Consider the following 50,727-nt stretch of genomic DNA (forward strand, 5'->3'; position numbering starts at 1 on the left):
AGTTGCAGATTGTTTTTCATTCCAAGATTCACATTCTTCCTAATAATAGAAACAGATACGTCTCTTTGGTCCCACTGTCTCAAGATTTAGAAATAAGATTCCTCTTGAAAATCCCAGTCTATGGAGTAATTCATCTGCAATCACCATTTGGTGCTTTTTATCCCCTCAATAAAGGTCACATCATAGTCATATGAACGCCAACACTCTCCTTGTGCTATATCAAGTATTTTCTTCTGGAAGCATTTCTCCTGGATGGGCCAAAATATATATTTCCATTTAATGAGTTCAGAATCTTATGCAGCTCTGTTCTATCAATTATGTAAACACCACCTAACATTTTTCTTACGTTCATCCAACATGCATGTTTCATCCCAAATATTACTGTATGCCAAAAGACCACAGACCTTTTTATTTCTCTTCATTTTATTGTTCATGTGAATATGTGTCTGAAATCTGATATGGGAAATAGATTTTACCTGCCTGGATTCCAGTTTGGAAATGAATTGCATTTTTTCTCCCAACTCTTAGCCTGCCCTAAAGGAATATCAATCAAACCATAAGACAAGCAGACTGAAGCTTAATGTTGAAAGAAACTACCATATGGATTTATTTGATGACATAAGGGAATTATTTTAGAGGGAGTACAATTTTATTAATAGCCTATTTAGAAATAATAGTATACATTATTGATAATTTTATAAAATTTACTGACAAAATTCACATGACTTTGAATAAACTTGAGTCCCCTAGAAGTCATATGGATGGGGGGAGGTTGGAAGAGATTGAAAGACAATGAAGATTACTGCAACTGGTGAGGATGGAACTTTAATAATGCTGTTCCATGGGCCAAATTGTAGCTCTCTGGAGAACTCAGCAGTGGGAAGGCAAGATGCTCACACACAGATGCTAAGAGCACCCCATCTCCCCCTCTGGGCCCCGAGAAGAGTTGAGACAAAAAATAAGAGAAAATAAAATCCTTGCCATATCTTCCCTGTGTGCCTGGTTTCTGTGTTATAGAAAGCAAAACAAACCCAAAAAGCAGAAGACACAATTTCAGGTTTCATGAATTTTATCATGTGGTAGGGAAATTGAAACCTAATCACATGAATCAGACTCATAACACTTCTAAAGCTCTGTATTAACAAACACTAATTTGATTATTAGTGATGCTAAAGTGAGATTAGGGAAGCTTATTAATTATATACTTATTAATTATAAACATATATAATTAATGAGTTTATATATATACTCATTAATTATAAACTCATTAATTATATAATCGTTCTTAAAATTTTTAGAATTTAGTATTATAGTAACTAAATTCTTATTAGATGAAAGTTCATAGTTCTTAGTTAAGGCAAAGTTGTAGCTCAAAGTATTACTTCACTAGAAGAAATCATATCTTCAGAGTTTATAAACAACAGTTTTGGTTTGGGTGGGACAAAGCACTGATGTATATTTATGGAGTTTTACTAATGTATCGTGTGTATAACTCAGAAACCAGAGTCAGTGTTAGTTAGGAAAGATGAGACATAATGCATTTTTATGGAAATTTTACCCATAATTTCAATACTGTCATGATAAAGGAATCCACAAGTTTCTGTCTTTTGGGACATCTGGAGCTACAAGTCATGCCTCTGGATTCGATTTCTTAACAAATGTCTAAAAATTATAAAGGTTGTTATATGACAACTTCCCAGAATTACTAAGTATCTTAGCCCCAAAATTTCTATATATTAAAACTACACTGCATCAATGGCAAACAAAACAAACCCTGGGGATTCTATGAGATTAGGCAAAGATGAAAAACTTCTGTTAGAATTCTAATCATTTGGAATCTTCCCATTTAAAGAAAAAAGGATACAGATCATGTTTAATGTCAAAAGAACCATTTTACAAAGCAGATACCATTCATAATTAACAGTTAAGACTATGTCTTATTCTACATAGTCACATGGTCTAACAAGAAGTTAATAATCACAATTCACTCTAAGTTTGGGGACTGAATTGAGTAGAGAAAAATGGATCATTACCAGATAATTACGTGTGAGTAGATGGAAAGTAGTGCAACCATGGGCACCATAAAGGAAGCTGAAGGACGCTGCCTGGGTGAAGGAAATGGAAAACTAGATTTCTTGGGGAAGAGAAAACTCATCTAGTCTGGCCAGTGTGGTCTGTTATGGTAGTGAAAGTGTGGAAGGTCATAATGGGCAAAGCTCATTTACGACTCTGAATATCAGTGAAGGAGCTAAGATCTAGGGTCTTGAGGGGTCTCTCAAAGGAAGTTGTGACATGCATATGCACAGAAGTTTTGGGCATTCAGAAAAAGAGAGTCTGAGGACAATACTGATTCGTAATGCCACCCACAAAGAATGATGACATGCCTCACGTGATCTGGCTGTTGTCTTTTCTCAGACTGTGTCTTCTCTCACCTGAATCACCCAGATCTGCCACTCTTGCTGTTTCCTTGGGTTACTGATGCAGACTGCTTCTCTCCCAGATGTCTGCTGGCTACATCTGTCACTTTCTGTGTCTCTTTCTCAATCATGTCTAACCTACCCTCATGTTTTAAAATTGCAACTTGTATGCCCTTTTCCCCTTCCTGCCATTCCCTACTCCTTTTTATTCTCCAGATTCTACCATTTTCTTACAAACTATGTAATTCATGTATTTTTTTTCTCGTTACTTTCTGCTCCCCTGGAATCTAAGCCCCATGAAGACAGAAAGCTCTGTCTATTTTGTTCAGTGACATATTTCAAGTACCTTGCGTATGTTCAACATTTGCCTATGTTCCTTTCATTGAAAGGAACATAGGCAAATGTTGAGTGAATGAAAGGAGTACGTGAATGGATGAAATGGCTGATGATTACATGGTAAGTGAGTGGTGGAGAGAGGACCTGTATTCAAGTTGCTTTCCACCATTCACTCATTAGATGCAGGCTGAGCTATGCCACTAGATGCTGGGGAGAAAAGAGAAGCAGTATCTAAGCTACTTCTGCTGTCCCTGAATACAGGGTTGGCTACAAAATGGCCTTGAACCCTGGATTGTTAGGTTAAGAGTGAAGCTGTATAAAGAATGAGACCTTTGTTCTTGTCAAAGAAAAGACTTTGGTTCCCTTATAGATCACTTGTAGTCATGTTTTTTTCCCAGCATAGACTGTACTTGAGCCTTATCAGAGGAACTTCTCCCCTGCAACTCCATGAGCTAAAGACATTAGTTCAAGATGCAATAATAAAACTGTCATCAACTGAAAAATCCAAGCTGCTGTTCTGTGAATGCTTTCCTTCCAGTGTCTGCTGTGAGCTGTGTCAGCCTCCGTGCGCTATGGAGGTGATAGTGTGGGTGCTGGGGTGGGCAAAGGACTTAATTAAATTTTTAACCTTCATCACCAGTTCTTTTTAAACTAAGAAAAAAAGCCCACCCAATATGTAATTTGGTATGAATATGAAATATGGGCCTTTTAAGACTTTCTCATATTCCATTTTTGGGACACAGACATAATTATCTTGCCCAGCTGAGCACGCTCTGGAAGGTAAACTAAGTAATGGTACTAGAAGGCATGCATAATTGAGATTAAGCCCTCTGAGGAATGTGATGATGATTTTTATAATTGTGCCCAAATGTGAGTCTCTCTTTATTGAACCAGTAAGCCCAGCTTTCATAGCCTAGATGAATTTACTGTATTATAACAGCTCCGGCTCCCTTGCCAATAGCATTTAAGCCATTTAAGCCATTTGGAGACACTTCAGCCAAGGTCATCACTGGAGCTGGACTTTCACCTAACAGGGAGGTCTAGAGCTCGGATGAGAGAGTAGAAAACAAAATGAGTGGTCACTAATTAAAGCAGCCTTGCTGCGTTCAGGACATGTAACAGGCAAAGGCTCCCAGCCAGGATCCTTCAACTTATTGACAAAGAGGGGCCTTCAGCACCAGCTTTTCTCCTTATCCTGTTGAAATAATTGTTCCTAGAATTTCTGCTGAAGGTGGTTCCTTTTTCAATAGTGTCCTGTATACACCTTCCTGATCCAAATGAAAATAGGAAAATGTGTTAAATGAAACAGAGAAGGCTTATCTATCTTCAAACCCCATTTACAGCAACAAGATTATCATACCTCACAGTTACATTTTGATGAGGGTTTTGAGTGAGGAAGTCCTTCTTTCCTATGTACTCCTCATCCTGAGGGATGGAATTAGAAGGAAGAAAGGAAACCAACATGTTAGGGCACTTAGTCCTAACAAGACATTTACTGGTATTTCTAAATGTGTCCAAGAGCAAAGGGTTCAGAGTGGAATTAGGGAAACCAGCCCTGAGTCACACATCTGCAAAGGACAGAGCAGGAAGCTACCTTTGCCCTCACCTTCAAGCCCACCTTTCTATCTTCCCAGGGAGGACTCAAGGAACCCTTCAATTATTCCTCAGGTCCCCACTTTCACCCTTGGCTTAGTTTTTATATATAGGGATGTAAGGCATAAGTCAGAGAAGTGTTGCAGAGTCTAGTGTTGAGAGACAGCTGGTAAAACCTACATGATCAGATTTCTCTACTGTAGGAACAATTGTGCAGAAAATGTGGGGTTTATTCAAAAAGTTGTGAAATCAGAATAGAGCAAACTATGAAGAGGTGAGAGTAGTTGACAATAAAACTAGAGGGATGGGGCTTCCCTGATGGCGCAGTGGTTGAGAATCTGCCTGCCAATGCAGGGGACACGGGTTCGAGCCCTGGTCTGGGAGGATCCCACATGCCGCGGAGCAACTAGGCCCGTGAGCCACAACTACTGAGCCTGCGCGTCTGGAGCCTGTGCTCCGCAACAAGAGAGGCCACGATAGTGAGAGGCCCGCGCACCGCGATGAAGAGTGGCCCCCACTTGCCGCAACTAGAGAAAGCCCTCGCACAGAAATGAAGACCCAACACAGCCATAAATAAATAAATAAACCCAAAAGTTTAAAAAAACAAAAACAAAAAACAAACTAGAGGGATGGGCTAGTCTGCCTGCCTGTCTAGGCCGCACATTGTTACTGCTTCCCTAAGGCTTTGCCCAAATTGATGGATTTCTCAGTTCAATCCTAACCTCTGAAGTTTCATGAAACAGAGATCCTTTTAGTTTGGTAAGCATCCACGCTGGATAATGCAAGTAGCTCCATGCCTTTTAATGGGCTATCAGTCACCGACTCACTGTGAGTTAATTGTAGGAGGTTGCATCCAATGCCCTGTGTGAGTTCGCCTGCATTGGAGGAATGGGAGTCAAGTTTAGATGGGGAATGAGTCAAAACATGAAATACATTGAGTTTAACCAGAACTGAGTGGAAAAAGTGTTCCCAGCCACAGGAAGGCTCTGTTTGCTTAAGAGTAGCAAAGGTGCACAACACCAGCAGGAGATCTGAGGTCAAAAGAAAAAGTCAGTACATATTTGGTCTAACGATGGTTGGTGGTCTGGCCCAAGAATAGTCTCTCAAAGGCGGCAAGAAGATGCATGTCTTCGGGCTTTTCATGGAGCTGCCCTGTCCACAGATTGGGAAGCTGACCCTAAGGTACATGAGACCCCCCCCAAAACCCCGACCTCGGACACTGGCCAAGCTGCCCTCTTGCCTGACCATCCAGCCTTCTGCCCTTTTGTTATACAAACTTTGCTCTTCTCTCTGTAACTTCAAGCCTGTGCCTTCAGGATCAGACCCCTGAAGCCCACCTCCTTGCTCCAAAGCTCCCCTAAAGTTTTTTCTCTTGTATATGGATCTTGGTCTGTTCTTCTCAGATCTTGAATATGTATATGCCCCTGATTTTGACACACTCACTGTGCTGGGAAACACTCATGAGGCAAACTTTAGGACCTTTCTTCCCCGCCCTCCACACCATTAGAATTGACCATTTCTCAACATCTAAGTGCCAACCTTCCCATGTAAGGATAGAAAACCCATATACCTCCTCTGCAAGTTTTCTTTACTACAGTTTTCCTTCGTTTTGCAGCGCTTGTCACATGACTCCTTAGTCTAGTTCTAAAAGTGCATTTCATGTTTAAATGCACTTTCCTGGCTCACCTGGGAACCAGTGTCCATGTCTAAGTTGTTTCTATGGGGAACTGTCTTCTGAATACAAATAATTGACTTAGAAATTATTTGTCTAATGCCACTTGATTGAAAGTTGAAGGTTATTTCTGTTAGTTTTCTAGGGCTGCTGTAACACAGTACCTGGATGGCTTAAACAACAGAAATTTATTTTCTCATAGTTCTGGAGGCTAGAAGTCCAAAATTAAGGTGTCAGTGGGATTGATTCCTTCTGAAGGCTATGAGGGAAGGGTCGATTCCAGACCTCTCTCCTTTACTTTCCTGGTGTCCTTCCTGCGTGTGTATCTCTATGTCCAATTTCCCCCTTTTCATAAGGACACTAGTCATATTGAATTAGGGCCCACCCTAAGGACCTCACTTTAACTTGATTACCTCTGTAAAGACTCTATCTCCAAATAAGGTCACATTCTTTTTTATTTTTTCCTTAGTAACCAGTGTTCACTTATTTAAGACTAGGGAATATCAAACTTTTTTTTATTTATTAACTACAGCTCAATAGCAACTTAAGTAATATCAGCTGGCATTTATCAAATGCTTACTTGGATATAAGGCAGCCAGTGAGCTAAGTTTTTGATCTCCCATTATCTCATGCACATATTTATCTCATTTAATCCTCATAACAACCCTGGCAGACAGGTACTAAAAATATCTCCCCATTTTCTTTTTCTTTTTTTGGAGGGGCAAGGAATAGTGGATACATGTGCACGTATAACTGATTCACTGTGCTATACAGCAAAAACTAACACAATATTGTAAATCAACTATACGCCAATAAAAATTTAAAAAAGAAAAAAGAAAAAAAGCATCCAAGCACAGGCAAGATGGTTCTTTGGGACACTAGTCCATCATCTTCTTGGTCTGCAGGCTTTCCAAATAAAGTCACTATTCTTTGTCCCCCTCCCCCCCAAAAAAGTCACATTCTGAAGTTACATTCTAACTGTGGGTTACAATTCCAACATATCAATTTGAGGAGGACACAATTCAACCCATAACATGATCTGTTAGTGATATAGATGTCTTCACTAAAAATTATATATTTATTGATGAAAGAGAACAGCAATCTGTGGAAGGCAGCTGTAGAATTACCTTAACAATAAATTGCCACCTTAACAATAAATAAGAATTTCTCTAATACTTATGTGTAAGGATGGATATGACTCTGCATTTGTGTAGAAGCAAAGACTGTGTAAGCACAAAAAATAAATAGCCACACGTTGGAAACATGATAATAGGATGGCATTTTTTAAAATCATATTTTGAGATTTTCTTATTTGGGGATACTTTTAGAATATTCTCTGAAGTCTGAATGGGGACAGACAAATTCCTTTCAGTTTAGTATCTCTCAACATGACTGAATATTGGAATCGCCTGAGGGAGAGTTTAATAAAGCATGGGTATCCGGAGATTCTGATGTAACTAGTCTGCTGTGGGGTCCAAGGACCAGTATATTTTAAAGGCTCCCCAGGTGATTTTATTATGCATCCAGCATCGAGGACCACTGCTCTAGCTTAAATCCATGTAATGCGAAGCCTCAGTTATTGAGTGGAGGATCCACTTGCTGTATGTGAACATAAAAAGGGAAACACATTTCCTTTGCTAAGGGAGGAAACATCACTGTCTCTGCAGCTTGGGTAGGAGGAAGAAGCTGGTGCTTTCAGAATGCAAGAGGTGGCCTGCCGTGCTAACAAATTATAACAAAGGATGTTGGGGCAGATGTGCTTTAGATTGGACTGCTTCTTCTAATCATCGGGTGGAAATTGTGTTCAACAGACCATGTTTGACTATATCAGAGGATGTAGTAGTGCGTGGAATGAATATGTGAGAAGCCTGCCTCTAGGAAAGCCAGAAAAGCATGAGAGTTAAATTCAACACTTGAGATAAATGTGAATAGTAGGGAGACTACAAAACAAAACAAAAAATACAGTTCCTAAGGACTTTACAAGGACTAGACAATGTCTTGGGCCCTTGGGATATAAAAATGATTGCAGCGCAGGCCATGTTGTTGTGGAGCCCTCCCATTTCCGACGGGCAGACAACCACACAACCATAACGTAAGGCAGAAGAAAGGATATCATCTGGAGAAATCCAGAGAGGTGAAGAAACGATTAGAATGCTGAGGGAGAAGAAATACACTGAAGAGGTTTCAGAGTCACACATACCTTTGTTTTTATCCTGCCAGTTTCAGCCACTTAGTGTATATACGGCCTTAATTACCTGACCTCAATTTGCACATGGGGATAAGGAAACAAAGCTCAATATGTTGTGCTAAGGATTAGTATTGATGGGTGTGATATGCCTTGTCCAGTTAATGGGCACTCTGGAAGTGGTAGCTTTTTAGCGAGCACAGGAAAAGGGGACTATAAAGTTAGCATGACCACATAATTTATGACCCAGATTGGAACATTTTTCAGTATAAAAGGGGCTGCTTTAAAAATCATGCTGCAATAACAGGCTAAACTTGGAAGGTCCTGGGCAACCAAAATATATAGTCACCCTTATAAATGATGCTGGAAAAGACTGCTTCGAGGTGTCACTGACTAGGGATTAAGGGCACAGGATTTGAATCAGACTGCCTGGGTTCAAATCTTGTGTACATCACTCAGTAACTATGTCACCTTGAGTCAGTTAATTAACCAATATGAATTTCAGTTGCTCAATTACAAAATGAGGATAGCAATAGTACCTACTTCATAAGTAAGTATGTGCATTAAATGTTTAATATTTGTAATGTTGTTAAGATGAATCTATAGGATATAATAAGGACTCAGGAAGTTTTAGTCAATATTGTTACTAAATATTTTCACCAGGAATGGTGAAAGAGTTACAATCAGAAACAGGAAAAGCAGAAGAAAATGGAAGGCAATTGTTGCAAAAGAACTAAATGTTTCAATTCGCCAGATATGGAAACTGGAGGAGTAGTGGTGGCTTTTGAGAGAATAATATTCTAGAGGAATGGGATCTAAAGACTGATTGTAAACACTTGCAGGAATGGAGACAGGCTGTACCCTGGGACCTGGGACCTTGGACCCTTTTGAGCAACAAAATACAAAGAAACTATAAGGGACTAAAAATAACTGCGTGCATGTGCAGTTGGGGCAAATTATGGACAACAAGATATAAAAAGACCAGACACCCAACTGCCACTTCTGAAGGGCTGGGAGCAAAAACAGGGTGTCAGGAGCAAAACCAGGGTACTGCGCATGCCCCCTGCACTCAACACCACCAAAAAGGTGAGCAAGCCACCTAAGCCGCCCCTCCAACCTGACCCCTGGACCCACTCTTACCCTCACGCCCCTCTGAGGGAGTGAACAAGGGAAACTGTTACTTGTTTTTGCTCCCCCCTGCTGCAGCAGGGGGCCCAATAAAGCCTTGCCTAAATTTCTTGTCTGGCCTCTTATCAATTTCTATTGATTGGGGAAGGCAAAGAACCCTGGTCAGTATCAGAATGAGCAGGAAAGAAATGAAGTCTTTGCCTGTAGTCTAATCTTCCTAAAAGCTTGACCTGTACGCACTACTGTATTTAAAATGGATAACCAAAAAGGACCTACTGTATAGCACAGGGAACTCTGCTCAATATTATGTAACAACCTAAGTGGAAAGAGAATTTGAAAAAGAATAGATACATGTATATGTATAACTGAATCACTTTGCTGTTAGTTTTCACACCTGAAACTAACACAACATTGTTAATCAACTACACTCCAATATAAAATAAAAAGTAAAAAAAAAAGCTTGGCAGTGAAAAATAGAAGCTGGATGGTTGGAAACTGGAGGGGAAAGTAGAATTGAGGAAAAGGAGTGCCATCTCTTGGGCTTTCTTTGAGACCAAGAGGAAAGTATTAATGGAGGAGTTGGGCTGGAAGTACAGAGGATGGTAGGGGTAACTGATGATGTAAGTTCTTGAGGCAAGGATAGAATCAAGGTCAGATAGGTGGTATCCAACCTTAGAAAGATGTGGAGAGACTGCCCTTATGTTTATTTGCTAGGCTTTCGGTTATTGGAGTGAGTGAACCAAAAAATGGGAGAAGTCACAGAGGCATATTTACATGGAAGCCCACCTTCTCCCCATGGGCTTGATCCCCTGCTGCTCTCCTTGGGGCAGGGGGATGTTCCTCCATAACCATCCCTAGATTGTCTTCATCCTCTCCCTGTACATAGGCAACAGCCTATTTAACTTTCTGTCACCCTAAATGGATACCTAAATGAATGATACAAACAATAAACTCCCTTGATTCTACATCCTTTAGCTGTCATCTAATTACTCTCCTCTTCTTATATAAACTTATAGAAAATTAATCTAAATTTGACTTAACACCTGGCTACCTCCTATTTGTTTCCAAGCTTTTTTTCACCTGGTTTCTGCTCCCTCCACTTTTCCTAAGTTTTGGGTAGTTATTTTTGATGGGGCCACCAATGATTTTCACATTGAGAAGCGAATGGAAGTTTCTCAGGGCTCATCTTACTAGACCCTCCAGCAGCATGGCTCTCACCTCCTTCTTGAACTTTCCCAGCATAGTCTCTTGCTTCTGCTTCTACATTCCTGACAGTTGCCTCCTTCTTATTCATAGGCTTTCTTATTCTGATACCTTCTATGTTGCTGTTCCTCAGGGCTCTGTCTTGAGCGCACTCTAAATCTTACTCTATAGTGCTCTGAGTGATGTCATCCACTCAAATATTATCTAATATGGCTTCTGTTAAGTTAACGATTCTCTCAAATCTCTAAGTTTATCCAGAGATTCAAACTCTTATATCTAATCTCTTGCTTAAGAAAAACTCTGGAATCTGAAATCCAGCATCTATAAAATGGAACTCATCATCGCATCACTCCTTGCCTCCTCAAGTCCCCGTAACCCTGATTTGTAAAACTCTGAGGACAGGTTCTGAGGTCAGAGTGTCTCAGTATGAATTCTGTTCCGTCATTCTGCATCTGCGTGAACTTCTGTAAGCTAGTTAACCTTTCTGTACCTCTCATTTTTCTTCTGAAGATGAAAATGAAATTTAATCTCTTTAAGACGTTGTGAGGATGAAAGGGAAAAATAAAATTCATGTTGAAGAACGCCTGGTATGTAAGTGCTCAATTAATGATGGCTATTATTATTATTTCAATACTGTTATTCTTTCTTTTTGGGGGGCCATTACTGCCTACCCATAACTCAAGCTAGAAGCCTGGGGAAATGTTTCTGATTCTGCCTTCTTCACTCTCTGTATCTAATCAATGACTAACCCCCACTGACTTTACTATCTAAGCATTTCTTAAATTCGTCCACTCCTTTCATTTCTGATACTATTCCCTTAATTTAAACCCTCATCAAATATTTTCTGGATTACTGACACAGTCTCCCAAAGGGCCTCCTGTGTTCCAGATGTGTCTCCCTCAAATACATTTTAAATCCAGCTTCCAGTGTGACTAATTTTAAAGTCAAATATGACAGAATCACATTCAACTTTCAAACCCTTAGATGGCTCCTATGTCTACCTAAATAAGTTAGACCCTTAGAAAGGTATGTAAACTATGAGTCTGATGTCAAATTCCTAATATACATATACAGGAGTGTCATGGAGTCTTGGACATAAATAACCCATAAAGACTAAAAAGAGACTGATTCAACTGGAACTTCCAAAGAAAGGATGTTGATGGTTGGTGTGGAGTGTGTAAGGAGTAACAGCCCCTTTTTCCTTCACTCTCTTCCTCAAAAGGCCCCTTAACTCATGCAGGTATGTACATGTTTACACACACACACACACACACACATGCATGTACACACATACACACACAAAAACACTAGAAAAAAGAACAGTGGAAGATGATCACACTTTACCAATTGCTTAAGAGTAGTGGTGTCATTGGGATGGGGGAGGAAGGTTTTGACTAAGAAAAAAAGACAAAAGAAAAGGTTGAAATAAAAAAAGCATTGGAAATATAGGAAAGTTAGCTCACAATAGAAATACAAAAAGATGGTAGAGTGAAGTCATTAGAAAAATAAAGGATGGTAATTTTTGGAATCAGGAGAACTTTTAAATATAAGATATACATAATATATAATATTTAACATAAAATATATAATTATTTTATAAATTATAAAATACTTTATATAATGTGTACTATATTAATATACAATATAAAAAAGAAATATAAGAAAAATAGTAGTCAATAATTTTTAAATAGAGTTTGTAAAAACAGGAGTAAGTTATTTAATTATTGATTTTAAATGTTACCAGAACAGAGGAAGACTTAAGTGACTCAATGTGGATCAAGAGAACGTGTTGGAGACTGAGATAGGAAAGGAGGGTAAGAAGTTGCCTGACAGTTTTAATTGGCTCATTAATGAGAACCTGAGACAAGACAGCATCAAGATTCATGCTACAGCAGTGCAGGAGTGCAGTGTCTGAGTTGAAAACTGTCCTTTCAGTCAGGTTCTGGTTTCAGGTTTCTGATCTTCAGGTACTGTTAGGGATTCTAGGGTGGACGCTGAGGACACAGAGAGTACGTTGACTCCTGCCAAAGTTATGAGTCAAGCTCAAAATTGAGAACATACCATGTTGTTGTCTGAATGGCAGTGGAATGAGACCACATGGCAGAGGTTGGGATTGTGTGGAAAACCAGACAAACAGGAAATGCCACGGGGGAAGCTGAGGTCTAGGAAATGGGTGGCCTTGTTCAGGGAGGATGGCAGGGGCAGCTGAAAGGCAGAGGTTTTGCTCCTGGCTCAGAGGGTCAGGAGGTTGACGGGGCTGATGAAGTTCTGATTCGATGACAATAGTACTTTGCTACTTTTTTTGCTTTTTATGCTACCTTCTACCTCTATGGAGCAGACCTGTGGGTATTCATTCTATCAGAAGGTAATGAAAGGACTGCCAATGAACCCTGTCTTGTTGAGAATGAAAGATTAAAATTATCTCATGTAAAATTAATTAAGGGTAGTATAAGATATTTTTGGCTGCTGGTAACGGTGAGCCTAGAATCTATTTGTTACAGAATCAGTTTGCTCAGCGATATGACAACAGCATCAAGGACCCAGTTCCTTTCCTTAATTCCACTCTGCTGTCTGCACCACACTGATAGTCATCAACCAACTTGCCCCCTCATGTCACAAAATGGCAGCCTGGCCTTCAGGTATCCCGCCCTTAGACAACTGTCCACACACAACCTCACCGGGGGCAGGAAAACATCGGAGCCTCTTCTTACATCTTTTCCTAAAAATGAATAAAACCTGTTCCAGAAGACTGAGATTTTTACCTACATCTTGTTGACCAGAATTTTTGTCATATGCTTATTCTTCTATTCATTGTTGGCAAATGACATGGAACCACCGTGATTGGACTATACTAATTGCCATTCACAAACTGGAGTTATGGAGTGAGTCCCATTCCTGAGCACATGACAGGGGAAAGTGAGCCCTGAAGTAGGAAAGGAAATAACCATCATGTTGGTTGCGTTCGTCTTTGGAGTCTTTCATTGTCATTTGAAATCAGGGAAGAGGATTACATCTGAATTAAACTTCTCATAATAGCTACTCTCACTCATTGCTGTAAGGTTTGACCCCCATATTAGTTGACACTTCATTTGGGTAGGGATTGAGGCGAGTTGGCCTGGCCTGCACTGCCATCCTCATGGGACTTTGCAGCAAAATGTTGGGCCAGGTGCAGATTATTGGACAGTGCCTCCATCGCCAAAACATGTCAACAGTCTTTTCTAGATTGCAAAAGCAGAGATTCAAAGTGAATGCACTTCCAGACATATGTCTGCAAACCAAGGCTGGAAATGTACTTACCTGCAACTATTGGATGGACCCACTTAGGAGGGAAAATATTCCAGGCAGGGTGAGATGATTATATGATGACTGCAAAATGTAGACCAAATGTATATCATTCATATAAACAAATTTAAATAGATTAGCCTGAACACTGTCAAATGTCTAATGATGGCCTAGAATAAAATTATAGTTTCTTGGATTACTTGAACAAGGGCATTGCATTTTTGGTGATTCAAAATTAATGGGGAAAAAACTGTAACTTCATTATAAACTACAAAACTGCCCCTGCCTTGTGAAATAAAATGTAGTGGAAGTTACTGAACCCAATGTGATTTAAACTTCACTGTGTATAAGGCTTCAATATTGTTTATGCAGATATTAAACTTTTTTTAAAATTCCCGGATATATACTAGGAATTTAATGGTAGGGTGTGGGAGTGGGAGTGAGCATGGGGAGAGGAAGTCTGTCTCCTAAACATAAAATACAAATAAACCTTTGATTGATTAATTGTTTTGATTAATTGAACTCTCGCTGGTTGAAATTTGACTTTAGATTGTTCTTATGTTTTCTACTCCATCCATGATTCCACTCTGTTACATCAGAATGATTTCATGAGCCTGTATATATCTCATGGCACGTAACGATGACCCAGGCACTTCTTTTGGTCTTATAATTTGTATTTGATTAGAGTACTTTCATATGCATCGCCTGATCTAATTCTCACAGAAGCTGTATGCATTCAGCAGAACACAGCTCAATATCCTCTTTTTACAGATGAGAAAACAGAGGCTTGAGTTTAAGTAAGTTTTCTAATAGTTTCACATAACTATTGAGTAGCAAAATTGAGATTTAAGCCCAGGTATTTTATCTCTAAATTCAGAATTCTTTCCATTCCTGGTACAAAAAAAATAAATCAAATTTATATTGTCCAGTCCTAAAGCTACATATTAGTTGGAATGTCCATACAACCCTCAAACCTATAAGACCATGAGCATGGTTTCTTTGGAATGCAGAAGGGCTGTGATAACACGCTGATGCTCTCCTCTTTTATAAAGTGTGGAAGGATTTCCAAAGGAGAAATCATGGAGACACTTAACTGAAGTGTTGTCTCGCACCACCTCCTACCACTTTCAAAAAAGGACTGGAAATTGGAAAAGTTTGTTGCTTAATATATGTGGAAATGAAAAGATAGCAGCAGATTCATACGGGATTCAGAGCTCAGGCTTTGTCATCATAGAAGCAACTTCCTTTAGTCCTCCTGCTGGCACCCACCTTTGCCCACCACCCCTGCCCCTGAAAATATACCCTGGAAACTAACCTAAAATAGCTAATCTTTGGTTTTATCCTCACAAAATTCAGCTAATAATAGCTACCTTACTGTGCTTTATTTACAACACTCAAAAAATGTAGTTTGAATATTAGAATAAAGGAATCCAAGCAAATAATCTAGCCTGTAACCTTGCAGAGAAAAAAGAAGTCATCTGATAGAAATTTCCAATGTATCTACAGACTTACCTGTATTCAGTCCTTCATCCTTTCTTCCTTCTCTTCAGATGCAATAGAAAAGTTACCATTTATTTTCTAACGCTCATCTTTTGGTAATTCCAACTCTACCTCCTCTTGCCTTTTGAGAAACTTCTTTCTGGTCATTATCTTTCCTTTGCATATAGGTTCTTCCCTGTCAACATTTAAACACGGTTATTGTAAACACCTTTCCCTCTTCTCCAGGACTTCCTCGGCTAAATCCAACCCACCCCCCTTCTCTCTGCCACAGCCAAACCAAAGAACCATCTATGCTAAGTGTGTTTCTACTTCAATTTATACAACACAATTCTCAACCCACTTTTTGCTAGTTTTTGCACTCCCCAATTCTCCTAAAACTATCCTTACCAATGATAACTCTATCATTTATGACCCAAAATGAGATGCTTTTGAGAGTGAAAGGTGGGCTACTAATAATGATGCCTTAACAACAAAAATCGGGACTTTCCTGGGCAAACTAGTACTTACAGGGATGCTACATTTCCCTTCTTATCTGACTTGATTACTTGGGAACATTGCACACCCTTTCTTCTCTAAAGCACCCTCTTCCCTATTGTGAAAACACACCTGGTTTTCCCATTTCCTTCTGGTGGTCCTTTTTCATTATTTTGGGATTCCTACTCTTTTGAGCTACGAAATTTTGCATTCCTTAGAGTTTGTTTTAAATCTTCTTCTCACTATCTGCCCCTGTAAATGCTATCCATTCCAATGGTTTGAATTACCATCTAGTGATGTTGATTCACAGGTGCACAACTAAAACCCGTAAGTGTCTTTTGATATTCAGATCTTGATATCCTACTTGATATCCTACTTCTTTTGTCTTTCCCACAAGGACTGTAATATTAACATTCCCAAATCTAAAACCATTTTTCACCTTAAAGTCATGCCTTCTCCTGTGTATTCTCTTTGGTACCCTCAACTGACCCATCGTCCAGGTCACAACGCTGGGGATGATGCTTCACTCCTCCCTCACTCCCTCCCTGCACATCCAATCCATCAGCAAAGCCTGCATTCCACGACTGAATGTCCCGAACCTTCTCAGTTCACTCTCTCTCCCTGCCACTTCTCCAGTTCAGGCCATCATCGTTTTGCATTTGGACTTCTGTAAGAGCCTCTTATTTCAAGTTTTCCCTTCTTTAAGAAGATTTCCTTAGAGCAGCCAAAACTGTTATTCTCACCTGCAAATCTGATTCGGCCACTGTTCTGCTTAAAATATTTCAAGGGCTCCATGTTTCTTTCAGGATGGAGTCCTTCCTTATCTGGTTTTTGCTTAGTTTCCAAGCCTCAATTTTGCTTTTATTTAGCTTGCCATTACTAATTGTTTTACTTCCTTAAAAATGCTATACTCTCTCAGTTACAGATTTCTTATACATGCTTTCCCCCTTATTTGGATCATTATCTTATGTTCCCTACTATCTTTCATCTATCTTGGTTTTAGCCTAAATGTTACTTATTCTACAACCTTCCCTAATTCCAATAAACCGGCTTTAATTGTTTCTCTCATGGAAACTCAGAACACTCTGTACTTCCCTTAATATGGTAATCATCACATTGTAATACAATTGCCTGTTTACTCTCTTTCCTTCCCGACTAGACTGTAAGCACTGTGAGAGTTTGGAATAAATAACAACAACAATATATTATTATTATTATTATTATAGATATACCTATCCTTGGGCTCTAACAGAAATTCTGGGATCTAATAAGCCTGTAATAAGTACATATTGCTGAATGAATAAATCATTGGGTAAATAACAATATTTCAGTTGATCCCTGAAGGACTGGTAAACTTCAACTGTTGAAGTTCGGAAAGACATTCCAAGAGGAAGGATTACATGTAGCAACGAACAGAGTTAGAAAATTTGTGGACATGAATAAGAAGCTGTGAAGAATATTTTTTGATATGAATAGTAAGTAGGCTAAACTGCAGAAGGATAAATGTGGAGGAGAAAGAAACCAGTCAAAAAAAGCTACTGCAGTAATAAAGGTCAGAAGGAACAACATTTTTGATGAGCACCTAAATATTACATGGGACCTTGAAAAACATTAGGCTATTATGACAGGTAAGACAAGCCATTCAGACTGATTTTCTGAATATGCCAATGAAAATAAATCAACAGACAAAAGATTCAGATCATTTTATGTGGTTCTATCCTGGCTGACAGCTTGACACACTATTAGAAATTGAGAAAGGACAAGATTCTATTAGTTAGCAAGTGTCCAGCGATTATTGATGCCTTTTTTTTCTATCAGCAAAAGGCCAATGAAGTATTTTTGCTTTCCCACATGGGAGTAAGATGTTAGAAATTCATAGCAAGTGTCCAGCGATTATTGATGCCTTTTTTTTCTATCAGCAAAAGGCCAATGAAGTATTTTTGCTTTCCCACATGGGAGTAAGATGTTAGAAATTCATAGCAAGTGTCCAGCGATTACTGATGCCTTTTTGTTCTATCAGCAAAAGGTCAATGAAGTATTTTTGCTTTCCCACATGGGAGTAAGATGTTAGAAATTCATGGACAGACAGGTCTAGGTGATGGGTTATGTATTTTGAAAGCTGGCTTGGACACAAATGGTATTATTATAGGTTTCCTCACATGTACACACTTCTTCCTTTCCAGAAGATTAAACTAAACGTTGAACAGTAAAGCCACAATTTAAATGCCTATTTCTATCAGTTACAAACATTTTGAATAACTAGAAATCAATGTATTTTTTTCTCCAAGTCACTGAAAATAATTCTAAAACATCCTCCTTTTTAGACAATGGGTTTTTTAGGAAAAAGGAAACCATCAAAAAGTAGAAAAGAGAAAATGACCACCCAAAGTTCCTTCATAGAGAAAAAAGTGCCTGACATACAACAGACGCTTGTTACACCACTATTGAAGCAGGAGATGAAACTGATGATAAATTTCATGTGTCTGAAAAGTGATGAGGAAAAGTTTGATTCCTTGGTGTTTTGGAAATCACACTGCACACATTTACTATCAGAGCTCCCCACCCCAACCCCAACCCTCCGAAAAAGGCAAAACTTGACTTCCAAGGAAGCACAAAGAAGGCAAGACAGACCCATCATAACTCTCAGAATATTTTCCCGGACATATTTTTCAGAGGGTCACACCGAATGTAGTCTGTCATCATCATATTTTATAAAAACTGAAAGAGAATGGAATAGAAAATGCAAGCCAGAATCACATATTACAAGGCTAAGTATTGCTCTATAAATTTTTGTTTCAGTCATGTGTGTCTGTTTGTCTGTGTGTGTGTGTGTGTGTGTGTGTGTATGTATGTGTGTGGTTTTACAAGGTCGTAATGCAAAATAAAAGGTCAAATAGATTGCTTTCAGTCCATCATGATCAAAAACATTTGAAAGATCTTGCCCATCCCCAGCCCATGCCCTTGTTCTGCTCCACATCCAGCAGAATGTGTTACTGCCAGAAATTTTCACCTCCACGGAAACATTCCTGTCTGGTGTCTCCTTCCTTGAGCACTAGAGATGGACACTGGCCCACTTTATAACTTGTCTGTCTCTGTGTTGATGAACTAACAGAAACAGATGTGCTTCCTATGTGTCCCTCTTGTGTTCTAATCTAATAATTTTCAGCCACCAGAGACTTTCAGTGAACATGTTTGCAAGGGGTCAGCCCTTGTTCTCAGTGTACAATATAAACTTCCATTAGAGAATTCGTTGTCAAAGAATTTTACTATTTAAAAAATTTTAAGCTTAAGTAGACCTTCACACTGTATTTCTATTCACTGCGTGCCTACTCTCACCCTTTCTTTCCTTATTCCTCCTTTGGCTAGCTTTGGATAGTCTATGTCATTCAGTTTCCAAAGACAACTTGGCCTTGAAAGTTGTATTGGTGCAGCTGCCCAAGCCTTCAAGGTCATAAGGAAGATAAATATACAAATGACTAACAAGAAAACTTTTTAAGCACTTAAGAATTTGAATGTGAGACAGAAACGGCACCATGACCAAGAGTCCTAGTTTTCCTGATACTGGAGGATTCAGCAAGCTCCCTAATTAACAAAGAAGTTTGATGATTGTTGTTTGGTCCCGTTGTTCCTCTGACTTTACTGTTTAGGAAAACAGCCTGGAGCCTGGCAGTGCTGGCTTAGTAGTGACCATCTCAGAGCCTAAGGTCCATCTTTGTGAAGCAGCTCCTGAGCCTGTCTGTTACGGGGAAGATCACACAACCTGGGTATTTTTTCCTCTGTCTTAGTCCATTTGAGCTGCTATAACAAAATACCACAAACTGGGTAGCTTCTAAATCAACAGAAATTTATTTTTTTCAATTCTGGAGCCTGCAAGTTAAGACTAAGGTGCCATCGTGGTCCCCTCTTTCAGGCCACAGACTTCTTGTGTCCTCACATGGCAGAAGGGGCAAGGGTCTTTCTCAGGCCTCTTTTATAAGGACACTAACATCATTCAGAATGGTTCCACTCGCATGATCGAATCACCTCCCAAAGGTCCCACCTCCTAATACCATTACATTGGAGCGTAGGATTTCAACATATGAATTTAGAGGGTGAGCACAGGCAGATCACAGCACCCCCCTTCACGGGTTCTCTGCAGAGGAGTTCGCTGTCAAAGCAAACGGAAGCCAGCTGGTTTGTCAGACAGTGGCAAGCATCGAGGAGTGACAGACCCCTCCTTCCGTCCGTCCAGTCCAAGAGCTCAATTTTCCGATGGAAATGAATACTGTAGACCATGGAAATAGTCAAAGCAAGTGATATAGAAGTTAGAACGATGAAAGTCCATGTGAGTTGACTTGCCCAAGACATAGGGAATGATTGTGACACTACTTGCACCTGGGTCTTCAATAACATCACTATTCTGATGTTTTTATTAGAACAGCGTGTTCATCTCTGTGTTCTAATAATAACTTCAGAATAGTGTTTTATAGTTTGCAAACAATGCTTACATATATTATTTCACCCTCTCAACAGCACTGTGAAGTAATTAGAGGACTCTTTTATCCAGGTTTCACAGACTAAAGACTAAAGACTAAAGAGCAGAGAATCTGAGAGATTAAGTGACTTAACCTAGTGTGACAAAGTGCCTTAATTTCAAAACTGAAACACAAATGAGAAGCTACATAAAGTGAAATACCTTGCAAGACGCCAACGGAGCAAGGATGTCAGTCATTGGGATTGCAATCAAAAGGATGACAGGTTGATTAAAAACTCAAGAATAGCAGAAATAGGCTAGGGAAAGAGGGAGCCTATGTTGTCAGTGATCTGAGTGTGGGGGAAGCATGTTGGAGAACCAGTTCAGAATGTGTAAGAGAATAAAGAACATGACAAATGAGCCACATACAGGAGAGAAGGAATGCCAGGTTAGCAGTCACTCAGGTAACAAAATGCTTCAATTATTCAATGTCAGTTTGGATGTCCCTCTACTTCCACGGCAGCCTGATAGAAGCAACCTTCCAGATGAATCCAACTCTCCTGAAGAAATGTCACCGTCTCATGACAGGTGGTTGAGACCACAATTCTACCACTTCTGGGAACTCAGTGTTAATGAGCTAAAGCCTCAGACCTCTCCTGGGTTCAGCCTCATGCAACAGATGTTATGTTGAAAGAACCTCAGGATACCAAAGAAAGGAAGCTGTCCACTTCATGATCTGCACCACATGTTTGAATTCTGGAGTTGAGTCCTCAACTACCACGGCAGATACTCCCCAGAAGCCATGTCAAGAAATAACAGCAGAAGTTCATTATTTCTAAATACGTTAGAAGCAAAGCTGCTTCTGGGAGTGGATGTGTGGAAGGAACAGGAAGATCCTGGTTATGTGTGTGTGTGTGTGTGTGTGTGTGTGTGTGTGCACTTGTATGCATGACTTTGGTGCCATCAAATATTTTTAGCTCTGTGTATGCATTATTTAGAGAAAAATGTAAAATTAACTTCAGAAATTAAAACCAGAAGAGTAGAGGAAAATGAAAGGCAAGGTTAGTGAAATAATTAATCTCAGAGCAGTGTTAGAAATCAAGTTCATGCTGGCACTGCTGTGAATCTAGGGGGTTGTCTGTAAGACTCCATTCTCCAAGAAGAGGGAGATTGGGCTGGTGGGACTTTATTCATTTTCTTGTGGGCAGTATGCAGGGAAAGGGGACCTATTAAGATGTAGAAAACCTACCTTTTTGATTCCCTGTTCACTCATTTACTCACTCCTTTTTTAGTTTACTCAACTAACCAATATCTATTGACTATGTGCAGGCAGATCTGTCTGTATGTGAAACAAGAGAGACAAAGTCCCAGGTCCAGTGAAGCTGACATTCTAATGGGAGATAATTAATAAATAAGTAAATACATAAACAATATGGTATGAGACAGTGGGTAAGTGTTATGGAAAAATAAAGCAGAGTAAGGAGGAGTTTTGTCTCAAGAAGTCAAATATGGTTAGAATGGTCTGGGAGGCCGAATTCTAAAGAGGGCCCTAAGATCCCCTCCTCCTGATATATATACCTTGGATAATCCCATCCCCTTGATTGCTGGCAGGACTTGTGAATATGATAGGATTTCATTATTGAGATTATATTACATTACATGGCAAAACAGATCTTGTAGGTAAAATTAAGATCTCTAATCAGTTGACTTTGAGTGAATCAAAAGGGATGCTTTCTTGGGTGAATTGACCTAATTAGGTAAACCCTTTAAAAGTGTCCAGGCCTTCTCGGAAGTCAGAAGTCCTCTCCTGTTGGCCTGGAAGAAAGCAAACAGTCATGTAGTGAACCATCTATGGAGTGAACTGGTTAACTAGGACCTGGGGGTGACCTCTGGTTGTTGAGAGCTACCCTGGTTGACAGATAGTTTAAAAACAGGAGCCTCCATTCTACAACCATTAGGAACTGAAAGATCTTGCGAAAGGACACTTAGCTCCAGATGAGATCATAGCCGGTGGACACTTTGATTTCAATCCTATGAGACCCTGAGCAGAGAACCCAGTTGTGCTATGCCTGGATTTTGGACCTACGGGAACTGCGAGATTCGAAATGGGTGTTAAGACACAACGTTGGTGATAATTTGTTACAAAGTGAAAAAAAAAAAAAACCAAAAGAATACAGCATTATGTTAGCAGTTACCGATTTGATTTTGTTTTCCCAAAAGGCAATCACCTACCCAAACAACTTGTAAAACACTACTTACAGATCCCACCTCTCCAAACTTCCAGAATTGCACTTTGAAGGGAAAAGGCAGAGAAGGCAAAGCAGCCAGAAGCTCACATGGGCCAGCTTTTCTGTGATCACCCTGGACAACTCCTGGCAGCCAGGACCATGGCTCTTCGTTGGCACGGTGCCCTCCCCTTGCTGACCAGGCTCTGGCTCTCCAGTTCTTGGGGATTAGTCTGGTCATCAAACATGTGGAACACAATCATGCCACATAGACACTAGTTCCTGACTTGAGGAGGAGGTGAGTTGGCTCCCTTTCTCACACGCTGCTTAGCATAGTGATGTTTTACGGCCCTTTATAACAGCCCATTACCTGCCAAAAAGGGAGGACAGCAGAAAATGAATATTTTATTGGCTCCCATACAGTGGGCATGGCCTGAAGTAAAAATAAATGTTCTATGACATTCATCTTTATAAAATGCATTCTCCCTAACCATAAAAGTGATCCAGCAATTCATCTTTTTAGCTGTCTCTCAGCGGTAATGATAAGTAAATAATTGTGGTCATATTCTTAGATGGTCCTTGTGCTGGGAAAAGTTTTGCTCAGGTAGTCACAAAGGAAAATTATGAAACACTGGTTGGGGATCTGCTTCATTTCAATATCGCTGTGAGATTTTTCTCAGTCAGATGAGGACAGATTTTTTCTTATGTGATAATCTAGAATTTTCTGCAGAAAAATGACTTTTAAAGCCTCACTATCTCAGGGAAAAATATGTATAAAACAATCACTTAAACGTCCCAAATATTAAAAATTCATTTTGCTGTAAATGAGTTGCAAGTGGCATTGAGAGGGTACAAATAACATTGTGTGGATATCACTGACTATCTGGCAATTCCTGGGAAAGGATTTTCCAAGAAGGTGATAAAATAAAGAAAAAAATAGAACAGTCAAGTCAAAGGGGGAAAAGTAATATTCAAGGGGCATTCATATTTCAGGACGGGTCGAAGGTTCAATTGGGGCAGATTTTCATGGTTATCCTAGATCAGATCCACTTATTGAACTCTTCCATACATTTATTAATTTTCACTTGTTTACCTTGGATTTTCTAGATGGAAAATATCAATTATTTGTATTACTTTCTCAGCAGCATTTAAAATGATTGACCACTTCTTCCTTGTTAAAACATTTTCTTTTCTCATCTTCTCTCCTTCCACACTCTGTCATTTTTTCCCAACATCTTTGGCTACTCATCCTCATTTTATTCATCTAGAACTTTCTCCTCTAATCAAAATTCAATTTTGAATTTCCTTAGGATTTTTCTTTGAACATATGCACTTCTAGCTTTACACTATCTTTCAGTTTCTCTTACATTTTATCCATTCCCATCACTCAATTACCACTTATACTAGAAATGTAGTTGTAATATAGCTGCTGTATCTCCAGATAGATCATGGTTCCTCAGGCAAAGAAAGGGAAGGGCAAGTGGGTAAAAAAGTTATGCTCGTGTCATGAAAGCAAAGACCTTCCCTGCAGTTCCTAGAAGAGTTTCTTTTATGTCTCTTTGGAGCAATCTGAGTTATTTGACCAACCCTATATATTAATAAGTCTGAGAAGATGTGCATTTTTAGTTAGGCATATTATCACTAAACAAAATTAGAGTATTGCTAGCAATGGAGAAGGGGAAGGTGAACATTGGGTAGACAGTGACTCCCAAATCCATGTCTTCAGTAGTGGCCTGATTTTGGAAATCCAAACCAATATGTCAAATGTCTATGTGACATGCTCACCTAAGTACCTTTGAACACCTCAAAATGAACTAGTCCAAAGTGATATTTCCCACTGAACTTTTTCTGCCTTTCATTTTTCTAATGTCAGGAAATGATTGTGTCAATTATCTAGTTAAAGCCAAAACTTCAGCATCATCTTCACTTCTCTCTCACCACTTCCCTCCATCTAAAAATTACCAAAGCCTGGCTCATATTGAATACATCTACTTTTAAAAAATATATTTATTTATTTATTTGGCTACACAGGGTCTTTATTTTATTGGAGTAAAATTGCTTTACAATGTTGTGTTATTTTCTGCTGTACAATTATGTGAATCAGCTATATGTATATCTATATCCCCTCCCTCTTGGGCCTCCCTCCCACCGCCCCCCATGCCACCCATCTAGGTCATCACAGAGCACCCAGCTGAGTTCCCTGTGCTATACAGCATGTTCCTACTAGCTATCGATCATACACACGGTAGTGTATTTATGTCAAAACTAATCTCCCAATTCGTCCCACCCTGCTCTTCCTCCTCTGTGTTCACATGTCTGTTCTCTAAGTCTATGTCTCTATTCCAGCCTTACAAATAGGTTCATCTGTACCATTTTTCTGGATTCCACATATGTGTTAATATACGATATTTGTTTTTCTCTTTCTGGCTTACTTCACTCTGTATGAGAGACTCTAGGTCCATCTACATCTCTAAAATGACCCAATTTCTTGCCTTTTATGGCTGAGCAATATTCCATTGTATATATGTACCACATCTTCTTTATCCATTCATTTGTCGTTGGACATTTAGGTTGTTTCCATGTCCTGGCTATTGTAAATAGAGCTGCAATGAACATTGGGGTGCATGTGTCCTTTTGACTTATGGTTTTCTCAGTGTATATGCCCAGAAGTGGGATTGCTGGGTCATATGGTAGTTCTATTTTTAGTTTTTTAAGGAACCTCCATATTGTTCTCCATAGTGGCTGTTATCAATTTACATTCCCACCAACAGTGCAAGAGGGTTCCCTTTTCTCCACACCCTCTCCAGCATTTGTTGTTTGTAGATTTTTTGATGTTGTACACTCTGACTGGTGTGAGGTGATACCTCAGTGTAGTTTTGATTTGCATTTCTCAAATGATTAGTGATGTTGAGCAACCTTTCATGTGTTGCTGGCAATCTGTATATCTACTTTGGAGAAATGTCTATTTTGCTCTTCTGCCCATTTTTGGATTGGGTTGTTTGTTCTTTTGGTATTGAGCTGCATAAGCTACTTGTAAATTTTGGAGATTAATCCTTTGTCAGTTGCTTCGTTTGCAAATCTTTTCTCCCATTCTGAGGGCTGTCTTTTTGTTTTGTTTATGGTTTCCTTTGCTGTGCAAAAGCTTTTAAGTTTCTTTAGGTCCAATTTGTTTATTTTTGTTTTTATTTCCATTTCTCTAAGGGGTGGGTCAAAAAGGATCTCGCTGTGATTTATGTCATAGAATGCTCTGCCTATGTTTTCCTCTAAGAGTTTTGTAGTGTCTGGCCTTACATTTAGGTCTTTAATCCATTTTGAGTTTATTTTTGTGTATGGTGTTAGGGAGTGTTCTAATTTTATTCTCTTACATGTAGCTGCCCAGTTTTCCCAGCACCACTTATTGAAGAGGCTGTCTTTTCTCCATTGTGTATTCTTGCCTCCTTTATCAAAAATAAGGTGACCATATGTACATGGGTTTACCTCTGGGCTTTCTATCCTGTTCCATTGATCTATATTTCTGTTTTTGTGCCAGTACCATACTGTCTTGATGACTGTAGCTTTGTAGTATAGTCTGAAGTCAGGGAGCCTGATTCCTCCAGCTCCATTTTTCTTTCTCAAGAGTGCTTGAGCGCTTCAGGGTATTTTGTGTTTCCATACAAATTGTGAAATTTTTTGTTCTAGTTCTGTGAAAAATGCCATTGGTGTTTTGATAGGGATTGCATTGAATCTGTAGATTGCTTTGGGTAGTAGAGTCATTTTCAGAATGTTGATTCTTCCAATCCAAGAACATGGTATATCTCTCCATCTGTTTGTATCATCTTTAATTTTTTTCGTCAATTTCTTATCGTTTTCTCCATACAGGTCTTTTCTCTCCTTAGGTAGGTTTATTCCTAGGTATTTTATTCTTTTTTTTGCAATGGTAAATGGGAGTGTTTCCTTAATTTCTCTTTCAGGTTTTTCATCATTAGTGTACAGGAATGCAAGAGATTTCTGTGCATTAATTTTGTATCCTGCTGCTTTACCAAATTCTTTGATTAGCTCTAGTAGTTTTTGGTAGCATCTTCAGAATTCTCTGTGTATAGTATCATGTCATCTTCAAACAGTGACAGTTTTACTTCTTCTTTTCTGATTTGGATTTCTTTTATTTGTTTTTCATGTCTGATTGCTATGGCTAAAACTTCCAAAAGTATGTTGAATAATAGTGGTGAGAGTGGGCAACCTTGTCTTGTTCCTGATCTTAGTGGAAATGGTTTCAGTTTTTCACCATTGAGAATGATGTTGTCTGTGGGTTTGTCATATATGGCCTTTATTATGTTGAGGTAAGATCCCTTTATGCCTACTTTCTCAAGGGTTTTTGTCATAAATGTGTGTTGAATTTTGTCGACATCTTTTTCTGCATGTATTGAAATGATCATATGGTTTTTCTCCTTCAATTTGTTAATATGGTTTATCACAATGATTGATATGCATATATTGATATGCATATATTGATATGCACTCCTGTGTTAAACCCCAGTTGATCATGGTGTAGGATCCTTTTAAGGTGCTGTTGGGTTCTGTTTCCTTGTATTTTCTTGAGGAATTTTACATCTATGTTCATCAGTGATATTGCCTGCAGTTCTCTTTTTTTGTGACATCGTTGTCTCCTTTTGGTATCCCGGTGATGGTGGCCTCGTAGAATGAGTTTGGGAGTGTTCTTCCCTCTGCTATATTTTGGAAGAGTTTGAGAAGGATAGTTTTTAGCTCTTCTCTAAATGTTTGATAGAATTTGCCTGTGAATCATTCTGGTCCTTGGCTTTTGTTTGTTGGAAGATTTTATGTCATAATTTCAATTTCAGTGCTGTGATTGGTCTGTTTATATTTTCTATTAATACCTAGTTCAGTCTCGTAGGGTTGTGCTTTTCTAAGAATTTGTCCATTTCTTCCAGGTTGTCCATTTTATTGGCATACAGTTTCTTGTAGTAATCTCTCATGATCCTTTGTATTTCTGCAGTGTCAGTTGTTACTTCTCTTCTTTCACTTCTAATTCTATTGATTTGAGTCTTCCCCCTTTTTTCCTTGATGCATCTGGCTAATGGTTTATCAATTTTGTTTATCTTCTCAAAGAACCAGCTTTTTATTGATCTTTGCTATTGTTTCCTTCATTTCTTTTTCATTTATTTCAGATCTGATCTTTATGATTCCTTTCCTTCTGCTAACTTTGGGGGTTTTTTTCCTTCTTTCTCCAATTGCTTTAGGTGTAAGGTTAGTTTGTTTATTTGAGATTTTCCTTGTTTCTTGAGGTAAGATTGTATTGCTATAAACCTCCCTCTTAGAAGTGCTTTTGCTGCATCCCATATTTTTTGGGTCGTCGTGTTTTCATTGTTATTTGTTTCTAGGTATTTTTTGAGTTCCTCTTTGATTTCTTCAGTGATCTCTTGGTTATTTAGTAGTGTATTGTTTAGCCTCCATGTGTTTGTAATTTTTACAGATTTTTTCCCCTGTAATTGATATCTAGTCTCATAGCATTGTGGTCGGAAAAGATACTCGATACAATTTCAATTTTCTTAAATTACCAAGGCTTGATTTGTGACCCAAGATATGATCTATCCTGGAGAATGTTCCATGAGCACTTGAGAAGAAAGTGTATTCTGTTGTTTTTTGGTGGAATGTCCTATACATATCAATTAAGTCCATCTTGTTTAATGTATGATTTAAAGCTTGTGTTTCCTTATTTATTTTCATTTTGGATGATCTGTCCATTGGTGAAAGTGGGGTGTTAAAGTCCCCTACTATGATTGTGTTACTGTCAATTTCCCCTTTTGCGGCTGTTAGCCTTTGCCCTATGTATTGAGGTGCTCCTATGTTGGGTGCATAAATATTTACAATTGTTATATCTTCTTCTTGGATTGATCCCTTGATCAGTATGTAGTGTCCTTCTTTGTCTCTTGTAAGAGTCTTTATTTTAAAGTCTGTTTTGTCTGATATGAGAATTGCTACTCCAGCTTTCCTTTGATTTCCATTTGCATGGAATATCTTTTTCCATCCCCTCACTTTCAGTCTGTATGTGTCCCTAGGTCTGAAGTGGGTCTCTCGCAGACAGCATATGTATGGGTCTTGTTTTTGTATCCATTCAGCCAGTCTACGTCTATTGGTTGGAGCATTTAATCCATTTACATTTAAGGTAGTTATCGATATGTATGTTCCTATTACCATTTTCTTAATTGTTTTGGGTTTGTTATTATAGGTCTTTTTCTTCTCTTGTGTTTCCTGCCTAGAGAAGTTCCTTTAGCATTTGTTGTAGAGTTGGTTTGGTGGTGCTGAATTCTCTTAGCTTTTGCTTGTCTGTAAAGGTTTCTATTTCTCCATCGAATCTGAACGAGATCCGTGCTGGACAGAATAATCTTGGTTGAAGGTTTTTCCCTTTCATCACTTTAAATATGTCCTGCCACTGCCTTCTGGCTTGCAGAGTTTTTGCTGAAAGATCAGCTGTTAACCTTATGGGGATTCCCTTGTATGTTATTTGTTGCTTTTCCCTTGTTGCTTTTAATATTTTTTCTTTGAACTTAATTTATGGTAGTTTGATTAATATGTCTTGGTGTGTTTCTCCTTGGGTTTATCGTGTATGGGACTCTTTGTGCTTCCTCGACTTGATTGACTATTTCCTTTCCCATATTAGGGAAGTTTTCCACTATAATCTCTTCAAGTATTTTCTCAGTCCCTTTTTTTTTTCTCTTCTTCTTCTGGGACCCCTATAATTCGACTGTTGGTGCATTTAATGTTGTCCCAGAGGTCTCTGAGACTGTCCTCAATTCTTTTCATTCTTTTTTCTTTATTCTGCTCTGTGGTAGTTATTTCCACTATTTTATCTTCCAGGTCACTTATCCGTTTTTCTGCCTCAGTTATTCTGCTATTGATTCCTTCTGGAGAAATTTTAATTTCATTTATTGTGCTGTTCATCATTGTTTGTTTGCTGTTTAGTTCTTCTAGGTCCCTGTTAATTGTTTCTTGTATTTTCCCCATTCTATTTCCAAGGTTTTGGATCATCTTTACTATCACTACTCTGAATTCTTTTCCAGGTAGACTGACTATTTTCCCTTCATTTGTTTGGGCTGGTGTGTTTTTACCTTGCTCCTTTATCTGCTGTGTTTCTCTGACTTCTCATTTTTCTTAACTTACTGTTTGGGGTCTCCTTTTCTCAGGCTGCAGGTGTGTAATTCCCGTTGATTTTGGTGTCTGCCCCCAGTGGCTAAGGTGGGTTCAGTGGGTGTGTAGGCTTCCTGGTGGAGGGGACTGGTGCTTGTGTTCTGGAGAATGAGGCTGGATCTTTTCTTTCTGGTGGGCAGGACGGCATCCGGTGGTGTGTTTTGTGGCATCTGTGATCTTATTGTGATTTTAGACAGCCTCTCTGCCAGTGGGTTCTGTTGTGTTCCTGTCTTGCTAGTTGTTTGGCATAGGTGTCTAGCACTGTAGCTTGCTGGTCATTGAGTGGAGCTGGGTCTTAGCATTGGGATGGAGATCTCTGGGAGAGTTTTTCCCGTTTGATATTATGTGGGGCCATGAGGTCTCTGGTGGACCAATGTCCTGAACTCAGCTCTCCCACCTCAGAGGCTCAGGCCTGACACCCGGTTGGAACACCAAGACCCTGTCAGACACACTGCTCTCTGAACCTGTTACCCATCTGCAGAACAGAGTCAGGGTTAGCACTCGGTTTTGTTGAGAGAATGAATGCATGTAAAATGCCTGGCTCTGAACCCCTACTGAAATCAAGCAGGACCCAGTGGGACTCCTGGACACAAAAGCTTCTGCCCATTTTTTAATTGGGCTGTTTGTTTTTTTGATATTGAGCTCCATGAGCTATTTATATGTTTTGAAGATTAATCCTTTGTCCATTGTCACAGCTAGATCTTCTTTGACCCACCTCCTAGAGTAATGAAAATTTAAAAAAAATAAACAATTGGGACCTAATTAAACTTAAAATCTTTTACACAGCAAAGGAAACCATAAACAAGATGAAAAGACATCCCTCAGAATGGGAGAAAATATTTGCAAATCAAATACACCTACTTCTTTCTAACCCTAATCCTCTTACCCAGTCCAGGCCACCATCCTGTGTTGCCTAAAATATTGTGATAACCTCTAACTAATCTCTTTGCATCAATTTTTTCCCAGCTCCAGTAAATTTTTTTTACCTTTACTTCCAGTAAATTTTAAAAGTTTAAATCTGAACTTAAACCTTCCTTGGGTAAAAGTCAATTAATAGTTTCCAAAATTTTTAATATGGCCTAAAATTTCTGTCTCACTGGCCCTTGCTTTTCTCTCCAGACTGTATTACACCATGGCTTACTTTCTCCACTTGAACCATATGGGACTTTCCACAATTTTTTTTTTTAATATGGTATGTGTTGTTTTACTGGTAAACTAGTTATTGTAAGAATTAAACATATACATTATTATAACCAATAACTGTAAATGTTGCTATTCATCACTTATTGTTATTGTATTCATTTTAACTCATTTGTGACTATCCTCTTATGGGAAGTCTTTATTTATTTTTTTCTTTTTAAATTTTTTAAAAAATTTTATACAATTTTAAAAGTTACACTCCATTTACAGTTATTATGAAATATTGATTATGAAATACAAGATTTTTCACATTCTTTTTAACTATTGTATTATATTCTACTGCACGTTATGTATCTATTATGTCATAATGCACTTAATCAGTGTCCTATTATTGCACATCTAGAATAAATTCCTAGATGAGGAATTGCATATTTTAGTTTTAATTGATCTTGTTAAATAGCTCTCTCTATTTATTTATTTTTTTGAAGCATAGTTGACTTACAGTGTTGTATTAGTTTCAGGTGTACAGGAAAGTGATTCAGTTTCATATATATATATATATATATATATATATATATATACATTCTTTTTCAGATTCTTTTCCCTAATTGGTTTTTACAAAATATTGAGTATAGTTCTCTGTGCCATACAGTAGGTCCTTGTTGGTTATCTCTTTTATATATAATAGTGTGTATATCTTGATGACTATTTTGTTATGAGAAGTATGAGAGGACTTATACTGACTCACACACTGAAATCTCGTAGGAAATACCCCTGGATGCTCCTTCAGATGTTGTATCATCTGTAATCCAGAGTCTTCTTCTCCCTGACCATGAGGCCACAGAGCACTCACCCAGATTTTCTTCCCTCTCCTTCCTTGATTGTTTATGGTGCTAACCTTACCTCACTGCAGCTTATCAGCACATCAGTGGAGCTTTCTCTATCTTGTTTCTTCAGGTTCACAGTCTGGCTCTCTGGGTTTACAGATACTGCTCAAAGTTTCACCTCCAATGTCTAAGTTATTGTGGCGTAGGCTGCAGCTGTAAGAGTTAAGTCTTCCTTGATGCTGCTTTATGCTCATTGCCTTAGCTACTGTTTTTCTTCAGCTGGGTTGGTGAGGGTCCTCTACCTTCAGCACTAGCCATGAATTATGTTGAACAAACTTCACAGTTTTGATATTCCATCTTAACTGAAGTTTATGAAATGTTATTCAAAAGTGGTAGACCAATATTTTAACCAATGTCTCTAACTTCAAATCCCTTATTAAATATCATACTGTTACAAATCAAATAACAATTAATAGCGGGCAGTTAAAAGAAGAGTGACCTCTTTCTGACAATAAAATAAGCCATGGGCTATGTGGAATAATATTCTATTCAGTAGAATCCATTTCTAAAGTAGTTAAGAGAACTGTTGACTTTATTATTCTTTTTATTTTAGATAGGAGGAATAAGCTTTAAAATAAAGTTTTGTTTTTGTTTTTTTTACTGTTCCAATGTAGTTGTATTTGTAATTTTTCTTTTTTTCTTTTTAATCAGTCATCAATTTTATACACATCACTGTATACATGTCAATCCCAATTGCCCAATTCAGCACACCACCATCCCCACCCCACCACAGTTTTCCTCCCTTGGTGTCTATACGTTTGTTCTCTACATCTGTGTCTCAACTTCTGCCCTGCAACCCGATTCAACTGTACCATTTTTCTAGGTTCCACATACATGTGTTAATATATGATATTTGTTTTTCTCTTTCTGACTTACTTCACTCTGCATGACAGTCTCTAGATCCATCCACGTCTCAACAAATGACTCAATTTCATTCCTTTTTATGGCTGAGTAATATTCCATTGTATATATGTACCACAACTTCTTTATCCATTCATCTGTCGATGGGCATTTAGGTTGCTTCCATGACCTGGCTATTGTAAATAGAGCTGCAATGAACATTGGGGTGCATTTGTCTTTTTGAATTATGGTTTTCTCTGGGTATATGCCCAGTAGTGGGATTGCTGGGTCATATGGTAATTCTATTTTTAGTTTTTTAAGGACCCTCCGTACTGTTCTCCATAGTGGCTGTATCAATTTACGTTCCCACCAACAGTGCAAGAGGGTTCCCTTTTCTCCACACCCTCTCCAGCATTTGTTGTTTGTAGATTTTCTGATGATGCCCATTCTAACTGGTGTGAGGTAATACCTCATAAAATAAAGTTTTGTAATTTGTATATTCCAGATCAAGTGAATAAATTACTTTTTTGAGATATGGAGGAACGAATGACGCCCAGTATTATGCCAAGGTGAAGGTTGGAGACACTTTACTGGCAATACATCTTAACTCTAAGCTAAGAATTTGAGGGTGGGTTGATAAAGAAACATTCAAGGATGCATAAGTGAGGGATTCAATTATAGATTACAGGGTGACATCAAAAGTATTATAAAATAACTTTTTGAGAAAATAAACTATATAAATAAAGATACCAAAAAATTAACATTGAACTTAATGAGATTTTGAGATATTGCTTAAAATGAACCATCCTGACAAGTTAATTTGTGCTGAAGGAGGTATTGATGTTTGTGATTATAAATCTTTGGAGTTTGAACAGAGAGACTATTTGGAGTCCAGACAGAATGTACCCATTGCTCATGCTTTGGGATCCCCATCAGAACAACATGTTACCAAATTGCAAATTCAGTGATCTTCATCTGGAGCTAAATTTCAATTGTTAACTGAGATCAAATAACATGTTATTTTAGCTATTCTCCCTTGGTTATTTGCATTACTGAGAACGTTTTACTTCTTCTCTCACTTATCTCTTCATTTCCTCAACTGGAAATCTTCATGTGCAACTAAGAGATAATACTTTCAGATACTTTTTAACCATATATACATATACATATCATGGCTCAAACTGTGTTCCTGATATTCTGCTCCAAAACACATCCTCTTGCAGACTTACTCATAACTTCATTCCTTTAGATGCTCAAATTGATGGCCTTATTTTCTCAATTGGCCTTTCTTTTACTTCTAAAACCCACAATTGTTCCATCAGCAAATATTTTTAGTTCTGCTTTGAAAATATATCCGGAGTTTGATCATCCTCCCTCACCCCCACCGATACCACCCTGATACAAGACACCCCTCCTGTTGATTATTACTGTAGCATCCCCTGGGACTCCTGGTCTTGCCTCCCCTGAGCAGCCAGACAAACCCTGTTTTGTTTTTTTTTTTTTAAAAGACAGGGACTTCCCTGGTGGCCCAGTGGGTAAGACCTCCCCTTCCAATGCAGGAGGTGTGGGTTTGATCCCTCGTCGGGAGCTAAGATCCCACATGCTTTGCGGCCAAAAAACCAAAACATAAAACAGAAGCAATATTGTAACAAATTCAATAAAGGCTTAAAAACTGGTCCACATCTAGGAAGAATATTAAAAATAATAGAAACAGTTCATTTCACTTCTCTACTCAAAACTCTTTATTTCATCATCATCTCACTCAAAATAAAAGGTTTCAGTTCTAACCATGACCTGATCCACTGCTGCTTCCTTGGCTTCATCCGTCCATCCCTAGCCCACTTTTAGAGACTCCAGCCACACTGGGCTCCTGTGTTAGTTTAGTTTCTTCTAGAAGAAGACTTCAAGATGGAATAAGATGGACGAGAGATTTATTGGTGGAGATTGTCAAAGATAAGCACATTAATTAAAGTGATGAAAACAGATTTTATTCAGTAACTGCTGGCAGTAGGGAAAATAGATGAGCTCCATTCAGATTTGTACAGGGGTTTTTGAACATTTTTTTAAATTACTTTTTATTGAAATATAGTTGCTTTACAATGTTGTGTTAACTTCCACTGCACAGCAAAATGAAGCAGCCATACATATACATATATTCCCTCCATTTAGGACACTACAGTGCATTAAGTAGAGTTCCCTGTGCTATACAGTATGTTCCCATCAGTTGTCTATCTTATACATAGTATCAGTAGTGTATATGTGTCAATCCCAATCTCCAAGTTCCTCCCACCCACCCCTTTCCCGCTTGGTATCCATACATTTGTTCTCTATGTCTGTGTCTCTAATTCTGCTTAGATTTTAAAGGGAGAGTAAAAGAGAGAGGAGAGCAGGTGCTCAAGAGAGTCAGAGAAGTGAAAAATCACAAAGGGTTGGTCAGTGTAAATGTGATTAGGCCAGCTGTGTTTGTTGGCCGGCAATTATTGAAGTTAAGAATCTATCACCCCACAGAACCTGGGAGGCAGAGGTCCTATTTTTTGATGATAACATTGCAAAGGAATGGCTTTCATGTCCTTGAGAAAGATGCTTCTGAGTTGTACAAGATACATAGTCACAACTGTAAGCCCTTTCCAGTAAATCTAAGAAAGGGTGATCTGGACCTATCATCAGCTGTTGGCTAGAACAAATAGTAAATGTTCCTGGCAGTGTTGAGTCTTCTCAGGCAGGCATTTTAGTAGGGGGCTGGGGTTATCCTAGAGACACACCTTATGCTGCTAGAAGTCATGCTAGGGTTTGGTCAAATCTCTTCGTGCAGGGGTTTGGACAGTGTTGATATGGGTCTGCAGAGAATTCTGCAGTTCTCAAAATGCCTGAGAATTAAGGGGAGGAAGCAGGAGTAGGTAGGCAGAGTTTTCACACCATGCTGCAGGTCTGATACAGGAGAGGAAAGAGAATTGGGTTAGAATAGTGTCAGACTCTGAGTCAGTCTAAGAAAGTTTTGGCCAGGCTGATGGGGAATCCTCACAAGTCCTCAAAGTTCTCAAAGTATAATGAAAGGAGTCCCCATCCCACAGGTCGGGGCCTGCACTCGTGCCCTCACCGTGGTCAGTCATTGGCTGGGAGCAGCCTATGGAAAGTGTGACTTCAGTGTGAACATGGCGGGAATCCAGGGGGAATGAAAGCTGGGGCTGAAGCCAACTATTGCCACCACAGCAGGAAATCCAACCATGGTGTTTTTGCGGCCGCCGCACCGTCTTACTGTCACTTGAGCACTCCAGGGCCCTTCCTCTCCCCCTGCTTTCCTCTGTATGGAACACTCTCGTGTTAACATCCACAGAGCCCTTTCACGTTGGGGAGGACTCAGGCTGTACTCAAAATCCCCCATTCAGGGAAGCCTCCCAATCCACCCTGTCTCAAGTGTTACCCACTGACATTTTATATACCACTTCCTTGATGTATTTTTTCTTCCTGAGCACTTATTACCATTTAACATATCTTATATTTTATTGTTTATTGTTTGTCTCACCCCAGCTAGAAAGTAAAGAATTTGTGTTTTGATTGTGTCTATATTCCCAGCAGCTAGAATAGTATTAGAAACATAGTAGGTGCTTAATAAATGTCTGTAAAGTAATCTCATTTTAATAAAAGCAATGTGACAATAGACTTTTCACCTCAGAATATTCTAGCCTTTCTTCTGTAGCTTGGGAAAAGTGAAGTGATGTCTTCTCATAGATCTCAAGCAGTGCTGGCACTAGGGTTATTTACAGGTTATTTACTTTTTGGCTGTGTCCAAGGTTGGGTTTTTTATTCTACATTTTTAATCTTCAATGCCTCACCGATAAAGCAAGTACTAACCTCCCTCTTGGTGAAACAACTAAGTATCAGATAATTTCTAGAATTGAGACCGTCTTGGGAAACCACCTGAAAATCCAAAACGTACTTCGGCTAGGGATCTCATTTTAGGATTATTCCAGGATTTGTCTTCTTCCTCTGATATGGGATCAGATGCGGGGTGGGGAAGGTAGTTTCAGGATGCTTGCTCCGTTTTACAATTAGTTTGCACTTCTAGGTTTGCTAGACTTTGCACAACCTAGTTTGCTAAGTTGTTAAAAACAAAACAAAACCTACAGAGACCTGAGCAATTATTCCATATACTCTATATTTTATGTCCATTGCTGCTTACTACTTTAGGATCTGTTAATGTTCAACATCAAGGTACAAACTATTGTTCCATCTGGGATTTAGAGAATACTCACATGGCTGACTGGCCAAGATAATTGATGGGAATGAAAAAAACAATCCCAGAACAGTTGGAAGAATTCTTTTTCTTCTTCCTAATTTACAGAATGAAAGACACAGAGAGGAAATGATCTCTGCCAGATGAATGAAGATTAGACAATGACTTCTGGAAGACAATATTTCTCTTTAAGATTTTATTTTCAACTTCCGAACTAGAACTGAACCAAGACAATAAAGTAAGTTTGACATGTATACTGCCAGTCTGTTTATGAATCCCAGTTTTATCACAACACAAATAGATAAATAATAGAAGCCCATAATGCTTGTCTCTGAAATTGTAGTTAAACTGAAGCTCAGTATGCAGGAAACAAAAGATGAATGGTCTTTCATAAACATGTTTTTATAACATAATCTGCTCATATAAACAACTGGCAGTTCATCCTTTGGGGATTCTTTTTAGCCAGGTTTTTCAAAGCTTCAGTGAATGGATTGAGTTTCAGAATTATTTCCCAACTTCGTGCTGTTTGGAGGAAACATCTGTTTACTGTATGTAAATGAACAGGACATTCTGTTCTTTTAGGGACTCAAGAAAGAGCCCTTAAAATAGGCCAGTTTGGCAAATAAGGAAATAGAGTCTCTTCAAAGGACTACAAATAAAGTCTAGCGAGAGAGATTGTAAAGATAGCAGTTATTTTTTTTTTTCTCTTAAAAGTTTCTGTATTTGGATCCAACCAGGAATGGCTATTTCCCTTTGATTAAAAACCTGTGTAGAGCTTTTGGCTCTCTTCTTGCTTCTTCTTCCCTTCTCTTTTGGTCATCAGACAGACTGAAGGCAGAAAACAGATTTGCCTCATGGAAGAAGTGTACAGCAGACAGCGAGGAGAGACGAGACAGTAAATCTTAGTTCGGTTAATACTTCCACATGTCTGGCAAATACCCTTGGAAGGACAGGAGTCCAGACAGTTTGAAGCAGGTACCTCAGCATGTGCCTTCCTTTCATATTCTATTCAGCCTCTTGCCCCAAATTGATGTGCTCGTCTTGTACATACTAATTTTGCCTGAGCTGAGCTTGGCCTGAGGGCAAAAGGCCATCCTTCTGTAGTGCTGGCTGGAGAGAGCATGAATAATGCTGCGAGTCAGTCGGATACAACTCCTGTGCAAAGACAAACAAGGGAAGTCTCACCTTACAAATGAATGTGGTTTTATAACTCTGCGGGAACTGGTTGCTTTCTTAAATTCTAACTCTTAGCAGAAAACTAAAAATTAACATCATAGTGATCCCTAAGAATTTTGGGGTTTATTCATTATCCTAAGTATCTCAGTTACTTTTTAATATTTAAAATATAAGTATCTCTGTGTATTGAACAGAATATAGCCACTGTTTTTATACAACAAATATAATGCACTGTTGATATGAAAAATTTATGACGCTTTTTCCAACAAATACTACTGAGATCTAATTAATACCTCCCCATTTTTTTTCCACTTCAAAAGACAGTTTAGGTAGCCATGTCTTAGCATGAGGTTTTACTTATGGTTTCCTTTAAACTAGAGGTAATACATTTTATTGGTACTCTGTCTATTTTATGAATATTTCTAATAAATGTCTCTTGTTCTTCTCTTCCTGCTCTTTCGTGTTCTTCTGACCCTTAGCAATAATTTTATTTAAAACAGTCTATGTGTAGAGCCCTGCTTTTAAGTTTCTGGCTTTACCTCATTTCTCTGTGATTGAGATGAGTATACATACAGGGGTGATGGAAATCTCCCCAAATTATATATTTTTTCAATACCGATAAACTTGGAAGAGCTCTACTTTGTTTTTGAAACCAAATACCAGCACACTTAAATAAATTGAACTTGGGTCTTGCTTTTTATAGTTTTTAGTTTTCCTTTTGAATCTCCTCTCTGAAGGAACTATGTGAATGATCTTAAAACAATGCAGATATCAATGACGAAACCAGAAGGATGAACATGTGCGCAAAATAATACTGTACATGTATCCCCTCACCTCAAACAACAAAAGAAGGTAGAACTTGGATAGAGAGGGAGAAGGGGAAATGGTTGGTGCACAGCTGCCTTTAAGTGTGTGTATGTGTGCATTTAGATTTTTTTGCTTCAAACTTCTGCTGTGACCACTGGCTACCCAGAAGTATTGGGGAAAAAATTATTGTCTTTCTTTGCCCATCAGGAAATACCTGCCAATTTTGACTACATAGGACTAAGAAGACCAGAGTTAAAAGTGCCACTGTCTTTGTTTCAACTGCCATAGTCTTGTTGTCAACAAGTGGCACTTTGTTATCAGAGCCTGGACCTGGGTCTTTATCTTTGTCTCCCTTTCTAGAATTCATGTTCTTACCCATCTCATTCAGTTCTATCTGATGACTTGAATGCAGATCTACACATCTTTATGAAGAGTTAACTTCGTGCATATTTCCACTTTTTATTCAGAATTTTGAAGGTTGATCTTGACACTCTCCTTTAGAATTTACCTCCATCCTGGGGCCACTTGGCTTTTATAACTGATGACATGTTGATGCCAGCCCGTTTAAATAATATTTTCTTTCTACCTCTCAATTTTCTGTTTTACAACACTGTAGGGCTCTCTGAGTCAGAGCCCATTGATTTTTCGACTTTATGAACTTACTCTTCCCTGTTAACTGATGTAATAGTAAAATTCTTTGCTTTAACATCTTGCTTATGTGGCATTCTCATCAGTCTTATAGATCTTTCTGACCTATTTTGTTACCTAGCACAGATAGCAGGGTGTGTTCTGTGAACAGGAAAAGATCAAACTGACTTCAGTAGCATACTATGCAGAGGACTAACGGTGAATATGATTAGTTTAGTGCAATAACTTCAACCAAACTGGGGTGAGTCTTGAATGCCAGGCTTAGAAGTCCAAATTTTATTCTGCAGGAAATAAGGACAACAGCATGAAACCAAAGTTTTAGGAAGACTGACTTATCTGTCTGACACTGAAGAGCAACGTAACACATGGGAGAGATCAGGATAAATATCAGGTCATTTAAGTCCTAGTTCATATTCCCTAAACGTGATTCTTTTTAAAATTTTTTTTTATAAATTTATTTTATTTTTTATTTATTTTATTTTTGGCTGTATTGGGTCTTCGTTGCTGTGCGTCGGTTTTCTCTAGTTGCAGTGAGCGAGGGCTACTCTTCATTGAGGTGCGCGGGCTTCTCATTGTGGTGGCTTTTCTTTGTTGTGGAGCACGGGCTCTAGGTGCGTGGCCTTCAGTAGTTGTGGCTCTCAGGCTCTAGAGCGCAGGCTCAGTAGTTGTGGTGCATAGGCTTAGCTACTCCGTGGCATGTGGGATCTTCCCAGATCAGGGATCGAACCCGTGTTCCCTACTTTGGCAGGCGGATTCTTAACCACTGTGCCACCAGGGAGGAGGTCCCCCTGAATGTGATTTTGAGGAAGACATTTCTGTTGTTTTAGTGCCCTAATCTCTAAAATTAAGAGTTTGAATCAGATTTGTTTCTGCGGTCTTTTAAGAATCCAGTAACTGTATTGTATTTTATCCGCAGTAAAGTCACAATAGAAATAATGAAACCCATGATTTCAACTGAACAGAAAGGTCGTGTAAGTAAACAACGAGGTTGGAGGAAGAGCAGGAGAAAAATCTTAAGAGAAAAAACGTCGAGAAAAACGTAAAACCCATTGTGTTGAAACACTTTGTCTATGGACTTCCCTGATGTAATAATTTCCGCACCAGATTCATCATCTCTAAGTTGGTTTAACTTTGGGGGAATTTTATAAGCAAAAACCAATGCACTATTGTAGGAACAGTGACTACTCACAATAGCTTTTTCAAGGATGAGTCACTATAATTACAGGTCCCACGAGCATATGGCTGAATTTGAGCTGCAGAATATGAGTTTTCTCACTGATCAAGGATGCATTTTGGTAATTGCTGGGAACTATATAATTTCTGAAATTATTATTTTTTGTTTGTTTGTTACCATTAGCAGATATTAAAAAAAGAACCTCACTATGTGACCTTGGGTGAATTACTTACATTGTTTAATTCCTCATTTAACACAAGACATTTTAGACTAAAACATTTCTTATAGTATTATAGTGTTATAAATACTAAATAGAGACAGTTGCTTTCACATATCATAAAAATGTAACTTTTTCAATGAATAATCTGATCTTTAATGTTGACTATCCAGCCTTTATTTATCCAGTAAAAGGATTTGAGAAAGTGCTCCCTCTTACGAGGCTTTATCACTTAAAAGACAAAGATAGGCAAAGGTCAGTCGCCTTCTTCTAATATCAGTAAGTGAGGATTTCCCCTTTTCTGAGTCTTATTTTTAAATGTGTATATCTAATATCATTCTTTTTAGAGGACATATTCTACTGCTTAATTGTAGAAATATCTGATTTTAGAAGGGACTAGCTGTGGAGTTTCACCTACATGAAATGGGGGTTATCTTCTGATGACTACCTTAAAACATCCCTTACATTATTTACAAAATACGTGTCTCATAGATATAACCCTGGGCAGTGACTCTTACACACACCGTGTTTTGAGGAACATTGTGCCAAGTTGAAAGACAAGGCAAATCTACAAGACTGAGTGTATTGATCAGGGTTCTCTAGAGAAACAGAACCAATAGCATATGTAGAGATATTTAAGAAGAGATTTATTATGGGAATTGACCTAAATCATTATGGAAGCTGACTTATGCCATGCAACCTCGAGAATTCGGAATGCTGATAGTATAAGGCAGTCCAAGTCCCAACTGATGGTGTAACTCCCAGTCTGAGACTAAAGGTCTGGAAACTGGGGTGTGGGGGAAATTGGTGTAAGTCTCATAGTCCAAAGGCCTGAGAACAAGGAGCTCTGACGCCCAAGGGCAGGAGAAGATGGATGTCTCAGCTCAGAAGAAAAGCAAGAATTTAACCTTGGGACTTCCCCGGAGGTCCAGTGGTTAAGACTTAGCCTTCCAATGCAGGAGGTGTGGGTTCGATCCCTGGTCGGGGAGCTAAGATCCCACATGCCTCGCAGCCAAAAAACTAAAACATAAAACAGAAGCAATATTGTAACAAATTCAATAAAGACTTTAAAAATGGTCCACATCAAAAAAATCTTAAAAAAAAAAAAAGGATTTAACCTTTCTCCACCTTTGTGTTCTTTTCAGGACCTCATCAGATTGGACGATGCCTACCTGCACTGGGGAAGATGATCTTCTTTACTAAGTCATTGATTCAAATGCTAATCTCTTGCAGAAACACCCTCACAGATAAACCCAGAAATAATTTTACCAGCTATCTGGGCATCCCTTTGCCCAATCAAGTTGACTCACAAAATTAACCATCACGCTTGGCAGGTCCCTAACAGCAAGTAGGAGACACAAAAGCAAATTTACCACTAAGCTAATGAGACATAAGATACACCAACTCTCACTTGCACAAGGGACCTTCCAAGGCCCTGGACAGAACTATAACAAAAAGTATGGTTCATATGCTCCTGTACAAGTTGTTAATGTAAGATATTTACTTCCGATTGGTCAAGACTGCTGCCTCTTTCCACTTTAATTTATCCTCTTTCATATTCCACCTACTGGTGAGAAGTATTGTAATGTCCAAAGACATTTTTGGGATGTAGTTAAGGGCAAATTAAGCTGAGGTACCTATAGTTTGAGTTTGGCGCTGTGTGTTTATTATGGTTCTCAGTCGACTATTTCCTGGGTAAAGGCAAGATGTTGCAGCTATTCCAAGGGCAGAAATGGCTCTCAGGAATTCTTCCACCATCCACTGCACCAACTTACCAAGCATCTCGTTATGAACATGCCTGACCAAAGGTTGTACTGCAATGTGAATGTAAATCATGTCCCTGGCACTATGAAAAAGTAAAAAAAGGAAAGGAAACAAGACTTGAAGTCCACAGAGGCTGGAGTTAATCTGCGTAAAATCCTTCCCGTCATCAGACATGCAGAATTTTAAACGAAGGATTTGTTTCTCATTGATACCTGGTCAAAACAGAAGTTTTTCATGTCAAAAATTTTCAATAATGTAGTGTGTTTAAAAAAATACATGTATACGCATACATACACACAGAAATCACATGAAATCATCTGTAACAGGTCAATATGAGGGAAACTTGATAGAGGTTTTCTCAAATTCAACACAATAGTATACATTTTCATCATGTTAACATTAACGAGTTGCAAAGCTAAAAAGTATGTTTCCTAAAATCTCTGTAATAGAAAAAGAAACTTTGATTAATCATACTAGATAAATAAATTCCCAAGGGCTGCCATAACAAAGTACCACAAACTGGGTGACTTAAAACAATAAAAACTTATTGTCTCACATCTTTGGAGAAATTCCAGAAGTCCAAAATCACAGTGTTGGCAGGGTCACGCTCCCTCTGAAACCTCTGGGGCAAGATTTTCTCTCTGGACTCTTCTAGCATCTGGTAGCCCCAAATGTTCCTCGGCTTGGAGCAGCATCTCTCCAATCTCTGTCTCCCCCTTCACATGGTCTTATCCCTGTGTTTTTGTGTCTTCGCTTGGATACCCCTCATACTGGCTTAAGGGTCCACCCTATTCCAGTATTACCTCATCTTAATTTAACTAATTATACTTGCAACAATCCTATTTCCAAATCAGATCCCATTTTGAAATACTGGGTATTAGGAATTCAACATAATCTTTTTGGGGGGACACCATTCAATTCATAAAATAGAGAAGTGACTAATTTATCTTTTAATTCTCTCCACAGAAAAAAATGTTCCTAAATTGTCATATAAAGAGGTGATGAAAAGTACTCAGTCAAAAATATTGCCCTCCCACTCCTGCCCGCCTCCCAAAAAGATTAACAGAGGTGTATCAGGCACTTAATTAAGAAGGCAATGTTTTCAAAACTCTTTTGTGTTATTTAAAAAAAATTTTTTGAAATTTGTTGTGATTTCTTTTAGGTTCTAAGAAAATCACTTTTATACCTAATTTTTATTCCTAACTGCATATCCTTTTTTCTTATAGAAATCCCACGCATTCAGACATTATGAGATTCAAGTCAAACAAAACTTGGATCTACCTCTAGGGGTCAGTACTTCGTTCCTATTTGCATCGGGTGTCTCCACGTTATAATGCTTCCATGGTCTTAATGCTTGGGGCATGAGGTGCTGGGTCCTGCCGTGCCTGCACTCATAGACCTGCCATGGCTGGCTTCTACTTCACCACATGAAAAGCTGAGGTCTTTACAAGGTTACGTTATCTATCTTCCTCCCAATTCCTATCACCTTCTTCTACCCCTTGACTCCTTCTCCCACATCTGCCCTCACCCCTGTTCTCTCTGCTTCCACATACTTACTATTCAGATAGTCTGGCCATCATGCCTCCAGGCCCCCAGCCTCGCCACGCCCTTGGCCTGGACGGCTCTGTCCCCAGTTGTGGGAGCAGTTATTGCTTTACTTCCCTTAGATTTGTGTTCAAGGGTCCACTTGTCCAAGGGGGACATTTGAGCAACCCCATACCTGACCTCCACATCAGCACACCTCGGCTCCTACACAACTCCTTTTTAGCCGTAGCACACAACACCATGGACATACTGAACATTATTAGGTTTTATCAGCGTACACATACCATGCATCGACTTGTGTAACCGGAGACTGTCTCTCACTCCCACTACTGTAAACACCACGAGGCACGTCTGTCTTGATCACTGTTATGTTGTCTTCCAGAACTGCATAATAATCAAATGCAAATTACGGGACTGATAAATACTTGTTGATGAATGAGTCATAGATTTTTGTTGCTGTTGTTAAGATTCAACCAGAAATAGAAACCTTACCTTATGTGGGTGTTAGGTTCTCAAATCAGAAAATGAGTTGAATTGAGATGTGATCTATACGGTCTAATCTCATTCTTCTAGTCATACGACACCTGATGTTGGCTGTCAATGGGCTGCTGTTTGCTCTTATTTTTCCTTTAGTGGTTTTCGGTAATATCTATTATTATTATTGTTATTATCATAATCATCATGAGTGTGTGTATGTGTGAGTTATGCCTGAAGAGAGGCTGCAGCGGAAGAGGGTCCTGGTCTTTCCTGGGAACCAGGAGTTAATTATCAGAATAAATAATTGTCACTGTTTGACCCCCAGACTCTCACAGAGAGCAGGATTATGGCCCCTCTGTGCTGCTCGTGCTCCCCAGGAGCTGTCTTGTTCAGGATTTGTGTCTGAGCTGCTCTAGCAGAAGCAGTTGTATGAGGCAGCAAGCGTCTCTAGGTGCGGCCCCTTGTTATTGGCCTATTGGCTTGAATCAGCATTAATTGCTTGGAAAATGAAGGTTCCATTTGAAGAGACACCTGCAGGGTTTCTAATGCTTGTTTTGGTACCAATTCAAGCTGCTTCCAACCATGGTTTCCAGAGAATAATTAGGCTTCAGTGCACCGTCAGTTTTCACCATCATTCATAATGCCAAGAAAGAGACATGGTGTCTATTTCTGCAAACACTTTTCATCCTGGTGGAAAGTCGTTCATCTTCTAAAGACTATGACATAAAACTGAAATGAAAATGTTTGTATGATGAACACCTAGTCTTGTGATTTTCTCAATTTTGCTTTCTGTTAAGATGGCTTTGTATCAGAAGCATGGATTTTTAATGCCTGTGAAATGAAACACGTTTTGCTTTTATTTTATTTTTACTGTGGTCAAGTTACTTAATTTTCGCTTCTTGTGCTGACCCAGTTAACTTGTGTCAGGTTGTCAGTAGTCTCTGTACTTATTTTGATCCCTTCAACTACAATTCCAAATATTAATTACCCTTCTAACATATTATTTTTGAGGGAGCCAGAGTGAGATAAGAACCTGAAAGATTGAAAGTGTACTGTATTGATTGTTCTTTTAAAAAAGGGGGTCTGCTTAGGCTGGGGGTGGGTACAGTTCTGATGTTAGCAGCACACAGCACAGAGAATGTAAGGGAAGCACTGAATGAATCCTAGAATACACATAAGGTATTTTGTTTATTTTGATTTCTGTTTATTTTGATTATGTTCTAAAAATACTTTTTAAAAAGTATTTATTCCTTTTAAGAATGATCGGTCCTATAGCAGAAAATTAAAAACCAAAAAAATGCCTTTTAGGAGTTGCTAAAAAGTTTTAAAAATTCTTATAGTTTCTAATGTGGAACCACTGTGTTCTAGGCTGGACTAACCAGTTAGGAAGGGGGTGACATGTCCCCAAGAAGGCTCTCCTGATTTGGGGGCAGGAAATGGTCACCAGATTGGTTGGGATCCAAATCTCATGCAGCATGAATTTTTTTTTTTCTTTTCTGTTTTCAGTGTGGAAAAGGAAAAGAACAAGAAAAATGGAAGCATAGTGATTTTAAGAGGCAAATGCTTTAAACACTTCCTAGAATTATCGATCCTATTCATTCTCTGTTAGGAAAAATTGTCCAACAAAGTTAGAAAGAACAAAACAGTATCTGGTAAAACCATAGACACACATCAGTGTAAACACTGAAGAAAAGAAAATAGCTGACAACTCAGATCCAGGAGATCTGAGATGGATGGAAGTGTGCCTTTATAGCAGGCGTAGATAAGCACTGTTGTGAAAGGGGTGGGGATGGCAAAGGAGAACCTTCAAGATGCCTCAACAGGCTATGCTTTCTTGGGCACCTCAGTTTCAGGAAAGAATTCATAAGGAAGAGTCAAGGATTAGGACACTGATTCCATACACCTATCTGTGCCTGTGCCGACCTTGGAGAGTCTTGTGTAAACTCAGGACATACACCCAGTGTTAAGAACCCCCGTTCTAGAAGCATTATGTCACCTGTTTGATAAAAGCCCAGGTAGTCATTTAACTGGCTTTAGGCTTTGATCTAGTCTCCATCTAGTCTAGATCTGAGATAATAAGTAATATACTGACATCAGTGAGAGGGAGTGATAACCACCCCTCAGGGCTGTGGGGAAGCTTAAGAAAGATAACTCATATCATACATTTCGCACAGTGCTGGGCACAGCTGAGTGTTCAATAAATGGTCATTAGAACAAACAACAAACAAAACTGTACCTATAGACAGACACACAGGTACACACACATATTTGGGTGTGTGTCTATAGATACATAAATTCTTATCTTGAAAAGCATATGTTATGAATCAGAGGCAGTCCGACATACATGCCATTTTACATTCACTCATACTTTCTAACTCAAGGATCCCAGAATATAGACTGCAGTTTTGCAAAATTACACTGATATTCTTTTGATCTGTGCCTATTTTGTAAAACAAATCCTTGTAGGGACCCATAACCCTTTGAATGTTTTTTCACAATCAGCATCTTCTCTACCTACAGATCACCAAGAGGAAACAGCACAAACATGCCCTGTCTTTCATACATATGCAAGCACAGTCTTTTCAACTTATTACGCAGTGTGTAATACCAGCAACGTTCGACTGGAGATGGTTCTCATTACAAATATTTCAGATAGCCAGCAATGATAATAAAAACATATACTTTAGAAAAAATACATTCAGATGCAAGGTTCATCTGTGTCAACATGACTGTCTTACCCAGCTGCCTAATTTTAATGTGATAAAAGTTCTCTGCAGCGTTGAAGGATGGTAGAACATGCAAAACAAAGTGTCATGAGAGAAGGTCATCCTTGTTTTCTTTGTGTCGACTGTTTCCAAGTTGTGTGTCTGGCTTGCATGCCCCTAACATCTCCTAAGATCTTCAAGACTTGGGATGCTGTTGGAGTATCATTTTCATCTGTGGCCTAAAGCCACCTTGAGAATTATGCATGCACTATCATCGTCAAGCTGAGGCTGCTCTCAGAGAACCATGTTCCCACAAGTTGCTTTTAGATAAAATCACAGCTTTTGGAGCTGGAGGGGACCTCAAGGATGCCTGCTTCCAAGCAAGGATATCTTCAACTTCATCATAAAGCCTAATCAACTGAGGCTCTAAGGAGCCATGACAACTAAGTGTAATGTGCTGTCCTGGGTGAAACCTAAAGTGGAAAAATAAACACAAAGAATAAAACATAAAAATGAACAGAATCAAAACTAAGGGAATCTGAGAAAGTATGGACTTGAGTTAATAAGAATATAAATGACCCTTGAACGAAGCAAGGGTTAGGGATGCCGCCTCCCACACAGTGAAAAAGCCACGTACTGCTATCTCTGTCTCAAAAAGAAAGGAATTGATAAATGACTAACCCAAGGGCAGGAAGCTGAAACAGTTTGGATAAAAGCAGGACTCAAACCCTAGTTTTTTCAGATTCCACGTTTGTGATCACTAATCAAACACAAACTTTTCCACACACTTAATTTAAAGATCTGTAAAATGAAAATACAGGTACTATATTTATTGAAAAAAATCTATGTATAAGCAGACCTGCAGAGTTCAAACCATGTTGTTCAAGAGTCAACTGTATATCCATATTGGTTCAATAATTGTGACAAATGTACCACATTAATGTGAGATGCTAATAGTAGGGGACACTGTGTGTGGGGTGCATAGGAACTCTGTACTATCTGCCCATTTTTTCTGTAAATCTAAAACTCTCCTAAAATAAAATGTTTATTAAAAAAAAAAAACACATTACTCATTTCTGTATTCAGAAAAGGAATTACAAAACTGACCTTTTATTCTGATTGGTTATGGTCACTTTCATGTTACAAATGCTTAAAATATCAAATGTGCAAATTCCTTGCTTTGCAGTCTGTAATCTCCATCCCTGCTGAAATTATTGATATGTCTGGCCAGAAGGCAAACAGGATCAGCTCTGGGCTGACCACACCCAGGACTGTGTCTATGCCCAGGCCCCTGGCATCTGAGGGAAGTGTCTTAACTAAAGATTCTCACACCCTACCAGCTACCAGGTCCATTGCTGCCATGACTCCCTGACCAATAAGCCTCAGCTGGTTTTCCCTAAAACGTGGGCTCCTCATGGGAGTGGGGAAGCCTCCATGGGGGTGGGGGGTCATTTGGACAGGCTGCTCCCTTGGGTGCAAGGAAAGCTACAAGGACTTGGATAATTCTCCTTGTCTCCACATCACTGAACCTGAACTTGCATGTCACCTATTGTCAGGAAATCCTACAACACTACACTGTAAGATGTATGCTCCAGGTGACAATGGAAAGTAGGGGATCTTCTAGCAGAGGAAGCAGAGACCAAGAGCGAGGAAGTGGCTTGTCCCAGGTCACAAAGTCAGCCAGTCCAGAGCTGGAAGCAGAACACAGGTGTCCAGATAACTCCAATGCTGGGGAAGTAACACCCAGAAGCTCTTATTTTAAAACAGACGTGTAAAATTGACAGTTATGGAAAAGTGGAGAATCGTTGGCTATTTTTGCTTCTTTTATTGTTCCAGAAAACTAATGAATTACTTTTTCAGATGCCAAGTTAAATCCTCTTGGACTATCAGTTAAAATTTCCTTAAGCTCAGAATTATTTGGGGAAAAAAATGACAGCTGGTTTTTCTGTTGATGGTATGTTTTCCAATTTATTCAGCTGCCTGAAGTCTATATAATCCATAAGTCAAATAGGAAATTGTAATTGAAATTAGAAAAGGTTTTGAACTAAATGCTAATGAATATTTGACATATTAAAGTGTATGGAATGCAGCTAAAGCAGGGATTAGAGATAAATTTATAGCTTTAAGTGTTTTTTTAGTAGTCTTGTTTTCCTGAAATATTTTACAGTGTTATCACTCACACTTGGTTTATCGATGTCCCTACATATGTCTGTTTTCCTCTCTAACGTTCATTTCTCAAATTAAATTTCCAAGAATACTACACTCAGGTAATAATAATGAACCAGAAGCTTAAGAGTTGGTTGAGCAATGAAATACAGGTTAAAGTAAGTATTATTTTTCTTATACTGTGCTATTTCTGATAGTTTTTGTAAGTACACACATATAATTAAGAAACAAGATTATCATTGTCTAAAAACACAGAATAGATTTGACTTAACCTGAAATAATGGAACAAGGCAATTTATTATTGCACAGTTTTACAGAAGAGTCTTATGAGGTTTTGTCATGGTTCCTTAAGTTAAATATATTTGAATTTCCATGGTTGCCCTAGAGATGCCAATTAAATTCTCCTAAGTATTGTGTCTATCATTTGGGTACTGTCCTCAACAGTTGACACTTACAAGCATTTATTTAAAAAGCAATAGCAATAACAAAAGCAATAGCAATATTCAACTTACAAACACTATTTTCTACAACTTTAAAATATTAAAAACTACCTAGGTCGTAAATATTTATCTTAGGAAATTGGAAAATACACACAAGAAAAGAAGCCATCTCTAATTCCATCACACAAAGATAATTACCTTCAATAATTTGCTTTGCATATTCCAGGTTTTATACATATTTATATTAATTTTTATCAAAGCAACAGATAAACTATTTAGTATAAAATGCTTTATACTAAAAGCAGATAAAGCATGGATGTAGAGAAGAAACTTATGGAGACCAAGGGGGTAAAGCAGTGGAGGGGGGGCGAGGTGGGATGAATTGGGAGATTGGGATTGACATATATACGCTAATGTGTATAAAATTGGTAACTAATAAGAGCCTGCTGTATAGCACAGGGAACTCCACTTCGCTGTACAGTAGAAACTAACACAACATTGTAAAACAACTATTCCTCAATAAAAATAAATAAATAAAATGAAATGCTTTAAAGTGGCACTTTAGTTAGAATGTGACTTAAAGAAATACCTAGGTACAAATTGTTATTGTGTCGCTAAACACTAAACCCAAATGTTATCCACTAAGGTTTCATTAAACTTTTCTACTTCAAGTGAAATTTTACATATCAGAGTTCTTGACTGCAAACAGTTAAGCGTAAACTTAATATATTGCTAGTCTATTAGGAACTACTGAGATGGAGAACCAGACTTGAAAAATGATGAGGAATCAAAGAAAGCTAGTTGGCAGGAACTGTTGCAAAGCCATGCCATAGGAGTGCACTGGTGTGGATGCCACA

General features: G+C 38.7%; 2 long non-coding RNA genes across 2 annotated transcripts; one reads left to right on the top strand and one right to left on the bottom strand.

Annotated features, from left to right (window-relative positions):
• The first annotated feature begins 2,722 nt into the window (after positions 1-2,722).
• Positions 2,723-9,187, top strand: LOC309630970. The gene is made up of 2 exons (XR_014245985.1): positions 2,723-3,755; positions 3,792-9,187. It is a non-coding gene; the product is annotated as an uncharacterized lncRNA (long non-coding RNA).
• A 23,116-nt stretch (positions 9,188-32,303) lies between these two features.
• Positions 32,304-50,209, bottom strand: LOC309630714. Its single transcript, XR_014245898.1, has 2 exons — positions 44,367-50,209; positions 32,304-42,749 (listed from the first exon to the last, which is right to left on the bottom strand). It is a non-coding gene; the product is annotated as an uncharacterized lncRNA (long non-coding RNA).
• Positions 50,210-50,727: the final 518 nt, after the last annotated feature.

Source organism: Balaenoptera borealis (genome assembly GCF_965194805.1).
Source record: "Balaenoptera borealis genome assembly, chromosome: 6".
Classification (NCBI taxonomy): Eukaryota; Metazoa; Chordata; class Mammalia; order Artiodactyla; family Balaenopteridae; genus Balaenoptera; species Balaenoptera borealis.